This window comes from Euprymna scolopes, chromosome 4 (genome assembly GCF_053919585.1).
Source record: "Euprymna scolopes isolate OS-2025 chromosome 4, ASM5391958v1, whole genome shotgun sequence".
Classification (NCBI taxonomy): Eukaryota; Metazoa; Mollusca; class Cephalopoda; order Sepiida; family Sepiolidae; genus Euprymna; species Euprymna scolopes.
In genome coordinates this window covers 174180040-174252128 of record NC_136485.1, presented here as the reverse complement: position 1 = coordinate 174252128, position 72089 = coordinate 174180040, and positions in this window count along the sequence as shown.

The following is a 72089-nucleotide window of genomic DNA, read 5'->3' as shown; positions in this document are numbered from 1 at the left end:
TGCTTTTGAAGTGTCAATGTTTTTTATGATAGCGTGTACCTGAGCAGGGGTGATTTTTAGATCGTCTAGCGTGCCGTCTGTCCGCAAAGGAAAATCAGGCAGGTGGTGGTGGGAAGGGTCGAGTGTGGAATTCGAGGCAAACCGGCTGGTAAGCATATTAACCTTGTCGGTTGCTGAGCAAACAACCTCGTGATTGTTGGTTAGTGGGGGAATTGTTGATTGCCCATTATTTACTACACTGTTGTAGATTTTCCAGAATCACGATTTGCTAATTTTTGTACTGCAAAAGTGATTTTTGACACAATGAAAAGTACTGCAGCATATATAACAGAGTTAATTTATTATCCCTTTAAAATTACTCAGAATATAAAAAAACGTGAAAGCTAAATCCCAGGCAACAAAAGTAAGTACACCCCTAAGAAACTTCATCCCTAAAAAGTGAGTACAATCCAAAAAAAAACTACACCCACTTAATGTCTAAATTTAGTACTGCTTGTTTCCCTCCAAAATATGATGTAACTCATTAGTGTAACGATGCCATGTGTTTATAGGGAGCAGGGGTATTGAAATTTGTAGTGCATCTATTATACTCTATTTTGCCAATGTCACTACATGTCAAACAACTCGCTGAGGATCTTAAAAAAACGTATTATTGCGCTACATAAAGATGGCCAAGGCTACAAGAAGATTACTAACACCTTGGAACTGAGCTGCAGCACAGTGGCTAAGATTATCCAGCACTTTAAAAGAGCTGAGTCCACTCTAAACAGGCCTCGGGTAGGTCGTCTTAAGAAGCTGAGCGAATGTTCTGAGCGTCACATCCAAATGCTTTCTTTGAAAGATCGACGTAGCAGTGCTGTTAGCAGAGATCAAAGATGTTGGGGATCAGCTTGTTAATGTTCAGACCATACGCTGTACACTACATCAAATGGCTGTGCGTGGCTACCATCCCAGGAGGAAGCCTCTTCCGAAGGTAATACACAAGAAAGCCCGCAAACAGTCTGCTGAAGACATGTCAAAAAAGCCCATAGATTACTGGAACCATGTCCTATGGTCTGATGAGACGAAATTTAATTTGTTTGGTTCTGATGGCCTAAGCATATGTATCGGCGACTAGGTGAGGTTACAAAGATAAGTGTGTCATGCCTGCAGTCAAGAATGATAGTGGGAATTGGTCTTGGACTGCATGTGCTGCAGATATTGGAAAGTTAAATTTCATTGAGGGAAACATGAACTCCAGTATGTACCGTCAAATACTGCCGCATAGCATGATTCCCTACGCCAAGAAATTGGGTCGCAGAGCAGTGTTCCAGCATGACAATGATCCAAAACACACATACAAGACAACTATTGCTTTACTGAATAGGCTGAGGGTAAAGGTGATGGATTGGTCAAGCATGTCGCCAGACATGAACTCAATAGAACATTTTTGGGGATATGCTTATGCAGAATGTGAACGTGCGTAAAGTCTCAAATATCCGCCAGCTCCGCGACGTCGTAATTGAAGAGTGGAAGAGCATTCCAGTGGTTGCATGTGAAGCTCTGGTAAACTCCATGCCCAGGAGAGGAAAGGTAGTTTTGGATAATAATGGTGGCGACACAAAATATTGTTCGTTGACATGTTGTAAGCTAACCCTGACAACTTTTCGTAAAGGGTGTACTCACTTTTGATTCCTGGGATTTAGCTTTAAATGTTTTAATATTTTGAGTTATTTTGAGGGGAAAATTAATTAACAGACTATTTTTCATTGTGTCAAAAAATCATTTTTTTGGATGTTGTCACATGAACATATACTTATTTGAAGATATGTGAGGGGTGTACTCACTTATGTGATACACCGTATACGTACAAGCTCACACACACACACACACACACACACACATATATATATATATATATATATATATATATATATATACGCACCTACATAAAGGTACACTTACAGATGTATTTGCTGCACTCGTTGTGTATTCTATTATTTTCGATTCCTTCGAGTGTCATCTTCAGGGAAGGGAACGAAAGTATTAATGTACACAAGTAGCATAGAAAATATGGCTTGAAATTTGAAAATGAACCAGAAATTAAACAAAAAATAGAAAAGATTTGATGACACAAACAGCCTGTAATGTTTTATTAAATGCATGTATTCAGTGCTAATCATATTCGTATTATCTCTGCTTGATTATTTTTAATTTTTCTACTGGTTCGTTTGTGTCAAAAGCATATATATATATACATGTATATATATATATGTATATATATATATGCTTTTGACATCTATATATATGCTTTATATATATACTTTATATATATATGTATATAAATAATGATGTATCATCAAAACTCTTGATTCATGCTCGAATCATCTGCAGGTATCAGAAAATGAAACAGAATAAAAATAAATGAACAAAAAGCTTTGGGGGAAGGAGATGATTTCAAAAAGCAACCAATGAACACCGTATGAGATGGTAAACGGTAAAAGATCAAACTGGTGTAGTTCCAGAAGATATTTACAATATAAAGTCTTTCTGAGATGCTAGTATTGGCGTTCACATGATAAATTTTATTCATGCGAAGCATTTCAACTTCAATATCTTTTTCTATATCTATATCTATATCTATCTATCTATCTATCTATCTATCTATATAACTATCTATCTATCTATCTATATATCTATCTATCTATATATATATATATATATATATATATATATATATATATATATATATCGGTATTCAATATAACAAAACCATGGGAAGTGGTTAATTATCAGTCATAATATTTTATTCATATTTTTTATGAATGACATCTGACATTTTTTAATAGCGTGAGCCAACTATACAACTCATCAGATACAACATATATAATTCTCAGAAAGTTATTTCCTTGGAACTGAAAAGAATTTCATAAAAGATACATGTGGATAAAAGAAAATGGAAATATTTCAAGTTTGCCAAAACATAGGAGTTAAAAACGCTTTATTATTGCAATGTTTGTGGGCACCTACCTTAAACATGCATGTGGAATCATTTTTTTACTGCCATATGTTTTATTCATATAAATCTATTATATATATATATATATATATATATATATATATATATATATATATATATATATATAGAATAAATGACAAAAATTTATATTCCATAATTCATGATGTTGACAATCTTATAGTTTATTCCTTTAAATCAGTTGATTTATACAATTCTTGACAGTATCTGTTTCGTAGCGCAAAATCAATTACTTAATTATTATATCAATTAGTGAATTTATTATGCCCTTAACTCATCAGAAGTAATAGCAACAATCAACCTGTCAAAAGGAATTAAAATGTGATTTGACATGGTGAGCGTTTGGCACAAGTAACATCATTTGCAAATTTAAGATGGCGGCTTGAGATCTTCTTGCTTGTTGTCAAATGTTTATCTGATGAGGAGGTTTCTCTGATTATAATTTGAACGCCATTTGTATTTTTGTTATAATCTTTCTGAATTTAAAGTGCGGACGTAAAGCTTACCTTTTATCTAACTTGATACTCCGATGCAATGGACTTGAGTAGTTTGCTGAAAATTCATAAACTTAATCACGACTTGCCATTCAGTTTCCTGTATTATTAATTGCCATGAACCGTTTGTTGCATTCTTTTCATTATCCTAAAACAACTCATATCTTAATTTCTTTATTACACTGGCTCTCTGACTATCCTCCAATATAAACACACACTTAAGCATAGGTAATTTGCTTAATATTTAGGTAAGTTGCATGCAGATGTTAAAATCTTTGTATTAAAATATTTTCGAGTTAACTTAAAACAACGAAATGAAACGTGAGAGAAAAATTCTAAAAAATTCGTGACTAATGCGTTGTGGTTAAGGTGGATCGGGTGAGCGTAATCAAAAGTGTTATAACCATTTGGAAGAGTGACGACTTATGTGTTTTTTTTAATTCCTCACTGACTGACTAATGAAAATCTTCGTTATAAGAATAAAAATCAACTGTGTTTTTGTTTTTATCTTATTAACGGTGAAAGATTTTGCTTTAAAGAATGCATATATTTTTCGATCAATGTCTCGATTAGAAACGTGATTACATTGAAAATTGTGTATATTTCTTTTAAGATTATAGCATGCTAACCGTTTTAAAATCCAAAACCTTTTAATATTACGCTGTACGCCTGAAAAGTTTATACAAGTAAACAGGCTAATATTATCTGCGCTTCGTCACAACAGATGCCGGAAATATTTTCACACTAATATCTTTTTTGCTCAGATCGTTTACAAACAAATGGCATAATTACCGTAAACACACCGGTTCCCGTTAGGGGATCAAAGTTAAGCAACGATGAGAATGGTCAGTACTAAAGTGGGTGGCTATTTGGGAATACTAGGTGCTGTATGTGCGCTTCGCATTGTTGTTGTCGTCTAGAACTTCTCCTTTCCACTGGACCCAAGCAGTACCGATTAAGGATAGGTGTGGCAGGTAATTGCGCGACCCTTGTTCCATAACTACAAGCGCAGTCGTCCTTAAAAGGTGTATCCATATTCTCCGGAGACTTAACGACCACACCGAATTTCATACAGTAATTTTAATGTAATGTGAACAAATATCATGGGACACAACTCTTCACTTAGGATGTCCCCTATAAATTTAACGTTAAATCATAGTAACTTCAGATCGATGCCTTTGTTCAGTCTCGAAAAAAAAAGCATACCCCCTGTAGGGACGACTGCGCATGTAATTGTGAGGCAAGAGTTGCTCAATCCCAACCTTTTCTAAATCGGCATTTTTTTTAGTCTAGTGACAAGGAGAAGTCCAGAACGACTGAAAACAATAATGAGATGAGTGGAGAGCACATACAGCACCTTGAAGTCCTAAATGGTCACCCATTTAATACTGAACAGGTTCAACGTTGCTTAACTTCGATGATCAAGCGGGAACCGGTGTATCAACGTGATTACGCCGTACTCCAACTATCTCATTGGTAATATGATTTATTTTGTCTTAACCAAAATAAAGGAAAGAAACACAAATACAGAGTGCAACGATAAAATTGTCACCATAGAAAAGTCAACATAATTCAATTTCCGTTTCATAAAAAAACAGTTTTCGTTTTTGTTGCAGACTATCAACTAGTTGGCCAATTGTGTACAAATCCCAAGAGCGACAAGAGCTTTTATTATGTATGAAAGCGAAAAGCGACACAATGTTCGACGATTGTGATGATTCCCTGGTGCAATCAGGTGGCCGCTGGTCCACAAGTTCAAAGAGACCCAGGCTTGGCATCAGAAGAAGTGCTACAACTTTGTACCCTCTTCTTACTGGCCCCCTCATCGCCGACCTGAGCCCACTGGACTACTTCATTTGGTCATAGATCGAGAACATCATTAACATGACCTCCCACAACACCAAAGCAAGCCTAATCGCTGCCATCCGCTGAGTATTCACCGAGCTTCCGCCAGCGATCGGGGAAAAGGCATGCTCCCAGTTCTGGACCCGTATCGAAGCGGTGATTGAGACTGAAAGCAGATAGATTTAACAGATGTCAGCTCTACTACTATAATCAAGTTACTTGAATTGATTTTTCAGTAAAAGGTCGAAAACAAAGCTGTAGTATTGTTTTCCTTCGGGCGACAAATTTCACAAAGTTCAACTCTGTAATCCTCATTTATTGGTTGTTTTTATTTTAGTATTGGGTGCAATTTTTGTGCAATCGGGAAATCTCATTTCTTGTATAGGTGTATAAGGCATTTGTTATATAGAGCACTGCCGGGGATGAACGATTATTATTATGATCGTTGTTGCTGCTTGGAAAATAGAATGTGCGAAAATATGTATCGAGACGAGTTAAATATTTTACAGATAAAATAATTATGTTAGGAATATATCGGGAATACTAACTTAAGAATGCTAGAACAATCAGGAATAAATATGTGAAATGCACCTAGAATTTTATATACACCCAACCCCGCTATGTAACACGTAAACTAACTTATGTTGAGGTATCTGATGTTAAAACTCTGTGTTTGATCAGCAATACATACACTATTTTATTAATAATATCTACAAATATTTATCTATATACAAATCTAAAAAGACAAAAAAAAAAAACACTTTTGATAATTTGCAACTTTCCAGGCCACCATACAAAGCAAGTGAGATTCTACGCCGCTTAAGATGGGGTGGGTTGGGCTCAGCTCATTACGGAAAGTGATTTTCTGAAAGACGTTTCGTAGTGTGAACCATTGCTATTTTGACGTAATGGTAATCGCTCGACGACTTTTCCACAGATATAATTGTCACATTACTAAAAGGAGATTTCTGGGTCATACGGTCTTCAACATTTTTTAAGTTTTCATTTCGTTGTCTCTTTAAAAACTTGTTTACTTAAATTTCTGAGTAAGTGGATCCTGCCGAAAGGATTTCCTCTCCCGTGGCGTTGGTATTTTAGCTACCAATTCTCAGTCTAAGACACACAACGTATTCCAACGCCAAACTACCACATTAATCAGTCCTTGGTGCGTTGCGTTTCCGGAAGAAGGAAAAATAAGCAGATGCATGCAGGCGCATTAGTGAGCAGCTAACGAATCTTCATGATGTCAAGTGATGGAGTGCAGTTTCAGCACGGAAGTCTTTTGTCTTTTTTTTTAATTTGGTAACATTCACAAGATGGTAAGTAATCAAGTAAACAATTCAAAGAAATTAATGATTTTTTTTTAAATTTAAATAATAAACACTTTCAATTACAAAAAAGTAGGTAACGGCGATTCAGTGGTTAACGACACGCACTGGCAAGCTGGGTGTTCCAAGTTCGAATTCAGTTCGTTAAATAAAATTCACTTTTGTTTAAAATGTTGTCTCTCCCATAAGTACCAATATCTTTCTAAAAATAGTTCTGAATAGAAAATATCATGGAAACCAATGCCAACAATAGGATCTTCGCATTCATAATATATGGTAAAAATTACAAATTAAAATCCTTTCTTTTGAAATGCATTTTGAATTTTAATTAAACAGTAAACAATTTGTTAAACTAATACTAGATGACCGGCGTTGTCTAGGTGTTTGGGGGTGTGTGTTGAGCAAAGAAAAAAAATGGAGAGTGGTAGGCTGGCAGGTTCGAACCCGTTCCGCGAAGGAGGAAAAGAAAGCGAGGAAAAAAGTTACGACTTTGCGGTTGTGTCAATCGCCAAACCGAAAATGGCAAAGCTTTAAACTAAGGCTAGTCAATCGAAATGAGGGTATGACTTTTGAAAATATCAGCGAAAAGAGCCACCCCACCTTGTAGAAAAGTACCCAGTTGAGGGTGAAGGAATGTCCTTAGCCGATTTTTCGATATTTCTCATCGAAAGGGTCGAACTTCAAAATTTTATCGTTCTCGTGAAAATCCATCGCCTCTGTCAGAAGTTTTAGGCATACATACATACATACATGCATGCAAACATGCATACATACGTACATAAATACATACATACATACGTACATAAATACATACATACATACATTTAAACAGAGGTGAGATTTATATTATAGAGGTCACTGTTTATTAGAGCACAAAAGCCGCCCGAGGATTAATGTTAATAAGATTGTTAATTGAATAGTGAAAAATACCATGAGAGGATTGGAAAAGATGGTTAAAATGGTTAGAAATTATTAATGAATAACATATTCATCACTCAGGGATAAGGGGTATTACGTGTACAGTAATCAATGGGACAATATCGTAGTAATCGCTTGTAATGGAGATCTGATAGTGTCTTACATAAGGGGGCGGTTTATCAGAAACTTGTTTATGTTGGACTTGAAGACATCCAAGTTGTAGGCAAACGGAAGAGAGTTCCACAGGCGTGCAGTTCTTAGAAAGAAGCTTTGCTCATGGAATCTACGTTTTGATTTAAACACAGATAAAGAGTGGGGAAAATTATTGACAGTGGTTTCAGCTAGACGGGTGTTGTTCGTGAAAGATTGGCGAGGGGGGGAGAGACTGGGGCTCAGACGAGCACTTGCCATGGAAATAACGATAAAGCAAAGACAAACTCGCAACGTCTCTTCTGTGGGAGAGAGGTTGCAGGAAAGAGAAAGGGGCATCCCCCACTAAGCTACGAAGTCTATTTTGTAGTCTGTCAAGGCAGGATAGGCTGTTTTTAGCAGCTCCTGCCTAGATGTGGCAGAAGTACTTGGGCGTATTTGGCTTTTATATAGATAGAGAATTGCATCTGAAAAGAAACGTTGTTTATGGAAGTCCTGTCTAGTTTTATATAAACATAGGGGGATGGAATTCTTCCGCAGTAAAACAATATCAATTAACAACAACAACAACAACAACAAGAACAAAAATACTTTCTTAAAAAAAGAGTGCTGCTTTTTCAGAATTTGAACGATACCAAACCAACTTTTGCCGAATTAAACCTACAAATTTATTTAAGTTTATAAAAAAAAAATCAGTTCAGGTAAAATTCTGTAGTATAACAAACCGTATTATATATTTCCACTTCAATGTTAATAATATCGTTTGACTACTTCCTATGTATCTGTGTGTTTTATCCTTCCAAAATAACTTTGAGTCACACGTTAAATACTTGTTTTTATATATTACAAGCATGCGTACTCAGCGTTGCCCGGTTATGATGAGGTGTTATAGTAAGGTTATTGGGCAACAAACCCCAAGCAACGCCCAGCCCTAAAAAAATTTTCATCAATAAAAATAACACTAAGTGGCCGTGGTAGCGAAAAAAAAATAGCCGCAGTAGCCAGGCTCGAACTTTAACGTGAAAGAGGAAAAAGAAGTGAAAAAAAACAGCTAACGCCTTAATTGTCTCGCCACGGCGGACTTGTGACATCAAAATAAGGTCTTTTAAATGTACATGGAGATCGCTAGGCATGAATGACTTGCAAAAATCTCGAAGTAAATACTGACCTCTCCTTGCCAAGAAATGGCCCAGTTGACGGTCAAAGCATTACTGCTATTGGCCAATTTTTGGATATTTGTCTTCCGAGAATTCAATCCTTCTAACAATACCAGTTTTGTCGTGTCAGAAGTTTTTCGCAGACATACAAGCACACACCCAAACACACACACATTTTATTTCTTGTATATATTAGATAACTTTTTGGTACAGCTTCTAATCTTCGTCGGTGCAGTGGATGCAACAAGACTGAGCATAGAGTCACTGGTTTACATATGAGAGTTCCTTCTCCTAGATGCATGCCTTAACGAAGGCTGGGGATGTATTTCTCCCAGTGAATTAAAGACGTCCCCACATACCAACCTGTACCAATAACAACATCCTGTCGATTTTGAAACACAAATTGAGTATAGTATGCTTGGTCAGAATGGAAGCTTAAATAGAATAATTGAATAATAGACAAGACAAAGTCACATGTTGATATTTACAGAATTATTTGCCTATGTAGTTGTGGACAAAGCATGAATTAGTTAGGCTCTATTGTACCTGTTGAGCTTCACACATCTTGATAGGTTCACATTTAAAGAACACTTCTTTAATACCCATCAAAAACTCAATTAGGCTTCTATTTAGTCGAGTTTTTTTTTACCTATGACGATATGTTTAATAAGGAATACATCCATTCTATCAGCTAAACACATCCCCACCCTCTCTATTTAATACTTCTTTAACCCCCTTCAAATACTCTCTCTCTCTCTCTCTCTCTCTCTCTATATATATATATATATATATATATATTTATAATATAAAGCTGAACGTCTGTGTTTGTGTGTGTGTGTGTGTGTGTGTGTGTTCCTGGTCACGGATAGACTCCTATATGGTTAACTATTATAAAAAACTGATTACATATAATGATAAAAGATGTATCAGGAATGGGTATGTTTGATCTGGCAGAACGGTGGTTCATATAAATTGTGTGGTCTGCGTTCGCACCTGGCCCCCAAAGTATGAAAATAAAAAGTGAAAAAAAAAACGTTTACAAGGGTTTTTGATATAGATGTACATAAGAATACTTGATAAGTATGTTTCAACTTATATATAGATGGTATAATAAAATTGTGGGGTCTGCATTCGCGCCTGTACTCCATGGAAATATGGCACAAACTTTAACAAAGACTTTTCATATCTATTTGCGTAAGTATACTTCGATAATTATGTTTCAGTTTGAAGAAATATGGTATAATGAAATTATTGGGTGTTCGTTCCCGACTGACCTCCATAGAATGTAAATGTCACAATGTTTAACAAGGTTTTTTTAAAAGGAGTGAGGGTCCACAATAACACCTTAACTTTAATCTTTATTCCCGTTAGATTTTATTTATTTTTTTTAGTTGAATCATATTGTGTCCAATAAATTCACCTCATAAATTCACGTTCTTATAAAAAGCCCCCCCCCCCAAAAAAAAAACAACAGTCGGGACTAGATAATTCTCGACACAAATTTTGCATAACTCTGTTTTTTTCCTTCTCCACTTGCACGTCGCACTCTTTTGAAAATAGATAAATAGATAAATAATAAAAATAAGAACGTTACTTGTTATCGTGTCAAAAGAAGGAAAAAATCCTGCTCACGTGATTACGTGTCTTTTTAAAAACATTTTCATAATCTTTTTATTTTTATTTATATATCTGTTTAAGCTTTTTTGTCAGTGTAATAGAAGGAATTCAGTTGATTACAACCCTTTCTGCGTGTTCATTACATTACAATCGTACAACCTTGAATCTAACGCCGCAATACTACACCGTTCAATACTGTAAAACTGAAACGAGCTGAAAAGGGTGCCATTTTCTTCTTATTCATATTTATATCGATTCTTTTCTTTAAAAAACTAAAGTAATTACATGTTTACTTTTTTAATATCCCATTTCGTTGTTTCAGATTATTTTACTAAAGTAAACAAAGCTTCATTATTTTTCCAAACTGTTTTTGTTTCATTTGTTTTTTGATATTTCGTCGATATTATTTAGTAAGTGTGTTTAGCAGAAAAGCCAACAAACGACTACGCGAAAAAATAAATATACAAGAGATAAATGTTACCATAGTCAATAAAAGTATATGTTCATGTTTTTTTGTGTTTTTGACATAGTTTTTAATGCTCTTTACTTGAAATAATTTCAGCGAACCGAAATAAAAACCGGAATTTGAGGCGATAATTACATAAATTAATTTTTATATAAACTACACATGCCATAATCGAATATTCCTCATGGAAAAAAATAAAATATATTTATAAATATTCCTTACGTTGACGGAACGCTCTTAAATTGTTAACACAGAATGCTCAGGTTCCCCTCCTTCAAATTGAAAACGGAGCTCTCCATTCAAAAGTCGTTGCCATTTGATTTTTTTAAAACCGGTTCGTGAATTAAATTTTTTTGTTTTTCTTTACAAACTACTTAAAATACAAACCAATGAACTTTTCTACCATAAAAGTCACTTTTATTGACTATGGTAACATTTATTTTTTGTATATTTATATTATAATATATATAACATTTTCTCTTTGTAAGGAAACATCATTTTGTTAGTCACTCTTGGCTACGAATGGAAACAAAGTTGATATAAAAAAAAATTTCGCGAAAATTATCTTTACTTTCATCATATTTTGCTATGGGTAAAATTTTTGAGTATCAAAACCTATCTCTTTACAACGCCCTCCTTTTCATAACATATCATACTTGCATCAATCACAGTCCATTTTCTGTAGGCTGTTTTTGAACCCAGTCAACGACAGGTACTTCTGCTAGTATATATATATATATATATATATATATATGTATATATGTAGTAGAAATGGTAATTAATAAATACTGAAGAACGTGTTCAATACTGTTGTAGAGCAAATATGCACGCCAGGGCGGAGATGTATATGTACATGAGAACGTTTCTTTAAGTATATATGTGTGTACGTGCGCATATGTGCTCGCGCGCGTGGCCGTTTGCTAACCCTAACCCTAACCCTAACCCTAACATCCAACAGGTCAAGACATACTTATAAAGAAATAATCTCATCAACCAGATGCCAAAAACTTTAACATTAAGACTCGAATTTTAAAGTAACCCCCTCCTCCTACCCCACATATTCCTCTTCCCTCTTCATGTATCCCTATCTTCTCAGCCACACCAGAAATTAACTTCCCAAACCCTCCCCAACAAGTTCCTTAAACTCCCAAACCAAAACATTACCGACATACCAAGCACCTCCTCCCACATTTCCCCCTTGTTCCCTTCCTCTTTTCCCCCCGCTCTTCTCGCACCCTTCCTCTGTTCACTCTTTCACTCTTTCATCCCATAACAACAAACATTTCTGTAAAAGTCTGATGAAGCTACAGACGGCCAAAAAAAACGGCTGGGTAGCTGAAACAATAATGTAACTTAACAGAAAGATACGTTAATAAAAATAAAACGCATATATATATATATATATATATATATATATATATATAATTAATATTTAGTAATGTGATTGATAATTTAAAAATCAAATTAGAATTAAATTAAAAATCCGTTTCATAAGAAGGAACAACAACAAAATCAAAAATTATTTAAATTAATTAACTCTAGGATATTTACCTATCGAGCTTATTATATATCTAAATTACAACGAGCACTTTTTCTTTCCCTGTATTTTAATTAAACTAGTAATTTTACAATTACATTAAATACACTCTGCTCTTTAGATTATTGTTCTAATCTCCTTTAAATATATATATATATATATATATATATATATATGCATATATATATATATATATATATATATATAGTAATAATTACGTCAGCTTCTGTAAGAACTCTGTCTTATTGTTGAGCAATCTAAGTTGAAATTAAAGTTAATCACTTAAGCTCGCATGCACGGATCATCATGTTTTAATAATAAGATCACTCTAGTCGTCTAGATATTTACGCTGTATATGCATGTTAATTTCAACAGTATTTCTCGTGATGAACGTTTGCTGTGTGATTTGTTCCTTGCTAATGAAGTCAGAGATGGCTTCGTAGCCGGTTCCAAATTTTCTGACCGGCTGTAATCGTAAATCCGTGCACTGAAGATTCCCGAAATGATGAAATACTAGTGTCTGTAGGCATTAAAAATAATTATATATATATATATATATATATATATATATATATATATATATATATATATATATATATATATATATATATAACACTCAAATGACCTTGTAACGATGTATGTAGCCCACTTTCCTGTTTATAACATCCGGTTGCTCATGCGCGCATGACCTGCACACTGAAATATTAACGTTATTATTTCGAAATTATTATTTAAAATGGGCAGAGTGGGGTTTAAAATAACATAAACGTAATACAGAAATGAACGGTGTAAAAGAAGAAAAAAACAGCCAGTATTAACAATTAACAATTCTTTATTTGGATAATTTAATTTTAGTTTAATTTAATTTAAGTTTAGTTTAATTTTAGTAACAGTTCTTTATTTGGATAATTAAAACGCGAAAAAAACAAAACAAAACAAAAACAAACAAAAGAACAATTGGGACGCTAAAATAGTAATGTTATTTCGAAATAATTATTTAACATGAGGAGAGTGGGGTTTCAAATAACGTAAACGTAATACAGAAATGAACGATGTAACCCCCCCCCCCAGATATATCAAAACATGAATTTAACTATAATAATTATTATGGTATCTGTTCAGTGCACATTTACCTATAAGTATTCCCAGCCACTTATAGTTCAGTAACTGTAATTTTTTTTTTCAAAAATAATTAATTATAATAAACAGTACGACTCATAGAAATCTATCTATATTCTTTTTTCCATTTTAATATACTTTCATAGAAATGTTTCTGTTGTGTCAAATAAAACTATTTTCTTTACGTCACAAGTGTCACGCTCATACATGAATTCCATAGCTAATATAACATACTGACCCAACGGGTCACGGGTAGTCTAATTTATATATATATATATATATATATATATATATATATATATATATATAAACGAAATATGGTTGTATATTATATAGTTTTCTTAGTTATTTATTTTTACTTGGAATAAAATATTTAACAGGATGCTATAAATTTATGCGTTGTTTCAGAGATTCAAACCGAGAGATCTTTTTAAGATTTTTACTCTCATTTAAGTGATGTTTTTGTGCCTGTCTTGCACTTGGTTCACTGAGTATATTCATCAGGGAAAGGGAATTTTAGAATTTTTTTATGAGATCGGTTGTTCCTTGAACTCGTCGAATAATGGAGATGGTCCTAAGATTTCAACCAGATCGGTCCAATAGTTTCTGAGAAAACTTTATGAATAAATGTAGTATCGTGGTGACTAACGCTTATTAATATCTGTTAATCCATAATTGTTCATCGAACGGAGAGCATAAATCTTAGTTCGCTGCACCTAATTATAACAAACGTCCATACAAAATTATAGCCAGATCGACACAGTAGTTTTCCTGGGAAATGGAATGGACAGATAGATAGTCTAAGAGAAATATAATACACATTATTATTATTATTATTATTATTATTATTAACAACAACTAATTATATAATTTTAAATATTGTGAATCATTACATATAATTATAATTTTTATGATAGATTTAACTAATTATGATTTTTATAATAGATTTTACTAATTATATATTTTCGCAGTTAAACGTGATATATTACGGTATCCAATTGACCAATGACGCACACCTTAACCCATATTCAGCAGTTTCATCATGATGAGAGCAGGTATTTTAGTGAGATGATTGTTTTGATCTTTTATTGTCATCAGATCAATGCACCGAGGACAAAAGCATTGGACAACCGAATTAGAAACGGAATGCCTTCGAGGTTCGATTGGTTCCGAATAAATAAAGCAACCATTAAACCAACAACAATACAAACGAATTCTTATGTTTGCAAATCAAACATGGCGACACGTTTCCTTTTCATGTTCGACATTGTTTCCCTGGCTGTCAAAGGCAATGACAATTTCCAAGATTTGGCACGACGACGACGACGACGACGACGACGACGACCACCACCACCACCACCACAACAACAACAACAACAACAACAACAACAACAACAACAACAACAACAACAACAACGACAACAACAACAACAACGACAACGACAACGACAACAGTAGCAACAACAAAAATACATTAAAAACAATAAAAAAAAACAATAATAAAAATAATACGAGTGAAAATATAGCAAATTAGGTCAAAACGGACACAAGAACGTGCACGGCTGCTTGGCATAAGGAAAGTACTGATGAATACAAATAAAAATGCATATTTAAAATACATTGGTTTTTGGTGTGGATCGGTAGAGAGCATGAGTTGTACAGCGGCGCATCTCCAATCTCGCTCGTTGAACATTGTGTGGCTTTCAGACACTATAGAAGTTCCTATCACTCTGGGAATTTGTACATAACTGGCCAATTAACAGATGGTCTGCTACTACAACAACAACAACAACAACAACAACAACAACAACAACAACAACAACAAAGACAACAACAACAACATCAACAAAGACAACAACAACATCAACAAAGACAACAACAAAAACAACAACAAAGACAACAACAACAACAACATCAACAACAACGATAACGACAACGACAACAACGACAACAACAACAACAACAACGACAACGACAACGACACAAACGACAACGACGACAACGACAACAACAACGACAACAACAACGACAACAACGACAACAACATCAACAACAACGACAACGACAACGACAACAACAACAACGACAACGACGACAATAACAACAACAACAACGACAACGACAACAACGACAACGACAACGACAACAACAACAACGACAACAACAACGACAACGATAACGATAACGATAACGACAAAAACAACAACAACAACAACGACAACAACAACAACAACAACAACAACAACAACAACGGATTAACAGTTTTCATCAAATTGAAAGACGGTTTATGGTGTTGGATATTTTCGCGGTGTCCACCTTAAGGATAACAATCAATTCTTCCTCTTACAATAAAGACTGGGAGGATATGTCTGTCGATTTTATGTAAAAATTATGACGTGTAACAATTTTTTTTACTGGTTCTATTTGTTTTCACTAAATACTAACACTTTCTTTAGGTTCCTAACCAGTCCACAACGGATAATTTATTTTCTAATATCCATATTATGTACAACGTTTGGTTGAGTGTGTGATGGAAAATGGCTGGCATATATCTTGATTCAAGTTAAGATCAGTATTAGTGGCGTGAATTGAGATTCGCTCTGTGTATAATGAATGATTCCAATCTTCTCTCATATAATAAGGTTCGATGAATTCCACTGTTGTTGAAGAGAAAGAGATAGACGGAAGTGAGGGTGATAGATACCGAACATAAAAGTAGAAATTTAAATATTATAGACTGAGATAATGTGAGTAAGGGATGGGTAACTTGGTGAGTTAATTGCAAATTACGGTTATTAGAATTATTAACATGGGTGGATTGAGATTGTCGGACTGACATCCTCATCTTGGTTGTTATAGTCATAGAAATATGCACATTAAAATGCACAATAAAATATGCACATTAAAAATACATAAATATATGCACATTAAAATGCACAATAAAATATGCACATTAAAAATACATAAATATATGCACATTAAAAATACATATAAATATGCACATTAAAAATACATATCAATATTCACATTAACAGTACACACAAATATGCACATAGAAAATACATATAAACATGCACATTAAAATACATATAAATATGCGCATTAAAAATACACACAAATATGCACATAGAAAATACATAAAAACATGCACATTAAAATACATATAAATATGCACATTAAAAATACACATATATATGCCTGTTAAAACTACATATAAATATGCACATAAAAATATATATAAATATGCACATAAAAATTCCCATAAATATGCACATTAAAAATACACTTAAATATGCACATTAAAATACATATGAATATGCACATTAAAAATACATATAAATATGCGCATTAAAATACATATAAATGTGCACATTAAAAATACACATAAATATGCACATTAAAAATACACTTAAATATGCACATTAAAATACACATAAATATGCACGTTATAAACACATATAACTATGCACATTAAAAATACATATAAATATTCATATTACAAATACTGATAAATATGCACATTAAAAATACACATAAATAATCGCAGTAAAAATACATATAAATATGCACATTAAAAATACATATAAATATGCACATTAAAAATTCACATACATATGCACATTTAAAATACATATAAATATGTACATTAAAAATACATATAAATATGCACATTAAAAACACATATGAACATGCATATTACAAATACACACAAATATGCACATTAGCAATACATATAAATATGCACAATAGAATACACATAAATATGTACATTAAAAATACACAAACATAGGCACATTAAAAATACACATACATGTGCACATTACAAATACACATAAATATGCACATTAAAAATACACATAAATATGCTCATTAAACATACACATACATATGCAGATTAAAAATACACATACATATGCACATAAAAAATACACATACATATGCACATTAAAATACACATACATATGCACATTAAAAATATACATAAATATGCACATTACAAATACATATAATCATGCAACTTAAAAATTCATATGAATATGCACATAAAAATACATATAAATATGCACAGTAAAAATAAGCGTAAATAGGCACATTGAAATATATATAATATGCCTATTAAAAATAAATATTAATATACACATTAAAATACATATAAATATGCACATTAAAAAAAGCGTAAATATGCACATTAAAATATATATATAATATGCCTATTAAAATACACATAAATATGCAGGTTATAAACACATATGAATATGCACATTAAAAATACATATAAATATGCATATTACAAACACTGATACATATGCACATTAAAATACACATAAATATGCATGTTATAAACACATATGAATATGCACATTAAAAATACATATAAATATGCATATTACAAACACTGATACATATGCACATTAAAATACACATAAATATGCATGTTATAAACACATATGAATATGCACATTAAAAATACATATAAATATGCATATTACAAACACTGATACATATGCACATTAAAATACACATAAATATGCATGTTATAAACACATATGAATATGCACATTAGAAATACATATAAATATGCATATTACAAACACTGATACATATGCACATTAAAATACACATAAATATGCATGTTATAAACACATATGAATATGCACATTAAAAATACATATAAATATGCATATTACAAACACTGATACATATGCACATTAAAATACACATGAATATGCACGTTATAAACACATATAAATATGCACATAAAAATATATATAAATATGCATATTATAAATACTGATAAACATGCACATTTAAATACATATAAATATGCACATTCAAAAAATATATAAATATGCACATTAAATATACACATAAACATGCACATTTAAATACATATAAATATGCACATTAAAAATACACATGAATATGCACATTAAATATACACATAAAGATGCACATTTAAATACATATAAATATGCACATTAAAAATACATATAAATATGCACATTAAAAATACACATAAATATGCACATTAAAAATACATATAAATATGCACATTAAAAATACACATAAATATGCACATTAAAAAATATATAAATATGCACATTAAAAATATATACATATGCACATTAAAAATACACATAAATATGCACATTAAAATACACATAAATATGCACATTAAAAATACATATAAATATGCACATTTAAAATACACATAAATATGCACATTAAAAAATATATAAATATGCACATTAAAAATACACATAAATATGCCCATTAAAAATACACATAAATATGCACATTAAAAATACATATAAATATGTACATTAAAAATATACATGAATGGGCACATTAAAAATACACATAAAGCGTCACATTAAAAATACATATAAATATACACATTAAAATACATATAAATAGGCATATAAAAATACACATGAATATGCACATTAAAATACATATCAATATGCACATAAAAATACATATAAATATGCACATTAAAATACACATACATACACACATTAAACATACACATACGTATGCATATTACAAATAATATAAATATGCATATTAAAAATACAGATGAATATACATATTACAAATACATATAAATATGCATATTAAAAATACAGATGAATATACATATTACAAATACATATAAATATGCACATTAAAAATACATATGAATATGCACATGAAAAATACAAATAAATATGCACATTAAAATACACATGAATATGCACATTAAAAATACATATAAATATGCACATTAAAATACATATAAATATGCAAATTAAAATACACATAAATATGCACATTAAAAATCCACATTAATATGCATATTAAAAATACACAAAATATGCGCATTAAAAATACATGTAAACAAGGACATTGAAGATACATATAAATATGCACATTAGAAATTCACATAAATATGCACATTAAAAATACATATAATTATGCACATAAAAAATACACATGAATATGCACATTATAAATACACATAAGTATGCACATTTAAAATAAACATACATATGCACATTAAAAATACATATAAATATGCACATTAAAAATACACATTAATATGCACATAAAAATACACATAAATATGCACATTAAAAATTCACATAAATATGCACATTAAAAATTCACATAAATATGCACATTAAAAATACACATATACATGCACAATAAAAATACATATAAATATGCACATTAAAAATACACATTAATATGCACGTTAAAAATACACATAAATATGCACATTAAAAATACACATAAATATGCACATTAAAAATACACATAAATATACACATTAAAAATTCACATAAATATGCATATTAAAAATACAACTACATATGCACATTAAAATACGTATAAATATGCACATTAAAAATACACATAAATATGCACATTAAAAATACACATAAATATGCACATTAAAAATACACATAAATATACACAATAAAAATACACATAAATATGCATATTAAAAATACACATAAATATGCATATTAAAAATACACATACATATGCATATTAAAAATACACATAAATATACACAATAAAAATACACATACATATGCATATTAAAAATACACATAAATATGCATATTAAAAATACACATAAATATACACAATAAAAATACACATAAATATGCATATTAAAAATACACATATATATGCACATTAAAAATACACATACATATGCATATTAAAAATACACATAAATATGTATATTAAAAATACACATACATATGCACATTAAAATACGTATAAATATGCACATTAAAAATACACATAAATATGCACATTAAAAATACACATAAATATGCACATTAAAAATACACATAAATATACACATTAAAAATTCACATAAATATGCACAATAAAAATACATATAAATATGTATATTAAAAATACACATGAATATGCACATTAAAATACACATACATATACACATTAAAAATACACATGCAGATTCACACAAAATACATATAAATATAGACATTTAAAATACACATACATATCCACATTAAAAATACACATACATATGCACATTAAAAATACACATAAATATGCACATTAAAAATACGCATAAATATGCACATTAAAATACACATAAATATGCATATAAAAAATACACATACATATGCACATTAAAAATACACATACATATGCATATTAAAGATACACATAAATATGCACATTAAAAATACGCATAAATATGCACATTAAAATACACATAAATATGCATATTAAAAATACACATAAATATGCACATTAAAAATACGCATAAATATGCACATTAAAATACACATAAATATGCATATTAAAAATACACATACATATGCACATTAAAAATACACATACATATGCACATTAAATATACACATAAATATGTACATTAAAAATACACATAAATATGCACATTAAAAATACATATAAATATGCACATTAAAAATACACATGAATATTCACATTAAAATATATAAAAATATGCACATTAAAATACACATAAACATGCACATTAAAAATACACACATATATATGCACATTTTAACTCTATATTAATTTTAATTACTATATATTTCAACAAACACATATATGCATTGAATACTGGCAGGAACGAGCTTGAACACTTACTGAGGAGAACTAGAATGCCTACTGGAGAGAGTTTAAATAGAGAGAGCTTGGATATAGCATGGACTGATAAATGTGTCGCCTTAAAGAAAACAACAGTCCAGATTTATTTAAAAACTTTTATTAAAAATAAATTCAGGAAACTTGATTATGTAGTACAGCTGACATCTATTTAATGTAGCCGGCTTCAACCTCAATCACCATCTCTATACCGATCCGGAACTGGGCGCAAGCCTTTTCCACAAACGGGAAATCGGCGAATGGCGGCGATCGTTGTGGTAGATTAATTTGGTGATATACTCAACGTATGACCAAACAACGCAGTCCAGCGGGTTCAAATCGAGGGAGGAGGGGTGGCAATGAAAGAAGTATACAAAGTCTGGGTCTCTTTGAACTTGTGGGCCGGCGCCGAGTCAGGCTTCTACACTTAGAGACTGCCAGTGACCACCTGTTTGCACCAGGAGATCACATTTGAAACCACGGTTATGGTTTTTGGTGTGGATCGGTAGAGAGCATGAGTTGTACAGCGGCGCATCTCCAATCTCGCTCGTTGAACATTGTGTGGCTTTCAGACACGATAGAAGTTCCTATCACTCTGGGAATTTGTACATAACTGGCCAACTAACAGATGGTCTGCTAGAACAACAACAACAAAAACAAACGGTTTTCATCAAATTGAAAGGCGGTTTATGGTGTTGGATATTTTCGCGGTGTCCACCTTAAGGATAACAATCAATTCTTCCTCTTACAATAAAGACTGGGAGAATATGTCTGTCGATTTTATGTAAAAATTATGACGTGTAACAATTGTTTTTTATTGGTTCTATTTGTTTTACTTTTGAATAATTTAGTTTTCACTACATACTAATACTTTCTTTAGATTCCTAACCAGTCAACAACGGATACTTTCTTTTCTAATATCCATATTATGTACAACGTTTGGTTGAGAGTGAGATAGAAAATGGCTGGCATATATCTCGATTCAAGTTAAGATCAGTATTAGTGGCGTGAATTGAGATTCGCTCTGTGTATAATGAATGATTCCAATCTTCTCTCATATAATAAGGTTCGATGAATTCCACTGTTGTTGAAGAGAAAGAGATAGACGGAAGTGAGGGTGATAGATACCGAACATAAAAGTAGAAATTTAAATATTATAGACTGAGATAATGTGAGTAAGGGATGGGTAACTTGGTGAGTTAATTGCAAATTACGGTTATTAGAACTATTAACATGGGTGGATTGAGATTGTCGGACTGACTTCCTCATCTTGGTTGTTATAGTCACAACGTTTCAGCCGTTTTGCCCTTCGGCCTTCATCAGGTGTTGTTTATCGAACTGGGGAACCGTTTGTTAGGGGTCTCGAACCCAACCCTTTATTATTATTACGGGGGAACCGTGTTCAGACTCCAGCTATGCCCCAGAACCTTGCTGGAGTCCGACTATAACAACCAAGATGTTACTATAACAACCAAGATGAGGAAGTCAGTCCGACAATCTCAATCAATGAAAACACCTCATCTCAAAAATACAGACACTTACTATTAACATGGGTGGTTGTGTTGTGTAGTGGAGTACTCATATTTAAGGGTGGCGCGGAGTTCATATTGGGGCATATATAACGATAGTGCTGAAGGAGAGATTAGGAGAGAAGACATCTATACATATTACAGCTCTGGGATGCTTGGGGACTTCATATAGATACTGACTGGAGATGTATACAAGTTCTTAACACAGAGGAGGGGAGATGCATAATCCTCGAAGGGTTACACAAGGTTCATTATAGATGATAAATATATTACCTTTTGATTGTTGAAAGATGACACATGACAACAGTTATACAAAAACACAATGATGATTGCTTATTCATTGAACCGGTCGAATGCTGATGACGTCAGGAACTCACATTTGGATCTACATAGTTTAATCTTCTACCCTCCGCTTCCAAAAAACTCTCCAACTCAACGCAACTCAATTGCGCTCGACTCTACTCTTCTGATAACTCACAGACTCTTCTCTGACTAACTAAATCTTAGTTCCTATATTGAGAATTCCTATTAGTTATGACGTCAGAAGTGTGTTTTCTAAACGTGACCAACTCCCGTGGCTATGCACACGCTTTTGACAACAAAAGAAATCTAAACATATGACTCTAACCTATTTTCTTAACAATATATTTTTAATTTGCATTGTTCATTCTTTTTGGCTGACTATTTAACATTCCGATTCCAAACAGAATGAACAATCAATTCATTTTACGATATAAACACTATCTAACTATTTCTAATAGAATTTATCAATAAACTAAGTCTAACATTCCAATTCTTAACCTTGCTCACAAGGTTCGAGTCTCGGCTTATCCTAATCTCATTTTCACTTATCTAATACTCTTCTTATTAACATGGAAAGAGAACAGCCTTTACTTGTAACAGTTGTTTTTTATCAAACATAACTCACTCTCTAAACGGGCAAATGTTTTAGCACATACTCGTGTAACTGAAATATATAGAAAATACAGCTATAGAAAATAAACGTAGATTAAACTAGTCTTTACACCACAGCGCAAAAACAATACATATGTGTATGTGTGTGCGTGTGCGCGAGTGTGTCTGTGTGAGTGTGTGTACGAGAAATTGTAAGACTATGTGGGGCCGTAAGTTTATATGTGGGCGAAAAGGAAAGTGCAAAATAGTAAGCAATGATAAGGAAAGAATCCGTGGAAGTGAGAATTGTGTGCGTTCGCATGTGAAGGCGCTTCTTAGGTGGAGTCAGATTTCACCAATGCGAATTTGGATGTCTCCGAAATTACCTTACCTGGTCGTCCAAGGTTTTAGTGGAGGACGGTTTCTGAAATAGAATACTTCGAATAGTTCAGTTCTCAATATTATAGAGAGTAAATAAAATGATAGATTGACAAATAAACATACTTTTGAACACAGAAACATTGCAGCAAATATGGCTATCTGATACTGGCATTCTGATAATCTTGTTTGGTGGATTGTTTGCACACTGAACGTAGCAACGTGTGGAAGAATGTAGGCGAGTTTTAAAGCAGAGAAGCCTTATCACCTAAAGGTTATGGGTTCGATATCCGCACAGGCAATACATTATAATCACACCCCAAATATATTTCAGTATACTGATTGGTTCGAAAGCAAATCGATTAAAATGCTAATAGTGGAAATATGCCAACAATATCCTAAGAATAGTATCCATTATTAAATAAAAGGAACTTTGTCTGTGTGTGTGTGTGTGCGCGTGCGCTCGTGTGTGTGTGGGGGGGAGTTCGTTCTCTATTGACACGAAAACAGCTGGGCCGATTTTTATTTATATTTCACCCAAATAGACTCTATGTATCTGGTAGTGTGCTTTGAAAGCTTCCGTGTAAAAATCTATTAAATAAGTATCGATAATCGATAATAGAAAAATCCGATAAAAAAAGAACAGGCGATTTTGACCGAAGTTAACATCTTATACAGCATAACATCACAAGTGAATTTGAAAAGTTCTTTCTTTGCCACACAATCAGAAAGGCCCGGTACATAAAATCAAAAGTAGATTCTTTGATATGACAGGGGCGCATTCAAAATGAATTTGTCTGATTAGAGAATAATTGAACTATAAGACATGACTTTTGCGTTTTAAACTTTAATTCAAGCAATTGTCACCTTATAAGCAGAAAGGCCAGGCATATAAAATCAACAGTAAGTTATTTGATATGGCAGTGGCGCGTTTGCAATAAATGTTTTTGTTTAGAGCACAACTGAAGCATGATACTTTATTTTGCATTTTAAACTTTAATCAAGGCGTTATATATAAAAAAAAATGATAAGATCAACAGTAGATTCTCTACAGTGCAATGTAGACTACAATGTATTTTGGACTAATCACTGCGGAGAGGCATATGCGGCTTTTCTCTTAGTGCACCGCAGACAATCAATCGATTTGATTTTAAAAATTCAACGATGTCGATGACAATAAAAATATAGGAGCGTGACACATTCGTTGATAATCATTCAATTCCGGGCAACGTCAGGTCTCTGGGCTAGTCGTAAATAGTTATACAATTTATTTAAATCTATAAAATCTACTTAAAATTGCTATTGAGTATCATATATCAGTCCAGGACATTACGTACATACACTAACTTAGAATGTAATAATCTTTAACATAATGTTTATGAATTGTCTAGTAAACGGAACCCATTCATTTTCGACACATATTTAACTAGCCCACTTGCGTCCAAACATTGCCTGGGAATTAGATTAAGTGACGATTTTGTTATAGAGTACTACAATAACTTTAATTATAATGATATTATTGATAATAGTAAGAATAAAAGAGTAATAATAATGTTAACGATAATAGTAATGCCGAGGAAAATGTAATACAAATAATATGGAACTACTGATAACAATAGTCATATAACTAATAATAGCGAGAAAATGTGAGATTATAGCGAAGAAATAATAAGATTAACCAAGAAAATAAATAAAATATTGAATATAACATTAATGAATCAAACAACAACAATAATATTATTAATAATAATACAAATACTAACTTTGTTATTTCTTCTCTTTTAAATTTCTTATTTGATTTTGTAATTATGTGTATTTTAATTCATATATGCATTTGTCGTGTTTTTTTGCTTAGTTTTTTTAAATTCTCCCCCCAAGCAAAACTCAACCACGTTCTCCTTCAGATTAAATAATTCCACGCTCAGGTTAGAGATAAAATACCATTAGGCAGGATAAATTTTCCGAAATTAACACAAACGTGGATTTATTTTTTCTACCGTAGAAGTCAGAAGAACTTTATTTAAGTAATATACTTAATATCTACAATTGCCATATGCTCGCTAGTATTAATAAAGAGGCCTTGTTTATTTCTCTACCAAACCTCTGGATATAGCTTATAATTAACTGTACTAAAATTGTAACTGAAATCTACAGTGATCTTAACTGCGTCACTAGGACTTTTTTCTGAATAGATGCAATTGTTTTGTCCCCTGCCTATAAATATGAATTCCAAATCACAACGAAATAATTGTTTCTCTTTACCTCCAAGACGACTGCCTATATCTAACCTGCATGCAAAATAGGGAAAAAGAAGGGAAGATTTTATTCTTTTCTCCCAAGCTAAAAACTGTAAACTCTAAATCCAAATGAAACTTTACTGTATTCTGTAAGTTTATAACCCCGACCCTTGAAAGCTAACAACCTGCCCCCCTCTAGCTTCCACTAAAACCCTAAATTATACATACGCCTTAGTAGTGGAATTCTTAGCCTCAAGCTCGTAACCTTCACATGCTAACCGCCTAACAGTCATCAATAAACATCTATACATTTCTACCTCTGACATGCATTAGAGTTCATTCCTATCTAGTTTGGTACTTACCAGCCAAAGTATGCACTCGGATGCAAAGCGATCTTCATTACATAACAATTGCCTCTTCCTAGATGGTTTTGCAACGAACAATACTAAACCAAATCTGATACTCCCTGTTATGCAAAACGCTTGATGACTCTTAAATGAAAACTGAAATTATCTCCCTTCAATAGTAGAAACACTAACAAAACTTCTATCTATTTGCATCTACTGAAAACTTGTCCTAATATCTATTTACTTAATTATACATACAGAATACGCCATGACTTAAAATGTACCTCCAGTTATACCCTTACTGTACTGCACCTACATCTTAACCTTCGTAAATCTAAATATTCTTAGCTCAATTCCTAATATCTACTCAAACTATAACGTTATCCTGAACCTAAACTAACATAAAGTTTTTTAAAAAATGGAAAAACCTAAAGGAAAAAGTCTTAATCCGCACTAACGCTTTTCTAACAAGCCTGCTCACATAACCGCTTCAACTGCATGCCCCTAAATCACTTTGAGGAGTGTAACTATTCATTAGATATATAACCTCTACAAACTAACCCTGTAACATTAACTAACCACACGGGGTCGCAGAAATACCTGGATTAGGACCCAGGCGCGGAGCAAACCCTCTTAGGGTTGATGAACCCAGTAGATCTTCCCAGATGACCCGTCTAGGAGAAGGAAAACTCTGAAACTAAACCAAAGGGAAGGGAGGCCTCTCCAGTCTTGGATGACAACCTTCCTAGAGCTGGTGATTCAAACAAATTACCGGTCTGCAAACCTAAATTGCTTAAGGAGTAGATAGGCTCTGTCTATCGTCCGGCTTCCATACTCAGGCGCAGAGACACTATCACAAGTAAATCCACAAAACACATAGTGGTAGATCTTGTTTCTTGTCTAGGGCAATGAATGCCGTTTCTCCACTCCCGGCACATCCTAACCCTCAAAACTGGGAACTTGGGAGTGCTTGAGTACCACACATACCTGTGCAATTAGATTGGGGTGACCTTCTTCTGATGGGCTGGGGGTACCGGATTGACAGTTTCTGGCTGCTGTTTCCGACTGGTAGTACAGGTGCTCTAACTCTTTGATAGCGCATAGAGCGGTTGCTCCATCAACAGTTGTATAATATCGGGATGTTTGTAGTGCCATGTCGCGCATGGAAGGGGACCCTGCACTCATCCCCGATGGGCTTTCCTGAGGCCACAGTCCTAGTTGATGAAAGGTCAGCTCATGGTCTACTCGTGTTGCATGCCTGATACCCTGCATAACCTTTTGTTGAGCTCCCCCTCACCAAACTGAAACTCTTTAAAAACAATAAGAAAATAAGATTAAACCAAGCCTAGGGACAAACAAATCCAACTTGCCTCCTCCCTTGAGGCTTGCATTCACTAACATCTGTGGGCTTAGAACTAATTTAGCTGATGTTGAAGCATTTCTCCTAACAAATACCCCGGATATCTTAGCACTAAGCGAGACTAATCTACACTCCTCCATCCCCTCTAACTACTTTAACATGCCTGGCTATCTCCCACTCTGTCGTAAGGACTCTGACAGACATATGCACGGACTTGGAGTCTACATTCGTAACATCCTCCCCTTGACTAGAGAAACAAACCTAGAAACGGACGATCAAGCGTTTATATGCTTTAGACTAAACATACAACATAACATTAGCTACTTTTATTTTCTCTACCGCTCTCCTTGACCCAGAACTGCATCATAATAAACAAAGTCTCTGACAGCATAGACACAGCACTCTCCCTCGACACTAGCGCACAAGTACATGTATTTGGTGACTTTAATGTTCACCACAAAAACTGGCTTGGATTCTCTACTCACACAGATGCAGCGGGCAGCACAACACATAGTTTCGCTATATCTCACTCCCTATCACAAATGGTTACGTTTCCAACCCGTTTCCCTGACCAGCTAGAACAACACGCATCACTTCTAGATCTGTTTCTGACTACAGTTCCCGAGGATTGTATAACAAATGCTGACAGCCCACTCGGGAACGCTGACCATGCAGTGATAATGGTAGAAATTGTCCTATATTCTAGACCCAAAAGTGAAGAGCCAGTACTCAAAACAACGAGATATTATAAAAAAGCTGACTGGGAAGCCATCAGAGATCTTATCAGAGATGCCCCATGGGGAAATATTTTTTCTCTTCCTGCTGAACAGTGCGCAAATGAGACCACTGAATGGTTCAAAACAGCAATGGAAGCACATGTTCCCATGTGGAAATTTTATAGTAAGCCCCACTCTCCCCAATGGTTTACTTCGACTTGCGCAACTGCCATTGCTCAAAGGCAGCATGCATAACGCAGATTTAACCGACATAAGTCCAGTTCAAACAAACAGAAGTATATAGAAGATAGAAGTAACGTTAAGAAAGAAATAGCGACAGCTAAGAGAGAATTTACTGAAACCACTAAAAAACGCATCGAAGCACAAAAATTAGGAACTCGTGACTTCTGGAAAATCTACAGCAGTGTAGTAAATAATGGACAATCAACATGTCCCCCACTAACAAACAATCTCGAGGTTGTTTGCTCAGCAACCGACAAGGCTAATATGTTTGCCAGCCGGTTTGCCTCGAACTCCACACTGGACACTACCAACCATTCACTGCCTGACTTTCCTTTGCGGACGGACGCCACGCTAGACGATCTAAAAATCACCCCTGCTGAGGTACACGCTATCATAAAAAACCTTGACACTTCAAAGGCATGTGGACCTGATCTCATCACAGCTGTGCTATTAAAAACGTGCTCAGCCGAAGTAGCTCCAGTTCTCTCCAAACTCTACAACAAATGCCTTAATGAATGATGGTTTCCGGGCTGTTGGAAAACTGTTTCCGTGGTACCAATATTCAAGAATTCTGGTGAAAGAACTGACCCATCAAATTATCGCCCCATTAGCCTCCTCCCACTTTTCGCCAAAATATTTGAGACCATAATTAACCATGCTCTAGTCCAGCACCTTACAGATGCAAAACTTCTGACTGACAAACAATATGGATTTAGACAAGCCCGTTCCACAGTAGACATCCTTACTGTAATCTCTGAACGTATATACCATTCACTGGACAAAGCGGGAGAGAGCAGAGCGGTAGCTCTAGATATATCTAAGGCTTTTGACAGGGTATGGCATGAGGGTCTACTCAGGAAAATTAAATCATACGATATCACTGGTAGAATACATAACATAATTAAATCCTTCTTTGATGAGAGAAACATCAAGGTTGTCCTCGACGGTCGTACATCTAAACAGTGTGATATGAATGAGGGAGTGCCTCAGGGGTCTATCCTTGGACAACTATTGGTCCTAATCTTTATTTATGACCTCCCCGACCTCTGAGATGGGTATATATGCTGATGACACCACACTCTATAACAGGCATGACAGGAGAACAAATGAATACATAACTAAAGAAATGGCAAAAACACTAGAGGATGACCTCCAATCTGTAGTGGAATGGGGACATAAATGGATGGTCACGTTCAATGCTGCCAAGACTAAACTGGTTTCCTTCAATAATAACAAGAAACCTTCTCTACAACCAATACGAATGGCCAGTGACTCCCTGTCTGAGAGTACATCTTTCAAACTGCTTGGCCTAACGTTCACAGGAAACATGAGTTGGAACAATTATATTGAAAACATTGCCAGGGCCGCTGCGAAAAAGTTAGGCTCTCTCTACCGTGCTAGAAAACTACTGACACCTGAAAGTATCCTGTACCTCTATAAGTCCACCATGCGCCCATGTATGGAGTATTGTTGTCACATTTGGGCTGGTGCATCTGCTACTAGTCTCTCGCTCCTAGACAGGGTTCAAAAAAGAGTCGCCAATCTGATAGGCCCTGAACAGGCATCTAAGCTTCAGCCTCTGTCCCATCGACGAAACGTTGCATCCCTCTGCCTGTTCTACAAGTATTTTAATGGTGAATGCTCTGACGAACTACAGACACTTGTGCCCCCACGACGTAGACACCCTCGACAAACCCGACAGGTAGCTAAATCCCACCCCCACACAGTAGAGATCCTTAGATGTAAAAGATCTTTCTACTCCAGTTCTTTCTTCCCCAGAACTGCTAGACTCTGGAATTCCATTCCAGGTCCCTGCTTCCCCAACTGTACTGACATGCAGACGTTCAAGTGTAACGTGAACCGACATCTTGCTGCCCAAATCCCAACACAGTAGTTGCTGCCCCTGATAGTAGCCCCTACACCAAAGTGGAAATGTGCCTTTTTTGGGGTGAAAATGTAAAAAAAATAAAATAAAATAAAAAAAATATAGTAATCTAATTTATGAAACTCACTGTCGTACTAGTGTGTCTGTCTGTCTGCATATATTCAAACTCTTTCTCTCCGAAACTAAAAGTCGTAAAACGGCGCTAGAAGCCTCAAATGATTGTATTTTTTATGGACCATTTTAATGAATCTTTAGCTGGGTAAAGTAGATTTTAAGGGTCAGGCAGAAGTCAAAATTAAAAAAAAAACGTTATACATTTTGTACAGTAATCTTAGTTCATTTTAATCAGTTCATATGCGTGTAACGTCTGTATAGTGGTAACGTCACCAGCTTTCAGTTTTGATTTTTGCTGATGGCACCCAAATACCTTTTATTTACGTTTGAAATTATGACTCTATAATAATGTATACAACACATCTAGACAAATTAAAATATATTTAAGCGTATTTTACGACCGGGCAAAGCCGAACAAAACCGTTCTCCGCTCGCTAGTCATTGGTAACGGTAATATTGAAAATAGTAAAAATATTAAGAAAAATAATAATAGAACAAACGTACTACTACTACTACTACTACTACTACTACTACTACTACTACTACTGCTGCTAATGCTGCTGCTACTGCTGCTGCTACTACTACCTACACTACTACTACTACTACTACTACTGCTGCTACTGCTGCTGCTACTGCTGCTGCTACTACTACCTACACTACTACTACTACTACTAATAATAATAATAATTATAATAATAAAACAAAATAATAAGAAGAACAAATAAATATGAAGAACGGAGCAAATCTAAATAGTATTATTAGTAAAATTGTTAAGAATACTAAAATCAACACAACTTCCAACAACATCATTTAAAAATAATAATAAAAATAATATAACACACCTAAATAAAAAAGCTAAGTCACACATAGATCCGCACATTAATAACATTACGGACAGAAAGGTTGTATTTCTTAATGGTTTTATAATTACAAACATGTGAGATGTTCCTTAATTGGGAAAATAAGACTGATATTATTTGCTCATTACAAAGTTTATTTGTGGAGATTCGTGTACACCCCCCCCAAGCAATTCTAACATTTTTAATTTCCCATCGACGTTTCTGAATTTATAATATTCCAATATGCTGTCTAATTGCATCGATCTGAAAAAAAAAAAAAACGTGATAAACCATTAATATAATGAGAACAACAATCTTACGGTAACATATAAATATAACGAGAACAACAATCTTACGGTAACATATATCAACTAAAAATGCTTCCTAAAATAGCATCGTTCAAGAGGTTAAAAGGAAGCCATTTAAGTGTAAGTTTATTTTTTTCTTTTAGCTTGATATTAAAAAAACCCTACTTTTTCTATCGAAAAATGATTAAACTGGGCTTCCTAATAAACTCAGTTATGTATAGGCAAGCGATTTCATGAGTGTTAAGTAATTTTCATATTTCTTTTAAAACACAAGCGCTAATTAATCACTTATTCATTTTTATGGTTTCTAAAAAAATGATGGGTTTTATTTCACTATTAAGTTTACTTTAATTTATGCATAGTTTCTACATTTTGCATAATTGCGTAGAATTTAAAATGAGAACGTTTTAACATAGGATATCTATATCTATATCTATAAAATACATAAGTTCGCTACGCGGAAGAGGAGTAGGGTTCTGAAACACACGTGTCCGAAGATTACTGTTTTTAAAAATATTAAGTAAAAATAATAAATAAAAAATACGGCCAAATAAAAAATGGGCGACTTTCTAAGAAAAACACCGGATCTCCGAGGCAGAGATGTTAATCTTAATATCTTTTAAAACATCAACAACAAAAACCACACACACACACGCACACACACACACACACACACACACACACACACACACACACACACACACACACATATATATATATATATATACATATATTACACAGGAATCACCACTTATCAAAGCCCGGAGGCCACTCAAGGATAATGGTTAATGGGTATACATTAGTCAATGTCATTATAGCGTAGTAAACATAAGTAGTGGGAATTTTGTAAACTGGATTACTTAGGGGGGCGGTTCATCAAGAATTTGTTTACATTGGACTTGAAGACAATCAGATTGTAGTCAGCTGGAGACAGGCAATCGGACGAGAGTTCCACAGACGTGCAGTTCTAAGAAAGAAACTTGGTTCATGCAATCTACATTTAGCTTTAGGCACAGATAAAGAGTGTGGGAAATGAATTATAATGGGTTTTACTAGACGAGTGTTTTTCGAGAAAGTTTGTTTGGCGAAGGGGGACCATAAATTGAAGCTCAGATCAGCACTTTCCATGAAAATAACGTGTGGATGTGTGCGTGTATTTGCATGTGTGTGTACAAATGTGGCCTTGTCGAGATGTGTGCGAAAGGTTTCTACGAAACTGCTCTTTGAATATTTGGTCTTTAGAGTTGAAATTTTTATATATAGTTGACATTGATAGGGTATGTCTAATAAAACATTACTCCTGCTATTAGTTTTTTGCATACGCAAAATTAAACATTAATAGCTAAATATCGCTTAATTTTTATCATCTTGTATCCATCTGTGGGTAGCTCATACGCTAATAACGCTGGATATATATATATATATATATATATATATATATATATATATAACAGCAGAGATTCGAAGGCTAACCTTCCTAGTTTCGCTTCTAGCAGATGATATGCAAAACATATTTTATAAATAACTTTATAAATCATTGCTATATATTGGATAAAAATCAATAAAGGGTTGAGTTAATAATATTTAATAAACGCAGGAATTAAAATGAAATATTAATGCACATTTTACGACCGGGCACCACTGGGTTGCCTGCTAGTACTTAACTAAAATTTGTGTGCATATGTATAAATATATGTGTGCATATTTATGTAGATACAAAGTCGATTACGCTACATTAGAGCGTGTGTACATATTCGCGGGAATCATAAGAATTGCCCTAAAATATAGAACCGCGAAACTCTGAAATAACGAATCTTCTACCCCCATGCTAACACTCTAGTAATCATCGAATGCCCATAAGCAACGGGATTTGTGCAAGAAATAAAATTCGTGATTAATTGCTGGAGTCCGACGAGCGTGTTAAAGGCCAATGTTTACAGTTCCAGGAAATTAAGTGGGTGGTTTGAATAATTGAGGTCTTGACATAAAATATAAACATGGAAAAAAAAGAGGATGAAATTGCTAAATGATTTTGTAAGATTCTCTTATAAATTTGTATTTATTACATTCAATGTATATATATATATATATATATATATATATATATATATATATATATATATATTGTGTAAGCAAAATCAAGACATTCAAAAAAGGTGTTGATGGCAACAAAAAGTGTATTTCATTTTACGTTACAATTGTTTCCATGCCCGGTCGACAATTCCAAACATTATATCATTTAAAAATTAAAAAAAAACAAATAGCATTTCCTCAGCGTTTATGAATAAAACACTCTTGACAATAGAACATTGTTTGAAGCGAAAGAAACAGAAAGAAAAATTCCCTTAACGGAAAAAGCATGTGAGAAACATTTACTCTTGGGGTAAACTCCACGTAAAGCCCATTTAAATATTAATATATCACCTAATTTTCGTATCCTTATTTAAGAACAACGTCATAAGAAGTTTTCACAAAAAACTCTAAGCTATTTTAAAAAAATTATATATCCCATTCGTTCCTTAATTAGATTACACTATTTCTTTATTTCACATAATTAATTTTTTTATAAAGAATTTTTAAATTTTTATTTCTATATTTATAATATGGCCATAACAACCTTGCATTTAGCCAAACCTTATCGAAGGCCTTTGATATGTCAAGAGCAATTGCCCTAGAAAGGAAGCCTTTGTCAAGAGATTCACTAATCCTATGGGATATAACAGTTAGCACATCAGCTGTAGATCTTGCAGAACGGAAACCATATTGCTTGTCACTAAGGAGGTTATTTCTGCTGAGGTGGTTGACTACTTCTTTATTTAATATGGATTCCAGTAACTTACTCATGACAGACAAGAGACTTATTGGTCTGTACTGAGAAGAAGATGACTTATCACCTGAATTCTTAAATACAGGACATACTGACGAGGTTTTCCAGGGTGTTGGAAAGCACTTCTAAAGACAACGGTTAACAGTGTTGTGAGTATGGGGGCAAGTTCTGGTCGAAGTTTTTTCAACACTATAATTGGAATGCCGTCTGGGCCAGTTGCTTTACTGGAATCAAGGTTCTTGATTAGTTTGGCGACCTCGTGCACATATATTTGTATGTTGGATAGTGTGTTGTCTGTTGTAGGAGGAAATACGGGGAGTTGATGAGTACATCTATTACGCTGGTAGTTATGGAAAAAGTGATTTCTGTGCATAATGGCAGCAGCACATTCTGGGGAGAACCATGGCTGGCTGTTAGGTTTTTGTTGGAATTTTGGATGGTATGAATCGGTCTATGCCTACAATTAACCATTCGGTCAGGTCTGATACCATAGAGGATACATCCTTTTTAAACATGGAATGTAGAGGTAGATCAGATATGAATGTACGGAAGCTATCCCAGTCAGCCATAGAGTATCGATATACAGTACGGTGGAGACGTACATCTGAAGACTTATTGTATTTCATTTTTATCTTAACTGATACAACTGTGTGACCGGAGGATCCCAGTGGATATAGAACGGAAAATGAACATAGCTCAGGGGAAGTTGAGAGAAAAAGGTCTAGAAGGTTTGCATACTGACTAGTAGTATCGAGCACACGAGTGGGTTCGTGAACAATCTGAGTGAGGTCATATATGAATGTACAGTCAGCCATATTGATATACAGTACGGTTGAGAGGTACGTCTGAAGACTTATTACATTTCGTTTTTATCTTTACTGCTACAACAGAGTGGTCAGAGGATCCCAGAGGAGATAGAACGGAACATTAACACAGCTATGACAGAACCTCCCCTCATCATCTGTCTTATTTGAGTGGGTCAGCCATTCCACATTATGGATATTGAAGTCACCGCAAATGTGAATGGTAGCCGAAGGATGAGTAGACAGGATGAGGTCAATTTTCTCAGATATACTCTTAAGGACAGTGACCCCGCTGTTGTGGGGCGATAGAGGGCTACGTTGTTATGGGTTACTGTTTATGCGCGCATGCGCAACCGGATGTCGTAAACTGGAAAGTGAGTTACATCACTCATTACAAGGTCATTTGAGTTTTATAATTATATAGATTTGATTTACATAAGCATTACTTTTTTACTACACATTCATGACCATGTTTCGATCGACCAGTTAAAGTAACTAGAGGCCTCTTGAAACCATATTGCTTATACAAAAGTTTAGTCCGTCTTGCCCGACCTCGGTATTGAGCACTTTTGTACTAACTTCGGTATTGAGCACTCTTGTACTAACCTCGTATAAACTACTTGGGCAGCTTTACCTGTGGAAAATATTAAGCTGGGGTACTATATATATATATATATATATATATATATATATATATAAATATAAATATATAAATAAATATATATATATTACCGTTTTATCTGTTTTAGTTACACATGTTTCTGTCACCGGATCTTATCAACGATGCAGCAATTTCGTCAGACTTGAACAGAAGTTGTTATTATGATCATAATAACCACTTTTGTTCAAGTCTGGCGAAGTTTCTGGATCATTAATACGATCCGGTGACAGAAAATGTGTAACTAAAACAGATAAACGGTAATAAAAAATATATATTTGGTCTGCAATAGTATTGAGCACCTTGTTCAAATTTTTACTAATTACCAGTTTTGCTATATATATATATATATATATATATATATATATATATATATATATATATATATATATGTGTGTGTGTGTGTGTGTGTGTATATATTTTGTGTATAATACAAACATTATTGGTTATATATGTGCATACATGTTTCAGTAGAATGACAATGCAAAGAGACCACTTAATCAGACATAGCGAGATTAAAACGGGAGTCAAAAGTGCATTAGTTTTTATCAGATATTAGGGTGTGGTTTACATTCTGGAAGTAAGTGGTTCGTATACTTTGTGAATGTGAGCATTAAAAGTTTTCGGGGGATGTGTGGTGAGAGAGGGAGAAGGAGGGAAGTACGATTTCGTATGGTTAAGTTGTCGCAGTGGGAAAGTGTCAGTATCCTTTTAACTTTGTGGTTTTTCTAGTTGTTGCTAGACGAGTGTTTGTTATAGGAAGGTTTGACAGGGAGAACGACGGATTAAAGCTCAGACGAGCACTTGCTACAAAAATACTGACAGAGTATAGACAGGCTCGAAACTTACCTTCTGTGGAAAAGAGATTGTAGAGATAAGAACAGAGCATCACTTACTTGGTTCGAAATCGATTTTGAACTATTTCAAGGCAATAAAGCGTGCTCCGAGGAACTCTTCTCCAGATGTAGCAACCTTACTCTCTTTTATGACGTATTTGTCTTTGATACATATAGATGTTCAGTCGGGAGGAAGTTATTTCTAAAGCGATAAAATTCCGCAATCATAACTTTGTATCGAAGTCTTCAATTTCAGGTCAATATTTTATATAACTATATATTTAATTGAAAAAGACTAATATAAACTTTTTATATCAGAACTTGTGATAAACGAATATTCGATATTATAGACAGAGCATTAAGATAGCACAAAATAGAATGATGATTAATAAAATTTTTAATATTCATTTATTAGTACATAAATTGTTCAAACAAAGAATATAAAAATATTTATTCCTGAATCCGTGGTATTTGAAAAATAAGCTTTTTTCATCAGGAGAAATACAACTAACAGAATAAAAGTTTCTAATATTATAATTTTTTTACTTATATATATATTTTTTCACTTATATATATATACATATATATATATATATATATATATATTTTAAATAACTATTAACACTTATTTTTATAGTTGCAGACACTAGTGTTTCATTCTTAAGCAATCATCGGTGCAGAAAGTAAAATACACTGCTGGTAAGAAGATTCTAAACCAGTCAGAATGGCTACCGACAATTAACAAACAAGAATTGAAGAAAATTAAGTACTTATAAATGTCATATATACATATCTATCTTTCTATCTCTGTCTCTCTCTCTCTCTCTCTCTCTCTCTCTCTATATATATATATATATATATATATATATATATATATATATATATATCATATTAACCATTGCAAACCGAATACGAAAAAACACCTCGACGCGTTTCGATGCGCAACGAAACACGACAGACATCTTGATTAAACTTGATAAAAGCGAGTATTTCATTATTTCTTTGCGGTTACAGTTCCAATCTTGTTATCACGGATACTAACATAATTTATCTGATTCGCCTCCAGCCTTGTCGTTTTGGAATTACAATAAAAAAAACAGCTGCAATTTGACGTCACAATTTTCCCGTATGTTTTTCAATTTTCGTATCATTTGTATTTAGCTATGGATGGTATTTTAACCGAGTAATCTTTCTAAGATTGTAAGCATCCCTTTATGACAGAATAGTTTGGTCTCTGTTGCACTTCGTTCACAAGGTAAATTTGCTAGGTAGTTTGTTAAATTCTTTTTCATAAGTACGGTTGCTTTTATAATTAGTAAGATCATAGCGATCTTCTTAAGATTGCATTTTTAATGGCATATGTGTGGGTAAACTTTATGTAAAAAGAAACGTTTCAGGAAGTAGCAATTTCAAAAGGAAATCAGATTATACTCAATCCTACTCCAAATTTTTACATTCGTTTTAATTAATATTTTAGAACAATAAAAAATAAATAAAAATAAACAAAAACATGATAGAAATAAGCACGTTTAAGAAAGCCAAGATTATCTTCATATTAACCATTAAACAAAATACTATGAAGCACATAACATATTATAAAAAAACATATTATAAGACAACATATTAGAAAAAACATTATAAGTCAACATATTCTGAAATAACATATAAAACATTACAAAACGACATATTAAGAAACAACATATTATAAAACAACATATTATAAAACAACATATTATAAAACAACATATTATAAAACAATATTTATAAAATAACATATGAAACAACATATTATAAAACAACATATTATAAAATAAAATGTTATATAACAATATATAAAACGATATGCTATAAGGCAACATATGAAATGACATATTATAAAATAACATATTATAAAACAACATATTATAAAACAACATATTATAAAACAACATATTATAAAATAAAATGTTATATAACAATATATAAAACGATATGCTATAAGGCAACATATGAAATGACATATTATAAAATAACATATTTCAAGTAATATATTATAAAATGACATCATAATACAACATATAAAACACCATATTATAAAATAACATATTATACCCCACCATATTAAAAACAACATATTTTTAAACAACATATAACAAAATATTTTAAAATAGCATAATATAAAACAACACATTACTCCAAAACATGTGTAAGTTATTCTTAAAGCTCTTGTAAAAATAATGTAAAATATATCCAGAACCTTAGGTTAGTTTGATTTGAAGATAGCCATATTGTAGTCAGTTAGAACCTAGTCAAACGGGCACTTGCGATGAAAATAACAATAGCAAAGACAGGCTCGCAACGTCTCTTTTGTGGGAAAGAGGGTGCAGGGAATAGAAAGCACATTCCCCTAGGCTATGACGCACTTGGCTCTTATATAGTAGAGAATTTCATCAGCATTTAAATATCCACACGAGCGGTAAAAGAATCCCACCATTTTTCCAGCAGCCTTGGCAACGGATTTGATGTACCTGATCCATCAGGAGTAAAGATCAGACCTAGAATTTGTTAGATTCTTTCCATAGCGAGAGCCATTCATTTCAATTGATGCCAGATGGGGATCAGAACGTTAATGCTGGAAAAATAAAAGCTTTGTTTTAGATGCATTAAAATTAACCAGGCACATCTTTCCCTATCACAGCACGTGATCAAGATCAGACGAGAGAGAATCAGAAAGAACTTAGTCGTTTACGGCCTTTGAAGTGTTGCCATAAATAGTAGTGTCGTTGGCATAAATGTCTACGAATGATCTAAGGATGTGATTTCGGAGATCATTTATGTAGATCATGAATGGAAATTGGCCCAGTTTGGACCCCTGAGGGATTCCAGCATTAAAACTGTGAGCTTCTTACTTCTGCCCATAAACTACTCTTATGCATCTATCAGAGAAAACTGAGTCAATAAATGAATAGAAATTTCCAGCTTTACTGTAACTGGAGATTGTGTGGAGTAGACCTTTATGCCATATGCTATCAAAGACCTTTAATATGTCAAGAACAATTGCGCTAGAAAGGAAGCCTTTCTATGAGATATAATTGTCAGCATATCTACTGTAGATCTAGCAGAACGCAAACCATATTGCATAACACTGAGGAGGTAATTTTTGCTGAGCAAATTAACAATTTCTCAACTTAACACAGATTCCAGTAATTTACTTATGACACACAAAAAGCTGATTAGATTGTATTGAGAAGATGATTTTTAAATACGAAACTCGCGAGTTTTTCTAGGGTGTTAGGAAGCAATTCTCTTTTAGACAACGCTTAACAGTTTTGCAACTATGGGAGTTACTTCTGGTTAAAGATTTGTAGCACTATAATATGAATGCCATCAGGGATAATTGTTTAACTGAAATTGAGGTTTTTGATTAGTTTGACAACATCACGCATAGGTATTTGTAGGTTGCATAGCGTGTTTTCAGACAAAAGAGGAAATACTCGGGGTCGGCGGCTGCAAATTGTGGCAAAGAGTTTGGCTTTTTCTGATGCTGATAGGATTACCTCAGGTTCATTGATAAGGGTTGGGATAGAGCACACACTTATATTTAGGACCCTGTTTGTTATTTGCCAAAATTTGTGGGAACCAATCCGCTGCTTAGCTAGTTTTGACTTGACAAACTGAACATACAACTCTATCGCAATCTTTATTACTCTTTTACAGTAGATGCGTGCAGTCTTGAAGGTGGCTTTAGTCTCAGTACATCTATTACAATGGAACCAATAGAAAGTATTATTTTATGTGCAATGACAGCAACAATTTCTGGAGAATATACTGGCTGTAGGATTTTTTTTCTTGAAAATATGGCTGGCTTGTAGATTTTTGCTTGAAGTTTTTTTTTCTGTATGAAGCCGTCTAAACATACAATTAACTTTTTCGTCAGGTCTGATACTATGGAGGACTCATCTTTTAAAAACATTGAATTCAGCGGTAAAGCTGATATAAATATCCGAAAGCTATCGCATTCAGCCATAGAGTTGCGATATTCTGTACGATCGATATGTCGGAGGATTTATTACATTTTGTCTTTATCTTTACTAAGACAACATTGTTACATTGTAACGTTTAAATTTGTAACGTCTTAACTTTATAACGTTTTAACTTTGTAATGTTTAACTTTGTACCGTTTAATTTTGTAACGTTTAATTTTGTAAAGTTTTGACTTTGTAACGTTTAATTTTGTAAAGTTTTGACTTTGTAACGTTTAATTTTGTAAAGTTTTGACTTTGTAACGTTTTAATTGTGATACGCTGTTTCAGTTCTTCAGTTACACATATGAAAAATTTTCTGGTGTCAAATTTACCGATTAACCTTTCACATTCACTCTGATATTTCCGGAAGCTTGTACTTTACTTGAATTTTTTCTTTTTTATTTATTTTCCATTTAAACGTTTCCGCCACCAAGGATCTTTCTTTACTTATATTTTCCATCTTTTATTCCGAGTTGCTTTGACACAATATTGGCAGCAGCTTCAATAACTTCAATGCATTAATGTAAATTATGTTCTTATAAAAAATACAATACTTTCTTCATTTTGTTAGTGACACACTGAAGTCTTTTCATATTGAAATATCGGAGATTTGGCGATTGTTCTAAATTGCAAGGTCTTAGTTTATCGTTTAGCAATTTGAAAATATCAATACCTTCTTTCGTCTTCCAATATTAAATCATATGTTTAATGATTGAGTTTGTGGAGAGCGTTTTTCATAAATTACAATAGTTTCGTTTACAAATTTACCTGTTTCTTTACCCTCGACACTTCGTCAACCACATCAATTTTATAGATATCCAAATTCTTATGTGTCTTCTCTTTCAATTTTCTTTTGAGATCTTCAATTTCATTAACAGATATTCATTCATTCGTTTCTGTGAAAATGAAAAGATGAAACTTATTGACGTCCCGAGTCAATAAGTCAAGAATATCTTTTTAAATAGGATAATTTTACTAACGATTAATTTGAAAATGTATGGGTGGACAGAACGACGAAAAAATAAAAGTAAGTTTATTACTAAATATTCATTTGCTTTCAAATTTGAATTCTATTTAATCATTAATAAAGAATTATTTTAGCCTGCAGCTTTTAATAAATAATAAAATGTAAGTAATGTAACTGCTAAAATTGACGCAGTATAAACATCATTTTATTAAAAAATATTTGTAATTCTAAGGAATAATATTGGTAAACTGACGTGATTATTAATTTCAGTATTACTGAATAAAAAAGGTATACCAGTTTAAACATGACATTTTTTAGAGAAAAATATGTAAGTTATTACCAGGTGTTCATTTAAAGATATTTAATTAAATGAGAATTTTCTTTTTATTCCAAGAAAAGTAAGTAAATAAAATGAAATTATTACAATTCGTGGGATCCGTACTTTATGAAAAATCAACGGAAATTTGTGTATACAAATTATTGAAGACGTTCTTCCTGTATAACTCACTTTTATAACTCACTTTTATGAGATAATTATGCAATTCTTAATTAAATAAACTATGCATATTTTTAATTTAGCTTTGGAAGTTTTTAAATCAATAATTATTGTTTAAATAGTTTCAGACAACTGAGCATTGTTTTCTTTAGAGGATTTAAATCAATTTATTCGAACTTGAAGTTCTATAAATTCTTGTTGTTAATAATAATAATAATAATAATAATAATAATAATAATAATAATAATAATAATAATAATGAATTCAAAGGAAAACCTCTGGACGTGGAGATAAACACACATAAACTACAGACACAATATGCTACATATGTAAAACAAAAAATTAACACCACGTGGAATCATGAATACTGAAGCTGTAAAACTACGCCCCTGCGTTTCACCCCCTTTTTACCGTGTGTTGCTATAAATAGGCGCCACACCAATCAGATGACGACCAAGGAGGATGGAATGACTGAGGAGAGAGAGCACTAGCCAGACCTCCACTGGATAAGTGCAAAAAGGACTGGGACATGGGAGAGGCTTATTGCCATCCAAATTCCAGTAAAAACAATGACCGCTGCCAATAAGGAATCAATGGTAAGTGGCTGTTGCGCTAACGAAAATTCATCTGCATACGTTATCGAAACAGGTGGAGATTACTGGAAATCTTGGGAGAGTTATTGTCACGTAGACTGTCACGTAGACTGCAGAAAACATCACAAGTTCTTCTCAAAGAGAAATTTTTGATTATGGCTTGTCTGACTACTCCTAGTAAATAAATCATAATAATTCTCGACAGCGCATCGTTATGAACGGTCGAGGAGTTTGAATGACCGAGGAGAGTAAACACTAACCAAACCATCACCAGGTGAATGCGAAGAGAACTGGAATTTTATAGAAGTTTATTACCACATAAATTTCAATGAAAATCAATGGTCGCTGCCAGTGAGAAATCAATGGTAAACGGCTGTTAACGAGAATTCGTCTGCAAAGGTTATCGAAAGAGATGGGAAATACTGGAAATCTGGGGTAGTTGTTTTCTCTCACACTCAAGAAAAAAAGCATCTTGATTATGGCCTGTGTGAATATTCCTAATGAGTAGTAGTAGTAGTAGTAGTAGTAGTAGTAGTAGTAGTAGCAATAATAATAATACACAAGAAAACAGCAAATACATACTCTGTGGACAAATAGACGAAACAATAAACCGCATAAGTGAATGCAGCAAACTAGCACAAATAGAATATAAAAATAGACAAGATCAAGTAGGAAGGCAGTGCACTGGCAATTTTGAAGACAATTGCATTTTGAACAACTAGATAAATGACACAAGCACAAATCGGCTACAGTACTGGAAAACGAAAATTACAAGATCTTATAAGACATGGGACATACAAACGGATAAATCAAATCAAGCGAGAAGACCAGATACCATAATAGTTAACAAGAAGGAAAAGTCATGCCAGATTGTAAATTTTGCCGTTACCACAGACGACAGAGTGAAGATCAAGGAGCTAGCTAAAAAGTTCAAAGTGACCTGGAAGAGGAAGAAATCAATAGAACACCACTAATAGTAGGAGCACCTGGAACAATACTGAAAAACTTTGAAAAAAGAATGGGGGAGATTGGAATGAGGGGGATGAATGAAAAGAAACATCGATTAACAATAATGAAAACTGCAGAAATATAAAGAGACAGCAAGCATTAGCTACGAACAAATCTAGACATAAAACACAAAGGAACCTCATACGGAATCATGCAAACTGAAACGGTATAACTGTAAGTTAAACTCCCCTGCGTCCCTACTTTTTGCACTCCACACTTTTTATGCGTCTCCCCATAAATTTGCAGCACACAAAATAAGTAAGGAGGGTCAAGTAGGATGGAAAGACCGAGGAAAGAAAGCACTAGTCAAACCTCCGCTGGATGAATGCAAAAAGAACTGGGACATTAGGGAGGCTTACTCCGATTCAAATTTAAGCGAAAACCAAGAGTCGTTGCTAAAAAGAAATCAATGGTAAGCGGCTGTTGCAAAAAAACGCAGTCATTTGTAAAGGTAATCGAAAGTAGTGGAGAGTACTGAAAATTTGTAGGAGACTTGTCCCTCGCACTCGAGGTAACATCATAAATCTTTGATAATGACTTGTGTGACTACTCCTAATGAGTAAAAGATAAATAAACAAATAAATAAATAATAATAATATACCAAAGACAGAAACAAATATATCATACATGCTGAATTTGTTTATATTTATTTACGAATAAATATATTGGCATTTGTACATTGTTGCCGTCGTCGTGATCATTGGATAAAAATTACTACCGGAACAGTAGTAGAAACTCGCTATGATGCAAGCGAACAACAGAAGATGTATTTGAGAGAAACAGCTTACCTTATAGGCTTGTATATACTGATGTTTATTAACTGTTTTGTTTTTTGATAAAGTCAATGTCAAGGGAGAGATAAAGCGCCTGTCTAGGGTTTTCCTCGTCTAAGTTTTATAAGATGGTGCTTTTTGTGGGGTATTTCATAGCATATCTTTTATATAGTCATGTTTGCTGGGTATTTCGTCTTATAGATAATATTGAGTCACCAGGAGAGAATACGCACCGTTTCGGGACTTCCTCTCTACTACTTGTTTGCATATCGCCCCCCCCCCCTAACTGATGTGAGGCCCAATTATCTGCTCAATACCATTAAAAGAAAAGACGTTTGATAATTAAGCGGCTCTTGTTACGAGCAATGGCTTTTCGTATGTCGTTCAATGTTCAAAGAGAATACTTGGTGATTGTATCGGTTTCGCAGTTTTAATTTTTACCAAGGACAGAAACAATGATTCCTCGACAAGTATCTTGTGCGTGTTGGATTTGTTTATATTTATTTACGCATAAATGTTTGAATGTGTGGTTTGTTGTCGCCATCGTCGTGATCATCGAGAATAGATGGAGTTTCTATCGGTTTGCATAGAAAGAGCTTGTGTCCCGATAAAAATACTAGATATTCTCAATCATAAACATAATCTCCGTGGTAAGGTAATACTGGTAATACTGGTTTGGTGTCCGACGGGGTTAGCCAAGTTCTACGGACAGATGAAGCTCTTTCGCCTTGATTGGCAGTCATCTAGAGATGCTGTCTTAATAAAAATACCGAGGATGGAACCTCCACAAATACAACCATTTTTATGATGAACACAAACACAAATGAATTGAATCTGGGAAGGACTACACCTTCTGTGCAGGACTTTGAGATCTCCGGGTCAGAAGTTCAGTCAGGTAGCACTTCTGTCACTGGAGTACCGAATCTGTGAAGAGACTTTTGATGTGAAAAGAAAGGGGAACAAGGAAGAGCACAGTTTTGCAGGTGAATGCAAACTAAAAGCGGAATTAAGGTACTAGTTAGAATGAGAAATGTTTGAAATTACGGAAAATTAGATGATAAATGAGATACGAACAATACTTAGAGAAGGATGGCTTACGCCAGTTGAAATAGAATCGATCAAGAGGAGGATAGTAAACAGCCAATCACACAATGCATCAGCCGGTGGCATTGGATATGTTCTGAAATTGAATTGATTCTGTTCAAACACTTCCAAAAATGTCTCAAGTCACTGGAGAGCATAACAGATGTCAGAGACATTTTGCAGGCAGGATTTGTATTAGTTGGTGAAAGTGTAGGGAAGAAAGAAAAAAAAAATGAAACAGAAAATAGAACCACTTTGGAAAAAGGAGAATTGAAGATGACCTGAAGAGATTAAGGAAAGGTCTATGCCGAATTCAGACATCGTTCGAAAGACAGTTGAAAAATACAAACAAAGAGGAAAAAGAAGAACTGGATAGACGATAGAAACTAAAAGACAATAGGTTTAATACCACTATGGAAGAGATAAAACAGTAGATTTAGATTATGGCAAAAGCTTCCATGATTAGGATGTATAATAACAGAATTAAGCAGTTTAACGACAATAAGTTACTTAAAAGACAAACCAGTCAAGGTTCTTTAGAAATCTGAAAGGAGGTGAAACCAAAACAATGGTTCCTAATCCTCAAGAAGCTACAACGTTTCGGTCAAGGACATGGTCAAGAGAGACTTCCCACAATGTTGATGTTGACTGGGCCGCTACAGTAAGTGAAAGGATGCCAGGGCATATACAAGGGGATACCCTCATTTCTGTTGAAGATTTGAGAAAACAAATGAAGTTCAAAAGATCCGGATCTGATGGAATTCATGGGCAATGGTTGCAATCTTTCACGAGAATCAGTGAGAGACTTGCTGTTTCTCTGAATGATTATGTCACATTGTTCAGATGCCAGAATGGATTGTAGTGGGAAGGACTATTTTAATAATGAAAGATCCCGCTAAAGGACGAAATGTTGAAAATTATAGACGAATAACTTGGTTGAACTTGTTTTGGAAGACACTAACAGGGATAATCAGTTCAAAAGTATATGACAATCTTGAAGTAAATTGTTCACTATCAGTGGAACAAAAAGGCAGTAAGAAAAAAGTGTTTAGGAAGAAAATATCAATTATCGATTGATAAATGTGTTTTAAAGAATTGCAAAAGGAGAAATACAGGCCTGGGTGAAGGTTGAGTAGATTACAAGAAAGCTTATGATATGTTGCAGCATTCGTGGGTACTCAGAACGTTGAAAAGGGTTGAATATATAATAGAGTTCATAGAGAAAAGTATGAACAGTTGGGAAACATTTTCAGATGAGACGTGGTATCTTCCAAGGACATTCATTTTCACCACTTCTTTTTATAACAGCACACAAGATCAACCACATGTTATTCAAAGACGATGTGAAATTGTTTGGCAAAACAAAAAAGAAATTGAGTCTCTGGTTTACACTGCACAGCAGTGGAGTGAAGACATGAATATGGAGTTTGGAATTTTCAAATGTGCAGGAGTTTGTCTTGAACGAAGGACGAGAAGGGGCCATGAAAGGCATCATTTTAGTAAGTAAACGATTAGGAGATCCAAATGCAAAAGGAACTTGTGAAAGTGCTTGATATTTATACGATGAAATAATAGTGAAGACGAAAGACTCACACTGCTCCTGAATGGTTGGAACCTGTTCTCAGCCATTAATTCATGGGCGGTTTACGTAAATTGATGCATTGTAGTTTTTGTAGGATCGACACAAGAAAAAAATGAAAAAGCTGGATAGAGACACACGGAAATTGTTAGTCAAGTATGGACCACTTCAGCCAAATTTATATGTGCTCAGGCTGTATATCACAGGGAAGAAAGGAAGAAGTGGGTTGCTTGCGATGGAAGACTGTGTCGGAGGAGAGCTTCGAAGTGTTCACCACTACTTGGCTTACAGTAATGAAGTGTGACTCGTAGTAGAGGCGAGAGAAGACGAGCTAAATAAAGATTCATTGGAAGATAAACAGAAATATCAGGAAAGAATCAAAGCAGAAAAGTTGACTGAGTTGGTAAGAATGAAAATGGTCAGTTTGAGCGAGATGCAAAGCACGAAAATATCAGGACATGGAATTTTCTTTCTAGAGGTGACTTGATCCTCCCCCAGAAAATGTAATATTTGCTGTTTAAGAACAAGCATTAAATACAAATGCAATAAATAAAACATCTATGGGATTGTTCTGATAAGTGCAGGTTGTGTGGTATATCTCTTAAAATAAGGTCACACATTGTTAGTGCGTGTTCTATACTTGCTCAAAAAAAGTACAAACGTCGCCATCACAAAGTTTGTACAAATAACCACTGGAGTTTGTGTCAAAAGTTTGGAATTCAAGTGACGGACAAATGGTACCGACATCACCCAGAAAGGGTTGTGGAAAATGAGGAAGTTCAGATTCTCTGAGATTTTATGATTTAGTGTGACCGAGAGATAACTCACATGAAACCGGATATTGTAATTGTGAACAAAAAGACGAATGGATGCCAAATTATTGATGTGGCTTGTCCAAACGACATAAAATTAATAGGCAAGAAAAATGAAGTATCAGAAATTGCTAGATTGCGAAGTAGAAAACTTCTATCCTGCCAATAATCATAAGCTTGGCTCAATTCCTGATGAACTTATGAAAAAGATGAACTTCTTGGGAATTAGATATAATATCACCATAACCCCAGACTATATCAAATCCATTGCAAAGGTCGCTGGAAAAATGGTGGGGTCCTTCTACCGCTCCAGTAGATATCTCACTCCTGATGCAATTCTCTACCTATATAAAAGCAAGGTACGGCCAACGATAGAGTACTGTTGCAGCATCTGCGCAGGAGCTTCTAGGAACAGATTATCCCCATCTAGCCAAAACCGCTTTCAATAATTTCCCACACTATTTATCTGTAGATTTAATGATCAAAACTTATTTCTTAGATCTGCACGCCTGTTTTCCAGCTGACTCTGATTGTCTTCGAGTCCAACGTAAACAAGTTCTTGATGAACTGTCCTCCCTAAGTAATCCAATTTACAAAATTCTAACTACTTATATTTACTTCGCTATAATCCCATTCACTAATGTATACTCATTAACCCTTATCTTCGAGTGGACTCCGGGACTTGATAAGTGGTGATTCCTGTGTAAAAAAGGTCAGTTCAGCTATGCTCAGCAAACATCATACGCCAGATTCTTTCCATCTAATCGACTCTTTATCCACAGTAGCTTTGGTGTAAAATCTCTTGAGGGTAAAAACACCGGTGTAAAACATCACAACACTCTCATGTTAGTTGAATAACTATAACATTATTATTATTATTATTATTATTATTATTATTATTATTATTATTATTATTATTATTATAAATAATAATAATAATAATAATAATAATAATAATAATAATAATAATAATATATAAATGCGTTTTTCTAAGTGGACACATGGGTTAGTAATTCTGTTTGGTAGTTCCGTTTGAATTCAAAAGCGTATCAGTAGGTCAAACCATTAACTTCATTTTATTTGCATATTTTGTAAAAAAAACCCACATCCTTTCCCTTCCCGTTGCCCTATTATTCGAGGTTATTACCCTCGTCTGCAGCAATGCCATTTCGATATGTATATATATACAATTACAAGAACCTTCAACCACACCCCTATTTCACTTTTCTGCAACACATATATAATGTTTCTTCTTGTGTCAAAGAAAATACCATTAACACACACGCACACACACACACACGCACACACATATATGTATGTATATAATAAACATATTAGGATGAATGCATTTGTCTATGTGATAGTATTTGTTTGTGAAAAATATTCCTTTCGAAGCAATACAAAACACTATATACGTTACAAGTTTTTTGTTTTGGTAGGTTTTGAAGACTATCACATCGACGGTTGGGTTTCGATCTTGGTTTGAAGCACTTGTATGTCTAGTCGCACGTAATAGCAAAAGCGAAACAGTACTGTCTATGAACTGCCACTCTCTCTCCCCCCCCCTCTCTCTCTCTCTCTCTCTCTCTCTCTATATATATATATATATATATATATATATATATATATGACGTATAGACACTGTTTAATATTTTTCCATAGATAAATTATATTAGAGATAATAAGTGACTAGCAAGAACATCTGGTGTTCCTCAGCATTGGAAAAGGATCACTATTATGTACTTTTTCAAATGCCATTAAATTTCATTGTTTTTACTGCTTCCCACTTCCTTTTTTTCTAGTTTCAAACACTAATATAGTCAGAAGAATATGAAAAGTTAGAAAATGTGTGTGCTATACATATTACTTAAAATTTTATTAAAATCGGATAAATGTACTTGGAATTTTGAATAGAGTTCTTTTCCCTTGTGTCACTTAGATGTCAGTGCACTCGGCACATGGCAGCTATTAAAGAGAGTCGAGTTTACTTGCATTGTATATTCTAGAAAATGCAATACGTATAATTTTAATTTCATAAATCCTATTGGATTGCTGAACGTATTCTTAACGTAATCGGATTTGATAGAAATTATTTTTTTCATATTTGTTTCAGCACGTTTCGACTGACTTATCCTCTGACCTTCTTCTGAGACGAGATGGGAATGCTGAGTCTTGTAACTGTATCTCCAGTTATTACTGCCTTCCATAGTTGTTGTTGTCTCCTCGCGCATGAAAGCAGGCCAGAGAATGTGTCGGCCTAAGCGTCGTAAGACAACAACTATGAAAAACAACTACTCCTGGAATACAGTCACAGGACACCTTCTCATCGCGGTCAACAACCTAAAGAAGCGAGGGGATAAGTTGGCCGAAAATGGCGGAACAAAAATTATGAAGATGAGGATAACAGTCCGCCAAAAACATGAATACACAATAAATAAAAACTCAAAATTAAAAGTAAATAATTATCACCACTAGATGTTGCCCGGGATCTGTTATTTCTATGAAGGTGATTATTCATAAATGCGACCATTTTAAAATGACATTATGGCTGCATGATTTTTAACTAAATATGAATATATTTGTTGTGAATAGTAGAGTAAAAGTTTTCAGAAAAAAATAACTTAAAATCTCAACCATTATATTCAACAGGTTTTTGCCGGATACAAACAAAAATACATTCTAACTGAATAAGTTTCCGATGCACAGACCCCCTGAAAAATCTCGGAAAAATTTTCATCTGTTAATAGATTCATTGCAAAAAGAATTTTTAAAACATTAAGTGTTTCCAATTTGTTTGACGGGGGGGGTATGCAGCGAAGATGTTTTATGCAGCAGAGTTTTATAACTTAAATTATTAAACATTCGCACAACTTGTAAAGTAATGGTCGTGCATTGTTTTTTTTTCTGAATAATAAAAACTACCATTCACGTACGTTGCTGTTTCTTCAAATTGCTGATGGTCTCTTTTTATAAAAGTCATACTTTTCAGCTTCATAAAATACTATGAATTAACTGATCGTTTGCATTCTTTAAAATAATAATCGACAGCTTAAATCGATTATTTCTGTTGTGTTCATAAAGTTATTTTATCATATCTATTTTATTTGAATTAAGACACGAACATGCCTAAGTCATCTTTTTCAAAGGGGTTTGAATAACTTCTAGTCCGCGACTCTGCAATTCATATTCCCTGCCTTTTTATAACATTTTTTCTGCCTACCTAGAAATGCCCACAACATTTCTTTAAAATCAATTAGTAATGAATTTCGTTCATTAAAAATTTCATAACCAAACAATATAAACAATATAAACAATATAAACAATTACACAAGTTTTCTACCATTGTTGTTGCAATGATGATATCCTACCCTCCTGTTGATTAAATAAAGAGTTATGTTTGAAATTCTGAACAGATTCCTGAATTCAACAAGATACACTTAAAAAAGGTCGGAGCTTTCATCAGCCGAATCGTCGAAGCAAGAATGCTCAAGATGAAAGCAGCAGTCTAATAATCTAAATAATATAAATTAAATTTAACTTTTAAAATCCTATTTATTTATGGCATAAAGAGCATACTAAAAATCCAAACAAACTGATAACTTTCAAAATAACGATTGTTCTGTTGACTCGAAGGTGACTTTTTGCACTAATTCTAGCTCTGAAGTTTTTTCCGCATGTTGGACACTTGTATGATAATTCTGAATTAGACGTGATGACAGAAAGTCACGTTTTCTTGCGTTCTTCATTGCGTGTAGATTCAGTAATTGCAGCCCCTTTGTGAATGGCGGCACGCAAAGAACATCTGTCTTTGGTTAGATTTTCCCATGAATTAGTATACAAACCGAACTGTTTGAGAGAGACTTCAAGATTGTCATTGAATCGTTTCCGCTGTCCTCCTACGGTTTCGGCGATATACAAAAGATAGTATGTTATTTTGGCGAGTTTTTTTCTTGGTTCAATCATTTTCTGAAAGTGTTGGAGTTCGTTTGATATTCTTTGCGGTCGACATCTTAAATTTCGTGCTTTCTAACGTGCTGAACTCTACTTAAGAAATATATTGTTAATTTTTTAATCTAGCACATTCAAACGAGACGCATGCCCCACCCCCTAATTGTTCCAAAATGAACAACTTGGTGAGTTACTGGAATAATAATGAAAAGACGAAACTTTATTCGTTGCATCTCATCTTGAAATGGGTATTCCATTTACCGAACTTTACGATTAAATGTTTAAATAAATTGGTTAGCTAATATACAAGATCTGGCAAAAATACCTAACACATTTAAGCGTGCGAGCTTCCCAGTCGCTCTCTTGCAGTTTCTGAGCAATCATTAATTTGTATGGATGGAACTAAATATCAGTGTGTGGAATTTCTCTGACTGTTCGATCAGAAAATCCCGAGACCAAAGCATGTTTGAGCTGAACGTGTAGGAAACTGGAGAACAGAGAATCTCACAGCTCGAATATAGCGTTTCGAGGTTTTCCAGGTGGCCTTCTTTTAAGTGTCGAACCTGAAGAACTCACATTTTCAACTGATTGTATTAACATAGAATCTATGACAGATAGTGACTACCAGTTTCAGGCTTTTCACTTCAACCAAAGGCAAGATAATATCAGTTAAGCATTTGTATGTTCGTCAAACGCATTTACTTAGGGTCACCAACGATCGAATTATTGTGTTTTTATTTCTAGCAGCTACTATATTTTACAGAATGCAAAATCAGACATAACATCTAGCAGGCGATGATCTTAACGCCTCTCACGTTCTTTCTCACAGAGGAGACATTGCAATTCTATGTCTTTTTTTATTCGATGTTCGATTAAACTTCTATCTATGGTTCCACCTGCAAAACATTCGCAACAAATACTACCACCAACCCTAACCTGACATTCATTAACCCTCATCCTTGCGCGCACTTTGGCCTTGATAAGCGATTAACTCCATAGTAAAAAACGGATATACTAAAATATTCTACCCTGTTCTGCCTGACAGAACGAGAGTAAGTTGCCAGTGGATGTAATAAAGTATTGTTCGAAATTCCGTAATTATTTCATATTTCGAAAGTAACATTTCCGAGTTTAAAAGAATCACCTGAAGACGGTTAAAGGTTATATCGACATAAACGTTGTAAAAATTACACATAATATGAAAACAGTAGGTCGAGTTAATACATCTCGAAAAAAAATCGAAATTTATCTAAAATACATTTCGATTTGATACTTTCCAGATTGTAAATTATCTTCATATTAAATCCATCATAAAAATAGTGATGTAAATGCGTATTCGACTATAAAAAAAATATTTTACTTTAAAAAAATTATATTTGTTAAATAAGGTATAGGTATAGTAAAAAAAACAAAATTCAGAAAACACATAAGAAAACTACTACTGTGTAACATAGAATGAGTTCTGCTTGTTTTCAGTAAAATTCTACATCATATTTTTCTTTTGCTGTCTGTTTGTGTCTCTGTATCTCTGTCTGTCCGTACATTTTTTTTCAGCAACTTGTAGACCGATCTGGATGGAATTTTGTATGGACTTTTGTTACGATAAAGTGTAGCGAACAATAGATTATGGTATGTCTTCGATTCATAATAAGGAATTAATAGCGATTAATAGGGATCAGCCACCAAAATACTACATTTATTCTGGAAGTTTCCCGAAACTACTGAGCCAATCAGGTTGAAATTTTGTCTCGCAATTTGTTATGAAAAGATGCAGGAGACAGGCATTATGGCATCTGCTCATCATTAAGAAGAATTAGTATTTAATACAACAGTTGTAATAGTTTATTGTATTTCGTTGCGGTCCTACATATAATCTTTATAACTCGTTAAATTCTCGCTAGGTGGCAGATAATAATGTGACACGTCTCGTTAATAAATTTTTTGCTATTCCTCTATTGCTAATTTTTTTTCCAATTTTCACCCCAACCAACACAGTGCTACTTTAAAGTAGGGGGCTACTATCGGGGACATAAGCTGCAGGGGTATTTTGAAGAGAGATGAGCAGCAAACTGGCTTGGATTCTCTACTCACACAGATGCAGCGGGCAGCTCAACACATAGTTTCGCTATATCTCAATCCCTATCACAAATGGTTACGTTTCTAACCCGTTTCCCTGACCAGCAAGAACAACAGGCATCACTTCTAGATCTGTTTCTGACTACAGTTCCCGAGGAGTGTATAAAAAATGCTGAGAGCCCACTCGGGAACGCTGACCATGCAGTGATAATGGTAGAAATCGCCCTAAATTGTAGACCCAAAACTGAAGAACCAGTGCTCAAAACAACGAGATATTATAAAAAGGATGACTGGGAAGCCATCAGAAATCTTATCAAAGATGCCCAATGGCGAAATATTTTTTCTCTTCTTGCTGAACAGTGCGCAAATGAGACCACTGAATGGTTCAAAACAGCAATTGAAGCACATGTTCCTATGCGGAAATTTTATAGCAAGCCCCACTCTCCCCAATGGTTTACTTCGACTTGCGTAACTGCCATTGCTCAAAGGCAGCATGCATACCGCAGATTTAACCGACATAAGTCCAGTTCAAACAGACAGAAGTATATAGAAGATAGAAATAACGTTAAGAAAGAAATAGCGACAGCTAAGAGAGAATTTACTGAAACCACTAAAAAACGTGTCGAAGCACAAAAATTAGGAACTCGTGACTTCTGGAAAGTCTACAACAGTGTAGTAAATTATGGGCAATCAACAATTCCCCCACTAATCAAAAATCACGAGGTTGTTTGCTCAGCAACCGAGAAGGCTAATATGCTTGCCAGCCAGTTTGCCTCAAATTCCACACTGGACCCTTCCAACCACCCCCTGCCTGACTTTCCTTTCCGGACAGACGCCACGCTAGACGATCTAAAAATCACCCCTGCTGAGGTACACGCTATCATAAAAAACATTGACACTTCAAAAGCATGTGGACCTGATCTCATCCCAGCTGTGCTATTAAAAAAGTGCTCAGTCGAAGAAGCTCCAGTTCTCTCCACACTCTACAACAAATGCCTAATGAATGATGGTTTCCGGGCTGTTGGAAAACTGCTTCTGTGGTACCAGTATTCAAGAATTCTGGCGAAAGAACTGACCCATCAAATTATCGCCCCATTAGCCCACTTTTCGCCAAAATATTTGAGACCATAATTAATCATGCTCTAGTCCGGCACCTTACAGATGCTAAACTTCTGACTGAGAAACCATATGGATTTAGATAAGCCCGTTCCGCAGCAGACATCCTCATTGTAATCTCTGAACGTATATACCATTCACTGGACAAAGCGAGGGAGGGCAGAGCGGTAGCTCTAGATATATCTAAGGCTTTTGACAAGGTATGGCATGAAAATCTCCTCAGGAAAATTAAATCATACGGTATCACTGGTAGAATACTTAACATAATTAAATCCTTCCTAGATAAGAGAAAAATCCAGGTTGTCCTCGACGGTCCTACACCCAAACAGTGTGATATAAATGCGGGACTGCCTCAGAGGTCTATCCTTGGACCTCTTTTATTGTTCCTAATATTTATTAATGACCTCCCCGACAAAACTGCCTCTGAAATGGGTATATATATTGATGACACCACACTCTATAACAGGCATAACAGAAAAACAAATGAATACATAACTAAAGAAATGGCAAAAACACTAGAGGATGACCTCCAATCTGTAGTGGAATGGGGACATAAATCGATGGTCACATTCAATGCTGCCAAGACAATGCTGCCTAGTTTCCTTCAATAATTACAAGAAACCGTCTCTGCCACCAAAAGCAATTGCCAGTGACTCCCTGTCTGAGAGTACATCTTTCAAACTGCTTGGCCTATCGTTCACAGGAAACATGAGTTGGAACAATTACATTGAAAACATTGCCAGGGTAGGCTCTTTCTACCGTGCTAGAAAACTACTGACACCTGAAAGTATCCTGTACCTCTATAAGGCCACCATTCGCCCATGTATGGAGTATTGTTGTCACATTTGGGCTGGTGCATCTGCTACTAGTCTCTCGCTCCTAGACAAGGTTCAAAAGAGAGTTGGCAATCTGATAGGCCCTGAACAGGTATCTAAGCTTCAGCCTCTGTCCCATCGACGAAACGTTGCATCCCTCTGCCTGTTCTACAAGTATTGTAATGGTGAATGCTCTGACGAACTGCAGACACTTGTGCCCCCACGACGTAGACACCCTCGACAAACCTGACAGGCAGCTAAATCCCACCCCCACACAGTAGAGATCCCTGGATGTAAAATATCTTTCTACTCCAGTAGTTTCTTCCCCAGAACCGTTAGACTTTGGAATTCCATTCCAGGTCCCTGCTTCCCTAACTGTACTGACATGCAGACGTTCAAGTGTAACGTGAACCGACATATTGCTGCCCACATCCCAACATAGTGTCCCAGCAGTTGCTGCCCCTGATAGTAGCCCCCTATACCAAAGTGTCAATGTGCCTTGTTTGGGGTGAAAATATAATAATAAAAAAAGATGTCTGTTCACATTACACTTGAACTTCTGCATGTCAGTACAGTTGGGAAAGCAGAATGGCGGAAGGGAGTTCCAAAGTCCAGCAGTTCTGGAAAAAAAAACTATTGGAGTAGAAGGCTTTCTTAAACCAAGGAATCTCTACTGTGAAGGGGTGGGATTTTGCTGCTCGTCGGGTTTGTCGGGGGTATTTACGTCGAAGGGGTATAAGTGCGTGTAGTTCGTCAGAGCATTCACCATTAAAGTAGAACAGACTGAGGGATGTAACATTTCATCGATGGAACAGAGGTTAAAGCTTAGATGACAGTACAGGGCCTATCAGGTTGGCGATTCTCTTTTGAACCCTCTCAAGGAGTGAGAGACTAGTAGCAGATGCATCAGCCCAAATATGACAACAATATTCCATACATGGGCGAATGGTGACCTTATAGAGGTACAGGATAATTAATTGTTTGTAAGGTTATAATTGTTTGTTATTTAGTTCGTTTCATAAAGGCAGTTGCATCTTATTACTTAATTTATTCCACGTTCACCATTGTGGCACATCAATAATCGGAGATATATAAAATTGATCTTATATGAGAAAGACGTCAACGGTATTTCAACCGAATGTGGTGTTCATTACAATAAGATTGAATGTACTTTCTACTTCGTTCGCGTGTTTTTTCCATGAGTCGCCTGCGTCTGTTCTCGGCTCTGGAAACAACTCTTTCTCAACACAAATGATAGACGCAAGTTTCTATGCTTTTTCTGGACAAATGCGTTTTTATTCGGCCATTCATGTTACCACGTCGAATCTGCGTCGCCAATTTCCAACCTTAAGAGAGCATGAGATTTTTATAATGCTATGATCTCACTCTCTGCGTGTCTCTTCCCATCGCCTCCACGAAAAATCTGGTCGTCCATCTTCTCTAAGATCCAGAGATCGGCCTTCCACCTAACAGTAGGTTTTCGTTAAATTCTTTTACATAAGACAACCGTTCTCGCCAGGTGGCAGTCAATAACGTGACACGTCTCGTTAATAAATTCTTTACTATTCCTTTATTGTACATTAATTGCTTGTAAGGTTATAGTTGTCTGTTATTTAGTTTGTTTTATAAAGTTAATTGCATTTTGTTACTTAAGTTATTCGATGTTCACAATTATGGCAGAATCGGTGGTCTTTAAAATTGTGTTTACATGAGAAAGACGTCTACTGAATTTGAACTTACTTTCATTGGACTGCTAGACTTTGGAAATCCCCCCCTGTCTCCTGCTTCACCGACTGTACTAACCCGGAACAGTTTAAATGTAGTGCAAACAGACATCTTGTTTCCTAGCTATCCATAGACATCTGTTAGACACAATACAAAATAATAGTCCCTTATTTTCCAAGTTGCGTTGTTTTGATGAGTAAAAAAATATTATGTGAAAGTACGTGTGAAAAGTCATAAATTCGTCTAGACGCACGATTGAATCATAATATTTTACTTTTATCGTTAATCTTAGAGATTTTAAATTTGAGATTTCTTTCTGTGCATCATTTTTTTATCGATCAGTTTTTTTGACAAAAAAAATCTCAAAGTACAAAAGTCTATGAGATTGACAAGAAAGTTTTTGCAGTTTTTAACTTTTACATTCAGATGAAAATATCTCGGCTCCAACATTTATTGATCGAAATAAGCACCATCAGAATCAACACACTTTTGCCAACGCAAACCAAGTGCATTTATACCAGTAAAGTAAAAATCTTGCGTTCTGGTGGCGATGATGTCGTTGAAGGCGTTTTTCACATCGCTGATGTTTTGAAGCATTTTTCACGCAGAAAATCGTGGAGATGAGAGGTCTAGAAATTATGGCGGATGAGGAAGAATCTCGTAGCCCTATTTGTTTAAATTCTGCAGGGTTGATTTCAAATGAAATATAAAGTAAATATATTATAATGAATTGTTTGTAAATACATTATTTGAAATTCAAAATTGAAAGAACTTTCTTGTCCACCTAATATGTAAAAGTACGGTTAAAATATATTGCATCTATATGCGGTTTTAATGTTTATCCAAGATGGTTTTCATGCTAAGTAATAGGACATTTAGTAGAACTTCGACCCATTACCAAATAATAGTCCTTTTTTCAAGTAGCAGTGTGCCTTATTTTGTTGAAAAAATATTTACATGTAGCATTGTAATATTAATTACTCGTAGAGTTATAGCTGTTTGTTATTTAGTTTGCTTCATAAATGGATTGTATTTTGTTGCTTAATGTTTTCTACGGCATATCAACATTCGGAGACCATTTAAGTGTTCTTACTTGAAAAAAAAAAAAAAACGCCTGCGGTATTTGAACCGAATATAGTGTTCATTATAATAAACTCAAACATAACTTTTTATTTCGTTCGCGTGTCTGCTCCATGAGTGGTATGCGCCACTTCTCTGCTCCTCGGCTTTGAAAACAAAGATTTCACAACATAAATGATAGACGCAAGTTTCTATGTTTTTTTTTGAACAAATAAGTTTCATCGCCAACTCGATACCATAAGGGAAGAGGAGCTATTTATGTTGTTAGGGTCTCAATCTCCACGTGGCTCTTCTCTCCGCCTCCACGAGAATTCTATATGCTCATCTTATCTGAGATCCAGAGACCGGTTTTCTGATCCGCTGCGTCTACAACCCAAAAGAGAACCCCCTGATCTCTTAATCATCGCGTTCACCGAAGGAATTTATGGCGTTGCAATGCGACATCACCCAATGTCAACATGTGCTCTGCATTATTCGAACAATTTCTAATCTAAAGCAATTGCCCGATTCTCAATTCTATATATCGCACTAGCCACAACTGCCAGTCTGTCCACGTAGACAGATTATCTAATGCAATGAACACAAACCATAATCAACCATCAATTTAATACATTTATTCTAAATCTACTGCTTAATTTAATACATTTATTCTAAATCTACTGCCCAATTATAATGGTCGATCAAGTCTTCTATCAGTTTGACAAGAAATTTATTACGGTTTTTCACAGTTAAATTAAAATGAATATATCTCGACTCAAACAAAAGATTATTGATCGAAATAAGAACCATCAAAATCAACACACTTTTGCCAACATAAAACAAGCCAGTAACACAAAAACCTTGCGTTCTGGTTGCGAAGAAGCCGCTGAAGGCTTTTTGATACCCCGTAGGTTTTTGAAGCATTTTTCACGTAGAAAGTTGTGGAGATTCTTGAAAAAGTTGTAGTCGGTAGGTGAGAGGTCTGGAGAGAATGGTGGATGAGAAAGAGTCGGTATAGCAATATGCGGTCGGGCAATGCCGTGGAGGAGAATAGGGCCTTTTCTGTTGACTAATGCTGGGTGTTGTTGTCAGAATTTCTGATGCATTTCATCAATTTATTGAAAGTGCTTCAACGCCGTAATGGTTTCACCAGCATTCAAAATGAAACTGTAATAGATGAAACTGGTCGCACTCCAGCAAACTATCAGCATGACATTCTTTTTGGAAAGTGTCGTGGAGCTTCGTCGGTGTCTAACCACTGAATTGAGAGTCGCCGGTTGACGTGAAGAACCCACTTTCAATCGCAAGTCACAACCCGGTCGAGAAACGTGCCGTTTTGTTGCGTAAAAAAAGGGGAAGATAGCGCTTCATAATGAAGTTTCTTTTGGTTGTCGTTCAATTTGTGAGGCACCCATTTATCCCATTTTTTGTCTTTCTAATTACTCTCACGTGGTTGGAAATCGTCGTATACATTACGTCGAATTAAGAAGCAAGTTCTTGTCAACATCCGATGGTCAACCGCTACTCTCATCACCTTTCCGCCTCTTGTCGTTGACACGAAATTTCTTTAACCGGCATTGTGCTATGCGTTCTGTAGTGGTTCCTGATCCAAACAAATCATTAATATCACGCGCTGTTTCAACAGTTTTTCGGTCTAGCTTGAATTGAAATAAGAAAATTGTGCGAATTTGCTCAACGATCTCAAAAGACGACAATGTTTTAAAAAGATTGTAATTTAGACGATTAGACCGAAAACGCTCTTTAAAATGATATATAAAGTAAAAGTATTCTAACGAAAACATATTTGAAAATACATTATGTAAAATTAAAATTAAAAATTCCGCAAATATGTATATATATATATATATATCTGTTTGTTTGTCTGTTCAAATTTTCAGCGAATTTTTTAACAGACTGAAAAGTATAGTATCTGGTATATTTAGTAACGGTCAAAATGCGTAAAAATATTGAGAATACGTTGCATTGTGCAGCTAATGGTACAAGGCGTTACACCTATGTGATATTTTATACGGTGCGTGCATTTATCAACCTTTTTATGGGAGAGTAAAAAGTAAGGCTATCAATCTAATTCAACTTGATTGTTTTAAATCTATATAGAAAATTTTTAGATTGTTTTAAATCTATATAGAAACATGTTAGATTGTTTTAAATCTATATAGACACATGTTAGATTGTTGTAAATCTACAGAGAAATCAGTTTGATAGTTTTTCATCCATATAGAAATAAGGTAAATTGGTTAAAACCTACATGGAAATAAGTAAGATTGTTTTAAATCTATATAAATCGGAGTTGAATTGTTTTAAATCTATTAAAAAAAAATTAGATTGTTTTCAATCTATATAGAAATAAGTAAGATTGTTTTAAATCTATGTAGAAAAAGGTTGGATTGCTTTTAATCTATATAAAAATAAGTAAACTTGTTTTAAATCTATATAGAAATAAGTTAGATCGTTTTAATACGATATAGAAATAAGTTAGACTGTTTAAATATTATATAGAAATAAGTTACATCGTTTTAATATTATATAGAAATAAGTTCGATCGTTTAAATATTATATAGAAATAAGTTAGATCGTTTTAATATCATATAAAAATAAGTAAGATCATTGTGATATTATATAGAAATAAGTTAGATCGTTTAAATATTATATAGAAATAAGTTAGATCGTTGTAATATTATATAGAAATAAGTTAGATCGTTTAAATATTATATAGAAATAAGTTAGATCGTTTTAATATTATATAAAAATCAGTTAGATCGTTGTAATATTATATAGAAATAAGTTAGATCGTTTAGATATTATATAGAAATAAGTAAGATTGTTTTAATATTATATAGAAAAAAGTTGGATTGTTTTAATATTATATAAATAAAGTTAGATTATTTTAATATTATATAGAAAAAAGTAAGATTATTCTAATATTATATAGAAATAAGTTAGATCGTTTTAATATTATATAGAAATTAGTTATATTGCAACTGCTGACGAGGGAAAAGCAATTATGTGTGAAAGCCACCTAAGCACGATGGTTATGTCTACATTTTTTTATTGGCATTAATTGTCATGTCATCATGAGTCATCAACTTTACACTAATTGTCGATGAGTGTGTCACTAGGTCAATCGTGAGTATCGCTTTGGTGACGCTACGCAACGCCTTCCATCGCTTTTTAATCTGACTCACACGTACTCATTTGCGGTTTTTGATAACATCTCTGCGATTACCCGTCATAATGATCGAGCGAGGGGATGGCGTTGGGTAGGAGTTACAGTTCTTTCGTATCTGATATGCCAATCTTTTTTAAAATATAGCACATGAAGAAAAAGGAGAGAAAATATTACATTAATAAAAAGAATTTTCATTCTTTTATAATTGATGTTCAAGCCTATGATCAAAATGTACTATTTGTTTTTGGTAGCTTTTGAGGAGGCCATCCTAACAGAAAGTATATAATCCAAGAAAGACTGAGTTTTAAATATATTCTTTATCATGTTCACCCTCAAATAAGACATATGACCACTTTAACCTAAGGGTTAGTGCTGGGCCCATACTTAGAGGAAATGAGCGAAATTACATGTAAACTTCTGCATGTCAGTACAGTCAGGGAAGACAGGTAACATTCCGAATTCTAGCAGTCTGAGGAAAAGAAATGTGAAAGTAAAAGACGTTCCTGAATCTTTTACCATGAATGGTTGAGATTTTGTTGCTAAACTGATTTGTTGGTGTGTATAGGTTGATAGGGTTCAAACGCGGTGCGTTCGTCACAGCACATTGTATTAAAATGCGTATAATACAGTAACAGCGATTCAACACTGCGGTTATGGGACAGGGATTGGAACGTAGTTGACAGTGTGGTACCTATTTTATTGTAGACTATTTTGGAAATCGGTAAAATCGTCCAGTTTTCTAATCAAATCGATTTATTCAGTGCTTTATTTGGATACTGTTGTAGAAAACCTATTATTGGTTTTATAAACATTTCAAATGCAAAAGTCAAGTATCATGCTTCAATTGTGCTCTAAAAAGGAACATTCATTTCGAATGCGCCCCTGTCATATTAAAGAAGTAATCGTTGATTTTTTATGCCTGACCTTTCTTGTGCGGTGATAATGACTTGAATTTAAATTTAAAATGAAATAGCCAAGTATCATTGTGAAATTGTGCTTTAAACAGTAAAATTCATTCCAAACGCGCCGCTGTCACATCAAAATAGCTGCATTTGCTTTTATATGTCGGGCCTTTCGACTTGCGTGGCAAAAAAAAAAAAAAAAAAAAAAAAATCCCAAATGCACTTGTGATGTAAAGTGCTAAATCGCCTTTTTTTTTTTTTTTTTTTTAACAGATTTTTTTTGGATTATCGACTATCAACATTTATCGAAGACATTCCGGTACAAAACGCATATAAGAACATGGCCAAGCGCATAAACTACACTTTTATGATTAAACGACAAACAGCCGCGCTGTTTTCGAGCCTATAGGGAACGAACTTATACAAACACACACATAGATAAAGTTTCTTTTTATATAATAATAGATATTTGTTTACTAATGGTTTATACATATGACAAATCTCATTTAAGAGCATTAGGTGTTCGAAAGGTAAGCGAAAGACACAAACACTTCAATGGTCCATATTTACAATGTCTCCCCACGGGGTAGAGTTAGACACCAGGGTAATTTTTTAACGTGGAGAAAAGTAACAAAAATTAAAAATTGTCTCAGTCATGAAGGACTTCTCCTCCACTAACAGAGAACAAGAAAATGAAGTGCAGCATCTGAAGAACAGATACTACACTGTGATCTCGGCCCAAAGAGACCTCTGACATTCTGTGAAAGAGTTTTGTGTAAAATATTGTAACTTTAGTTAACACAACACGAAAGGACATAATATTAGGTTTTTTTTTTATATAAAACAGTAGATCGCATGATTTTAATACAAACAATAATTATCTAAAACGATGATTAAAACCTTAATTATGATTCAAGATTAAAAAGATTATAGATTTATAGATTTATAATCTGAAACTATTAACTCGTTCTGCAGCAAGATTGTTAAGGCGTGATACGATCATAATATCACTGGTAACTTATTTAAAGAATTTTTTCCATTCTTTCACATTGGTTTTTTAAGTGTATCTCGAGTTAATTAAACATATTAGTTCATATAATTATCCCGAACACGACACAAAAATTCCACACACCTATTGATCGAGGCTGGTTTTGAATTCAGGGCGGGAAAACTAATGATAACCCTCTGAAATCTCAGATTTAGAACTGGTTTTATCCATGTGTTGAAAAAAAAACTCGACTTAACTCGAGTTAATCCGATCCTTAGCAGTTAGAATCGTCATTCTCATAAAAAAAATATAAGTAAAATTATGGATTACTCTCACACGAATACTACATTATTGCCATTGTTGTAAGCGTAACAAGATTTCTAATTTAATAGTTCAATAATTCGACAAAATAATGACCAGTCATAGCATGAGTTACAATATTTAAAATAATTTCATTCTGACTGAACTGATGAAAAAAGATCATAAACTTGCAAATGACAAATATATCTATGATATAAATTCATCTGTTCTAAAATAATCATGCATAACAATTTAAATATGTACCTCTAAGTGCCCAAGGTTTACGGTAAAAGAAAACAGACTTTTACAATAACCTTACCATTAAATTATTATTATTAACATTAAATAATTCTCCCATTGCATCAGAGGTATATGAGTAATTTGCAAAAAATTTTAGATAAAATCTTCGCACGTAACTGACTTGGTAGGTTTTACATTCCTAAGGAAACCAGTCGAAAGATACTGGGTATGAGAAGAGGTCTTTATAACGATGACACACTTTTATTTTGGTTGCTTTTGTTTTACGGCATATCAACCCATTTTGGATTATTTAATGCCTAATACAGTGATTTGATGACATGATGACAGTACAATCTAAAAATAAGCTTAAACCAGGTTTAGGGACAAACAAATCCAACTTGCCTCCTCCCTTGAGGCTTGCATTCACAAATATCCGTGGGCTTAGAACTAATTTAGCTGATGTTGAAGCATTTCTCCTAACAAATACCCCGGATATCTTCGCACTAAGTGAGACTAACCTACACTCCTCCATCCCCTCTAACTACTTTAACATGCCTGGATATCTCCCACTCTGCCGTAAGGACTCTGACAGACATATGCACGGACTTGGAGTTTACATTCGTAATACCCTTCCCTTGACTAGAGAAACAAACCTAGAAACAGATGATCAAGCCTTTATGTGCTTTAGACTTATCATGCAACACAACATTAGCTACTTTTACTTTCTCTACCGCTCTCCCTCGACCCAAGACTGCACCATAATAAACAAAGTATCTGACAGCATAGACACAGCACTCTCCTTCGACACTAGCGCCCAAGTACATGTATTTGGTGACTTTAATGTCCATCACAAAAACTGGCTTGGATTCTCTACTTATACAGATGCAGCAGGCAGCGCAACTCATAGCTTCTCTGTATCTCACTCTCTATCGCAAATTGTTACTTTCCCAACCCGCTTCCCTGATCAGGAAGAGCAACACGCATCATTATTAGATCTGTTTTTGACCACAGTTCCTGATGATTGTGTAACGAAAGCCGACAGCCCACTTGGGAACGCTGATCATGCGGTAATAATGGTTGAAATCGCCCTAAACTCCAGACCCAAAACTGAAGAGCCAGTGCTCAAAACAACAAGATATTATAAAAAGGCTGACTGGGAAGCCATCAGAGATCTTATCAGAGACGCCCCATGGGGAAATATTTTTTCTCTTCCTGCTGAACAGTGTGCAACTGAGACCACTGAATGGTTCAAAACTGCAATCGAAGCGCATGTTCCCATGCGGAAATTCTATAGCAAGCCCCACTCTCCCCAATGGTTTACTTCGACTTGCGCAACTGCCATTGCTCAAAGGCAGCATGCATTCCGCAGGTTTAACCGACATAAGTCCAGTTCAAACAGACAAAAGTACATAGAAGCTAGAAGTAACGTTAAGAAAGAAATAGCGACAGCTAAGAGGGAATTTACGGAAACCACTAAAAAACGCATCGAAGCACAAAAATTAGGAACTCGTGACTTCTGGAAAATCTACAACAGTGTAGTAAATAATGGGCAATCAACAATTCCCCCACTAACCAACAATCACGAGGTTCTTTGCTCAGCAACCGAGAAGGCTAACATGCTTGCCAGTCGGTTTGCCTCCAACTCTACACTGGACCCTCTAAACCACCCCCTACCTGACTTTCCTATGCGGACAGACGCCACGCTAGACGATCTGGAAATCACCCCTGCTCAGGTGCATGCTATCATAAAAAACCTTGACACTTCCAAAGCATGTGGACCCGACCTCATCCCAGCTGTGCTATTAAAAAAGTGCTCAGCCGAAGTAGCTCCAGTTCTCTCCAAACTCTACAACAAATGCCTTAATGAATCTTGCTTTCCGAGCTGTTGGAAAACTGCTTCTGTGGTACCAGTATTCAAGAATTCTGGCGAAAGAACTGACCCATTAAATTATCGCCATATTAGCCTCCTCCCACTTTTTGCCAAAATATTTGAGACCTTAATTAACCATGCTCTAGTCCAGCACCTTACAGATGCTAAACTTCTGACCGACCATCAATATGGATTTAGACAAGCCCGTTCCACGGCAGACATCCTCACTGTAATCTCTGAACGCATATACCATTCACTGGACAAAGCGGGAGAGGGCAGAGCGGTAGCTCTAGATATATCTAAGGCTTTTGACAGGGTATGGCATGAGGGTCTCCTCAGGAAGATTAGATCTTACGGTATCACTGGTAGAATACTTAACATAATTAAATCCTTCTTAGATAAGAGAAAAATCCAGGTTGTCCTCGACGGTCGTACGTCTAAACAATATAATATAAATGCGGGAGTGCCCCAGGGATCTATCCTTGGTCCTCTGCTGTTCCTGATATTCATAAATGACCTCCCCGACAAAATTGCCTCTGAGATGGGTATATATGCTGATGACACCACACTCTATAGCAGGCACGACAGGAAAACAAATGAACATATATCTAAAGTAATGGCAGAAACACTAGAGGATGACCTCAAATCAGTAGTGGAATGGAGACAAAAATGGATGGTAACGTTCAATGCCACCAAGACAAAACTGGTTTCATTCAATAATTACAAGAAACCTTCTCTACCACCTATAGCAATGGCCAACAACTCTTTAGCTGAGAGTACGTCTTTCAAGCTCCTTGGCCTAACGTTCACAGGAAACATGAGCTGGAACAATTACATCGAGGGCATTGCCAGGGCCGCTGCGAGGAAGGTGGGCTCTCTCTACTGTGCTAGAAAACTTCTAACACCCGAAAGTATCCTGTACCTCTATAAGGCCACTATTCGCCCATGTATGGAATATTGCTGTCACATTTGGGCCGGTGCATCGGCTACTAGTCTCTCGCTCCTTGACAGGGTTCAAAAGAGAGTCGCAAATCTGATAGGCCCTAAACTGGCATCAAAACTTCAGCCTCTGTCCCATCGTCGAAACGTTGCATCCCTCTGCCTGTTCTACAAGTATTATAATTATTTCCATTCCAGGTCACTGCTTCCCCAACTGTACTGACATGCATAAGTTCAAGTGCAACGTGAACCAACATCTCGCTGCCCTAATCCCTACATATTACCCCAGTAGATGTTTCCCCTGATAGTAGCCCCCTACATTAAAGTGGCAATGTGCCTTGTTTGGGGTGAAAATGTAATAAAAAAAAAAAAAAAAAAAAAAAAAATTTTGAAGAATACTCTTTTAATAGAGTATATTTGTTTTTTTTAGGTCGTTTTCTATTTAACCCATAGTTGGGACCCTAACAGTTACTACCATCCGGGTCAGAGTGGACCTGGGAGCAATGGCAATTAAAGGGTAGCTCCACATTCCCTAAATCCCGCAAGCTGGGGCCTCACCAGATATAGTTTAAGGTTATATCCAGGACCACACTGTTATTTTGTTAACTCCGAGGATAGAAGTTATGAAAAAATAAGCTATTATTACGTAAACTAGTTAGAGATACGACTTAGAAATAACCATTGATAAAAATCAGAACATAGTGAATCTAAGATATCACACTATCCTATAGATTAACATACCATGCCATAACATACCATACCATAACATACCATACCATAGCATACTATACCATAACCTAATATGTTAGATTATACTGACCCATCGAATCGCCCAATCTAAATGAAGAAAACTATTATCACTAGAATATCTACAAGAATATCTTGATGATATTATAACAAACACTTGTTTAATAGTAAAAAACATATATGATAACGAAGCGTTTGTTAAATCACGATAAAATAATGAAATTATACATAGATGCAATGAACCAAGGGAAGCTGCGGTTAGAGTTAGCATCACGGTTATTATCATACAATATAGACAGTCGTACAAATTATATAAACAATAAAAAAGAAAAATAACTGATCAGAATAATATGAGAACCCCACAACAACACGACGTAAATAAGAACAGGAAAAACAGGCATACAAATTGCGTATGGTTTCATCCGTCTTACAACGCGCACAAGCAAAACAATTTATGAAAGGACTTTAATCAAATTCTTGATAATAGCTTTCCTAAGGGGAGTAATTTAGAAAAAAGACATAGTAATCTACCCCACAGAAGAACCCCGGCGAAAAAAGCCTTTGTTGGACATACAAAAATGCGCGAGCCGCTTTAGCCTTATATATATATATATATATATATATATATATATATATATATATATATATATATATATATATATATATATATATATATAATAAGTTTACCAAGGTAATCAAAATGGTAAACTTAAAATATATTATAAATATTAAAGAGTTAATATTTACAAGTAAAATAAACTCAGCCAGATGTAAAAGTTCAATGAAACCGAAGAGGAAATAGAGCTTATAATATGAACAAATGATTAATTAAACATGTTAAAAGACATCTTGAAAAAGAGTTAAAAACATATTTAATTTTAAAAAAGGAAGCACAAGATAAGTGGATAGTCCTTAATCCGCGGAGTTTCGAAGAAATACTGTCCTTCTCATCAGAGGGCAGGAATTAGCAAAATGCGGGATCGGATTTTTCATATAAAAGTATTTAATGAAACTACAAGTAAGTCACAGATCTTACTTGGTTAAAAAAGGGTGAGGTAAGGGGAACAGGAGGCAAAAGAAAAAGGATAAAAAGATTTCACATGAATGCATAGTCCGGTGAAGGGTAAAAATCCAAAAATGGTAAATCCAAAACGATCGAATTTAAAATTTCAATCCAATGGGTAAATTCCAAATGGTCCAAAATAATCCAAAAGGCAGAGTTCCTTGGAAAAAAGCGCAAATGGAATGAATTCCAAATCATTAAAAGAAAAGCACTAGAGATAAAATTTAAAACACGTCTGTCAAGGCTGGATGAATAAAAAAAATTAAGGTTTAAAAAAAAAAAAACGAAAAGCGATGAAAGTTTAAATTTGAAAAGCAAGGTCAAACTGACCCAGACAAAAAGCGCGAAAGTTAGCAAAGAGACCTCTGACAAGCTGTGAAAGAGTTTTGTGTAAAATATTGTAACTTTAGTTAACGCAACACGAAAGGACATTAATACTAGTTTTTTTTTTATATAAAACAGTAGATCGCATGATTTTAATACAAACAATAATTATCTAAAACGATGATTAAAACCTTAATTATGATTCAAGATTAAAAAGATTATAGATTTATAGATTTATAATCTGAAACTATTAACTCGTTCTGCAGCAAGATTGTTAAGGCGTGATACGATCATAATATCACTGGTAACTTATTTAAAGAATTTTTTCCATTCTTTCACATTGGTTTTTTAAGTGTGTCTCGAGTTAATTAAACATATTAGTTCATATAATTATCCCGAACACGACACAAAAATTCCACACACCTATTGATCGAGGCTGGTTTTGAATTCAGGGCGGGAAAACTAATGATAACCCTCTGAAATCTCAGATTTAGAACTGGTTTTATCCATGTGTTGAAAAAAAAACTCGACTTAACTCGAGTTAATCCGATCCTTAGCAGTTAGAATCGTCATTCTCATGAAAAAATATAAGTAAAATTATGGATTACTCTCACACGAATACTACATTATTGCCATTGTTGTAAGCGTAACAAGATTTCTAATTTAATAGTTCAATAATTCGACAAAATAATGACCAGTCATAGCATGAGTTACAATATTTAAAATAATTTCATTCTGACTGAACTGATGAAAAAGATCATAAACTTGCAAATGACAAAGATATCTATGATATAAATTCATCTGTTCTAAAATAATCATACATAACAATTTAAATATATACCTCTAAGTGCCCAAAGTTTACGGTAAAAAAACAGACTTTTACAATAACCTTACCATAAAAAAAACCCAGACTTTTACGATAACCTTACCATTAAAAAAAACAGACTTTTACAATAACCTTACCATTAAAAAAACAGACTTTTACAATAACCTTACCATTAAAAAAAAACAGACTTTTACAATTACCTTACCATTAAATCATTCCCCATTGCAACAGAGGTATATGAGTAATTTGCAAAAAATTTTAGATAAAATCTTCGCACGTAACTGACTTGGTAGGTTTTACATTCCTAAGGAAACCTGTCGAAAGATACCGGGTATGAGAAGAGGTCTTTATAACGATGACACACTTTTATTTTGGTTGGTTTTGTTTTACGGCATATCAACCCATTTTGGTTTATTTAATGCCGAATACAGTGATTTTGAGGAACACTTTTTTAATAGAGTATATTTATTTTTTTTAGGTCGTTTTCTATTTAATCCATAGTTGGGACCCTAACAGGTACTACCATCCGGGTCAGAGTGGACCTGGGAACAATGGCAATTAAAGGGTAGCTCCACATTCCCTAAAGCCCGTAAGCTGGGGCCTCACCATCGGATATAGTTTAAGGTCATATCCAGGACCACACTGTTATTTTGTTAACTCCGAGGATAGAAGTTATGATAAAAATAAGCTATTATTACGTAAACTGTTTAGAGATACGACTTAGAAATAACCATTGATAAAAATCAGAACATAGTGAATCTAAGATATCACACTATCCTATACATTAACATACCATGCCATAACATACCATACCATAACATACCATACCATAACATACAATACCATAACCTAATATGTTATATTATACTGACCCATCGAATCGCCCAATCTAAATGAAGAAAACTATTATCACTAGAATATTTACAAGAATATCTTGATGATATTATAGCAAACACTTGTTTAATAGTAAAAAAATATATGATAACGAAGCGTTAGTTAAATCACAATAAAATAATGAAATTATACATAGATGCAATGAACCAAGGGAAGCGGCGGTTAGGGTTAGGGTTAGCATCACGGTTATTATCATACAATATGGCAGTCGTACAAATTATAAAAGCAATAAAAAACAAAAATAACTGATCAGAATAATATGAGAACCCCACAACAACACGACGTAAATAAGAACAGGAAAAACAGACAAATTGCGTATGGTTTCATCCGTCTTACAACGCGCACTAGCAAAACAATTTATGAAATGACTTTCATCAAATTCTTGATAATAGCTTTCCTAAGGGGAGTAATTTAGAAAAAAGACATAGTAATCTACCCCACAGAAGAACCCCGGCGAAAAAAGCCTTTCTTGGACATACAAAAATGCGCG